Genomic DNA, 72,089 nt, shown 5'->3' with positions numbered 1-72,089 from the left:
TCCGGGCACCAATTCAATAGCAAACTCAACCTCTCGGTTAGGTGGAAACTCATCAATATCATCGGGAAACACTTCCGGAAACTCACACACAACCGGAATCTGCTCCAACCTTTGATCATCACCCGAAACGCCCGCGGTTAACAACATGATACCCTGACATTCGGTTCCGGAACAGTTCACTATCATCGAATTCAAGTAATAGTTATTCACCACGACCGGCCCTTCTGTATCTTCCGGCATAAAGTACACCGACTTTGTAGAACAATCCAGCAGAACATGATTCTTAGATAACCAGTCCAATCCCAAGATAAGATCAAGTCCAACCATCGGCAAGCAGATTAAATTATGAACAAAATCGCGCTGCTTGAACCTAAAAGAAACTTCCGGACATCCTAGCCTAGTTACCATGGCTTCATGGGTAGCATTATATACCTTTAAGTCATAACCTAAAGTTGCAATCCTCAACCCTAACTCATGGGCTTTCTCAAATGCAATGAATGAATGTGATGCTCCCGAATCAAATAAAGCATTTAAAGTTTGACCAGCTATTTCACAGTTACCTCGAATGAGTGTCTCAGATCCCTCAGCTCCTACAGCTGAAGTGGTGAACACCCGACCAGTCTGTTGTGCCTTCCCAGCACCTTGTTTCTGCCTCTCCAGACAATTGGCGGCTTTATGCCCCGCTTTTCCACAATTGTAGCACAAACCCCATCCGGCCTTGCATGGTGCTCCCGGATGGTGACTCCCACACCTAGTGCAAGCTTGATCATTCTGAGGCTGCTTCCCAAACTTCTTTCCTTGGGAGTTGTTGTTGTTGGGCCTCCTGAAAGAGCCTCCCCTCTTGAAAGACGGACCTCTAGGTGCAAAGCTCTTCCCTCGGTTCTGTGGAAATGAACCTCTGTGACTCCCTTTTTCAGCGGTTGCCCTTTTCACACATTCTTCAGCAACCCTACACTTGTTCACCAATTCGGAGAAAGTCCTAATCTCCATTGGTCCCACTGAACTGAAGATATCACTCCGGAGTCCTCCTTCATACTTAACACACTTCCATTCCTCATAGTCCACCGGAGTCCCTTGGCACATACGAGAGAACCTGAACAGCTCCTCAAACTTGTCAGTATACTCTGATATGGACATAGTACCCTGCTTCAGCTGTAACAATTCAAGTTCCTTAGCCGTCCTAGCAAAAGTCGGAAAGTACTTCTTATAGAACTCCTCTTGGAAAACATTCCAAGTGATATAGTCATCGCCTTGCTGCAGAAGACGTCGGATACCTTGCCACCAATGCGACGCTTCACCGACAAGCATATAGGTAGCAAACTCAACACGCTGTCCTTCAGGCACCACTTGCGCTTGCAGCGCTCGCTCTATAGCCTGAAACCAGGTATCAGCCTCAGTCGGACTAGTAGTTCCCTTGAACTTAGGTGGATTAACCTTCAAAAAGTTTGCCAAGGTCATCGGACCCTGAACTCCACCTCCATCATTACCATGGTTGTTCATCTGTTGACCAAGAGCCTCAGCAGTGGCTTGCATAGCAGCAGCCATGTTCTCCAACGCAGCCATAACGTTCACCGGGTCATTAGGGTTATTCTCCGGCGCACGGGCGTTCGTACGACCTCTCGCACTACCTCTACCGCGTCCACGAGGCGCCATCTGGTTCCTATACATACTAAACAATCGATATTAAGTTGATCAGTCTCAATATCGGAAGTCTAGTACTTCAAAGTCCCAAATGCATGCTCATGAACGTTTATGCCAATTATATCAAGCAGATATACTAATAGCACATAGCACACACATACAGAGAATGCACAGAAGCATAATCAGTCCATCCCTCAGGCTCTACAGGAACGAACTGCTCTGATACCATAATGTAACACCCTACCATACAAAGTCTTATGCTTAAGTCATAATTCAGAGATGGCAAGGTATTACGACCTCTAAAACAAAAATTAGTACGTATAGTAATATGAATAATTAATTATAACTAGGAGCCTTTGTAGAAAAAGGGGTAAACAAAAACCGCAACCTTAAAGCGCAACACTCCGAACGATAACATAACGAACAAGGATAACCCAACGCGTGATTATATATATACAAAAGAGTGTCAAAAACAGGAATATCAAGACTCAAGATCCGGATGCGAAGATAACCGGTCCGAGCATAACAATATATATACATATGATAAAATAAGGAAAACCCCAAAGGAAACCCAAAGGGACACAAATACAGAAAACCTATTCTCCAAAATCTCCCATAAGAGGAGTCATCACAGTTTGTATTATTTAATGGAGATATACGTATCTAAGCAAAGCATATAAACCAAAAACATGGTCCCCAAGAACAAGGAATCTTCGCAATCAAGAAGTCTCCAGCATGCCTCAGCGGGAAACCTCACGTCCTGCATCTGAAAACCACAAAATCCGCATGGGTGAGAACCAGAGGTTCCCAGCAGGTAACAGCTTCCACATATATAATACATAATAATGGAGGAAAGCCGAAGGCAATCCTAGAACTCCCTCCAAGAAATATTAAAGCTTATAAACAAGCTAAACCATATAAGGGCATCTGACTAAAGATTCCTCAGTCTAACTAATACTTCCCTTTCCAATTCCTTCAAACCTCCCAACCACCAGCAGGAGTATATTATAGCAAACACAGTTATATCAGACAAAGAATATACAAGTAGGAGCAGTTAAGACATTTAGACAATTAGCAAGTAATATGCAGTCAAATAGGCAATCTCAAACAATTCACATAGTATGCATATGATGAATGCCTGTCCCTAGTGGCCGATGATATCATCTTGTCGGTTATATAGCCAACCCGACAAGTCCTGGTCGCTAACCATTGGACTGTCCCTCTGTCGTGCATCCCCAAACTCGAGTTGTACTCGTTATAAACTTGGTCATAAACATGATCCATATACATCACCCTCACTGGTGAATATTTACGGGGGTTCGAGCTCATCCGGGCCTTTCACAGTGCCCGGCCACACTTACGACATAGGGTCAACAGAGTCTCAAGCCTCGACCTGGAGCACGTGGTGGCTAGCCACTGCTACTACCCAGGGAAACTCGTATCTCTGACAGTGGAAGTGCAAATCACAATTATCAATAATTCAGCATCAACATGCGTGAATTCTCATCCATGGATCAACATCCATACTAGCCATTCCGGCTCACGGTTCAATCCAGAACCAGCCAATATTCATAGCATACACAACTATTCCGGCTCACGGTTAAATCCATAACCAGCCATATTCATAAATAATCACGGCCCTTCAGCCAATGGCATAACAAGCACTTCCACCATCATCCTCCACATCTCACATAATCATCTTGATCCTCATTGATCATTCATTTTTCCCTTGCTTCACTCGCAAGTTATCACATTCACTAGCCCCTTTTTAATAGCTAGGCATACCATAATGATTTAAGACATAAATGGTGAGATTGGAGGCTTAGAAGTATGAGATTTGGCTTTTAAAACTCAAAAATCAACTTTGGGATGAAAACAGGGCCACGCGTACGCGCACTCCACGCTCACGCGTGGATGGCCTCAAAAACTCATCGACGCGTAAGCGTCAGGCACGCTAGCGCGTGGATTCCAAACTTACCCATCGACGCGCACGCGTTAACCACGCGTACGCGCGGGTGTTCTCGTGCCCCAGGCACAACACCGGCACAGTTCTGGCATAACTCTCTGGAAAATGGCTGGGCATTGGGTGCAGCACCATCGGCGCGCCCGCGCACCTCACGCTCACGCGTGGATGGCAATTTTCAGAAGATCGGCGCGCACGCGCCAGGTGCGCCCACGCGCAAGGGGTCATTCTGCTAAAAATTTTCTAAGTTAAAAACTGCAGAATTCACAAATTTACACCCCAATCTTCCAACGGACATAACTTCCTCATTTTAAATCGTTTTTCGCCCGTTCTTCGAACGGCATGGACATCCCGGATCCAATTACATTTCTAAACAGATTTGGTACAAAACGGAGATCCGTAGTCCAAGTTATGTCCCGTCAAAGTATGCCCAAAAACCATATTTTTATACAAAACCACAATATGCCATTTTCAAAGCAAACCATTTTTAACTCTTTCCAAAACCAATCAAAACATGCCAATTTCATCCCTTTTCTTTGAAATCAATCAAAATGTATCAAATTCAACATCAAGCCTCCTCAACTCACACATTGACACATTACCACAATATACAAAATCACTATCTCATCATTTTAGCCCACTTCACCCAAGTGGCTTAAACTCAAACATATTGACATATCATATACTATTCCTCATGCCAATTCCCAACAACACCAATTCCAATTTACCATCATTATACATAATCAATATCATATTCACCATCAACATGGTTCAACCCACAATTCAACCATAACCAATCATCAAGAATATATTACAACATGCATACTTCTCATACATCATACCATTAAGGCATCAATAATTATCATCACATATATGACCACATCATATATCTCAATCATTTAACAACATCAACCATTCAATGCCTATCTTAGGGCCTCTAGCCTAAGTATTTCCTACCACATTACATATTAGATACGGGAAACCGAAACCATACCTTAGCCGATTTTCCCAAGCTCCACCGGAGCACTTCCAAACCACTTATCCACAAGCTCTCAAGGCCTCAACACTTCCAAGAACAGATTTTGCACCACCAAACCCTTTCCAAGCTTTTCAAAATCACCAATCAAGCTCTAATATCCACACATACACACCCTAAGTCACAACCATCATACCCATACACAACATCTCAAACCCAAACATCATAAAACAACAAAAATACACTAGGGTTGATAATCTTACCACACCCAAGGTCCAAGGAGACAAGATTAACCTTCTTCTTCAAGAGGGTTGGGTCCTATAACATCAAAGAACCCAAAATCTCAACATTTCACCCATTGAAACTCGAAAACAAGGGCTGAGATTCGAACAGCAAAGTGTGGCTTACCTCAAGATTGATGGTATGGGTTTTGTAGAGCTCTCCGCGGTGAACGCGTGGCCGCAAACGGGGCGGCAATCGGAGCTCTAGATCAAAAGTTATGGTGGTTTGAAGATTAAGTGAGAGAGAGAAGTTGAGAGAATGTTCTTCCCTTCCTCTCCACCATTTCAGCTTGTGTGTGTAACAAATGAGGAGAGAGAGTGCTAAAAACTAGGGTTTTGGTTAAGTTATGTTGGGCCAAGGGCCCACTTTGGGTCCAATTGGCCCGATTTGGCCCGTTCGGTCCGATCTTGGTCCGAATTCTATAAAATTGGTACCGAAATTCTCGTCTCAGTCTCCTCTATCACATTTTAGGCTTTCTAGAATAAATTCTCATTTATGGGTTAATTAGCCGTTAATTAACCGGGTTTTACAATCATCATTCTCACCTATGAACATGTGCCTGAATACCACCTCCGTTCTGCCTTAGATTGAATAGATATCTCTTGGATTCCTTAATCAGAATCTTCGTGGTATAAGCTAGAATTGATGGCGGCATTCAAGAGGATCCGGAAGGTCTAAACCTTGTCTGTGGTATTCTGAGTAGGATTCAAGGATTGAATGACTGTGACGAGTTTCAAACTCCTGAGGGCTGGGCGTTAGTGACAGACGCAAAAGAATCACTGGATTTTATTCCAACCTGATTGAGAATCGACAGATGATTAGCCGTGCTGTGACAGAGCGCGTTGAACATTTTCACTGAGAGGATGGGAGGTAGCCATTGACAACGGTGAAACCCTACATACAGCTTGCCATGGAAGGAGTCTTGCGTGCATGAAGAAGAAGACAGTAGGAAAGCAGAGATTCAGAAGATAGAGCATCTCCAAAACCTCAACCTGTTCTCCATTACTGCAAAACAAGTACTTATTTCATGTTCTTTTACGTTTCACAATTAAATCTGATAATTATTGATATCCTGACTAAGAGTTACAAGATAACCATAGCTTGCTTCAAGCCGACAATCTCCGTGGGATCGACCCTTACTCACGTAAGGTATTACTTGGACGACCCAGTGCACTTGCTGGTTAGTTGTGTGGAACTGCAAAAGTGTGATTGCAATTTCGTGCACCAAGTTTTAGGCGCCATTGCCGGGGATTGTTGAGTTTGGACAACTGACGATTTATTTTGTTGCTTAGATTAGGACTGTTTTATTTTTGTTGGTTTAGAGTCTTTTATTTGAGTTTAGTTTCATATTTTAAGTTTGGTGTCTTCTTTGTGTTTTCTTTTAAATTTTCAAAAATTTGTGTTCGATTTTCTATAAATTTTAAGTTTGGTGTCTTTTGTGCATTTATTCACTTAAAAAAAAATTTTTTCTTGGTGTTTATCTTGATCTTCAAAGTGTTCTTGGTGTTCATCTTAACATTCAAAGTTTTCTTCTTTGTTCTCTTTGTTTTTATCTAAAATTACTAAGTTTAGTGTCTTTTTGTTGTTTTTCTCTTTCCTCATTAAAATTTAAAAAAAAATATATCCTTTCCTTATTTTACTCATAATTGTCGAAATTTTGCATTAATTTAGTCAAAGATTTTCAAAATCATATCTTTTTTTAGTCAAGTCAAAATTCTAATCTCAAAAATTGATCTTTTCAAATCTTTTTCAAAAACCAAATCTTTTTAATTGCAATCATATCTTCTCAATCATATCTTTTCAATTGCTAATTCCAAAATCTTTTTAATTAATTAATTAATTTAGTTTTCAATTTGCCTTGATTTTATTTTCTTTCAGTTTTTGAAATTTTATTTTATTTTATTTTTGATTTATTTTAGTTTAGTATTTTCGGTCACTTTTAATTAAATAAAATAAAAAAAATAATCTACTTGCAATCCATATCATCTCCCTTTCTCTATCATGGACCTAAGTGGAATTGAGCAGTCCAGAAGGACTCTGGGATCATATGCTAACCCCACTACGGCTGCATATGGGAGTAGCATCTGTATACCTCCCATTAAAGCAAGCAGCTTTGAGCTAAATCCTCAACTCATTATCATGGTGCAGCAAAATTGCCAGTATTCTGGTCTTCCACAGGAAGAACCTACTGAGTTTCTAGCACAGTTCTTACAAATTGCTGACACAGTACGTGATAAAGAGGTGGATCAGGATGTCTACAGATTATTACTGTTTCCATTTGCTGTAAAAGATCAAGCTAAGAGGTGGTTTAATAACCAACCCACAGCAAGTATAAAAACATGGAGACAGTTCTCAGACAAATTCCTGAATCAATTTTACCCTCCAAAAAGGATGACACAGCTAAGGCTGGACATCCAAGGCTTTAAACAAGAGGATAATGAATCCCTTTATAATGCCTGGGAGAGGTATAGAGGTATGCTAAGAAAATGCCCCTCTGAAATGTTTTTAGAGTGGGTACAGTTAGACATATTCTATTATGGGCTTACAGAAAAAGCTCAGATGTCTTTAGACCACTCAGCTGGTGGATCTATACACATGAGGAAGACGATTGAAGAGGCTCAAGAGCTCATAGATACGGTTGCTAGAAATTAACATTTATACTCAAGCAGTGAGCCCTCTATAAAAGAAGAAGCTATGGCAGTAACTACTGATCCTAACCCTCAAGAACAGATGGTTGAGCTTAATCAGCAATTACTCATGATGACAAAACAGTTAGCAGAATTTAAAGAGATGCTCCAAGAAACTAAAATTGCTAACAAGAATATGGAAGCACAATTAAATCAGACAAGACAGCAACTATCTAAACAGATAACAGAAGAATGCTAAGCTGTTAAATTAAGGAGTGGGAAGACATTGAATGTATCAACTCAAAGCAGTAGAAAGCTAAGAAAGGAACAACTGACAGAGGATGACCCACCAACTACCCAAAATCCCTCTGAGGACAGTACGAGCCCAGAGAGGAATGATTCTGGCATTCAAACTCCAGAAAAGGGTAAGAAAGTGGTGTTAAACGCCCAATGGGTAGCCAATTCTGGCGTTCAAATGCTAGAAAAGGGTTGCAATCTGGCGTTAAACGCCCAAAAAGCACCCAATCCTGGCGTTCAAATGCCACAAAGGGGTCAGACACTTGCAAGTGCTGATAACAACCCCCTTAAGCAGGCTTCTCCAACCACTTCTGTAGGAAATAAACCTACAGCAACTAAGGTTGAAGAGTATAAAGCCAAGATGCCTTATCCTCAGAAACTTCGCTAAGCGGAACAGGATAAACAATTTGCTCACTTTGCAGACTATCTCAGGACTCTTGAAATAAAGATTCCATTTGTAGAGGCACTTGAGCAAATACCCTCTTATGCTAAGTTCATGAAAGAGATCTTAAGTCATAAGAAGGATTGGAGAGAAACTGAAAAAGTTTTTCTCACTGAAGAATGCAGTGCAATCATATTAAAGAGCTTACCAGAGAAGCTTAAGGACCCTGGAAGCTTTATGATACCATGCACATTAGAGGGTACTTGTACCAAGAAAGCTCTATGTGATCTGGGGGCAAGTATCAACCTAATACCTGCATCCACTATCAGAAAGCTTGGTTTGACTGAAGAAGTCAAACCAACCAGGATATGTCTCCAACTTGCTGATGGCTCCATTAAATATCCATCAGGCATAATTGAGGACATGATTGTCAAGGTTGGGCCATTTGCCTTTTCCACTGACTTTGTAGTGCTGGAAATGGAGGAGCACAAGAGTGCAACTCTCATTCTAGGAAGACCTTTCCTAGCAACTGGACGAACCCTCATTGACGTCCAAAAAGGGGAATTAACCTTGAGAGTCAATGAGGATGAGTTCAAGTTGAATGTTGTCAAAGCTATGCAGCATCCAGACACATCAAATGACTGCATGAGCACTGATATTATTGACTCTTTGGTGGAGGAGGTCAATATGACTGAAAGTCTCGAATCAGAGCTAGAGGACATCTTTAAAGATGTTCAGCATGATCTGGAGGAACTAAAGGAAATAAAAGAAATTCTGAAAATTCCTCAGGAAGAAGATAAGCCTCCTAAACCCGAGCTCAAGCCATTACCACCATCCCTGAAATATGCATTTCTAGGAGAAGGTGACACTTTTCCAGTGATCATAAGCTCTGCTTTAAATCCATAGGAAGAGGAAGCACTAATTCAAGTGCCAAGGACACACAAGACAACTCTTGGGTGGTCCATAAGTGATCTTAAGGGCATTAGCCAGCAAGATGCATGCACAAGATCCTATTAGAAGATGATGCTAAGCCAGTGGTTCAACCACAAAGGCGGCTAAATCCAGCCATGAAGGAGGTGGTGCAGAAAGAGGTCACTAAGTTACTAGAGGCTGGAATTATTTGTCCTATTTCTGATAGCCCCTGGGTGAGCCCTGTACACGTTGTCCCCAAAAAGGGAGGCATGACAGTGGTTCATAATGAAAAAAATGAACTGGTTCCTACAAGAACAGTTACAGGGTGGCGTATGTGTATTGACTACAGAAGGCTCAATACAGCCACCAGAAAGGATCATTTTCCCTTACCATTCATAGACCAGATGCTAGAGAGACTAGCAGGTCATGAATACTACTGCTTTTTGGATGGCTATTCAGGTTATAACCAAATTGCAGTAGATCCTCAGAATCAAGAGAAAACAGCATTCACATGTCCTTCTGGAGTATTTGCCTACAGAAGGATGCCCTTTGGTCTGTGTAATGCACCTGCAACCTTTCAGAGGTGCATGCTCTCTATCTTCTTTGATATGGTAGAGAAGTTCCTGGAAGTCTTCATGGATGACTTCTCAGTATTTGGAGACTCATTTAGCTCCTGTCTTGATCATTTAGCACTTGTCCTGAAAAGGTGCCAAGAGACTAACCTAGTCTTAAACTGGGAAAAATGTCACTTTATGGCGACTGAAGGAATTGTCCTTGGGCACAAGATTTCGAACAAAGGAATAGAGGTGGATCAAGCTAAGGTGGAGGTAATTGAAAAATTACCACCACCTGCCAATGTTAAGGCAATCTGAAGCTTTCTGGGGCATGCAGGATTCTACAGAAGGTTTATAAAGGATTTTTCAAAAATTGCCAAACCTCTGAGTAATCTGCTAGCTGCTGACACGCCATTTATCTTTGATAAGGAGTGTCTGCAGGCGTTTGAGACTCTGAAAGCTAAGCTGGTCACAGCACCAGTTATCTCTGCACCAGACTGGACATTACCATTCGAACTAATGTGTGATGCCAGTGACCATACCATAGGTGCAGTGTTGGGACAGAGACATAACAAGCTTTTGCACGTCATTTATTATGCTAGCCGTGTTTTAAATGATGCACAGAAGAATTACACAACCACAGAAAAAGAGTTACTTGCAGTGGTTTATGCCATTGACAAGTTTAGATCTTATCTATTAGGATCAAAAGTGATTGTGTACACTGACCATGCTGCTCTTAAATATCTACTCACAAAGCAGGATTCAAAACCCAGGCTCATAAGATGGGTGTTGCTTCTGCAAGAGTTTGATATAGAAATAAGAGACAGAAAAGGGACAGAGAATCAAGTAGCTGATCACCTGTCCCGAATAGAACCAGTAGCAGGAGCATCCCTCCCTCCTACTGAGATCTCTGAAACCTTTCCAGATGAGCAATTATTTGCTATTCAGGAAGCTCCGTGGCTTGCAAACAGTGCAAACTATAAGACTCAAGGTTCTCCTTCTGTAACCATGGAAAGGAAGCATGAAGAGCTTCTCTCAAAATAGAGTCAAACAGAGCCCCCACAGTCAAACTCTAAGTTTGGTGTTGGGAGGCCACAACCAACTTCTAAGTTTGGTGTTGAACCCCCACATTCAAACTCTAAGTTTGGTGTTGGGAGGTTCCAACATGGCTCTGAGTATCTGTGAGGCTCCATGAGAGCCCACTGTCAAGCTACTGACATTAAAGAAGCGCTTGTTGGGAGGCAACCCAATGTTGTATTTATTATTTTCCTTTGTTATTTTATGTTTTCTATAGGTTGATGATCATGGAAAGTCACAAAATCAATTGAAAAAGCAGAAACAGAATGAAAAACAGAAAGAAAAATAGCACATCCTGGAGGAAAACTTGCTAGCGTTTAAACGCCAGTAAGGCCAGCAAATGGGCGTTTAACGCCCAGTCTGGCACCATTCTGGGCGTTTAATGCCAGAAAGGGGCACCAGACTGGCATTAAACGCCAGGAATGGGCACCAAGCTGGCGTTAAACGCCAGAAATGGGCACCAGCCTGGTGTTTAACGCCAGGATTGGCAGAAGGAGCATTTTTGCTCAGCACTTGGTGCAGGGATGAATTATCCTTGACACCTCAGGATTTGTAGACCCCACAGGATCCCCACCTACCCCACCACTCTCTCTCTTCTTTCTTCTTTTGCTCAAGGACGAGCAAACCTTCTAAGTTTAGTGTGGTAAAAGCGTTGCTTTTTGTTTCTCCATAACCATTTATGGCACCTAAGGCCAGAGAAACCTCTAGAAAGAGGAAAGGGAAGGCAAAAGCTTCCACCTCCGAGCCATGTGAGATGGAGAGATTCATCTCAAGGGATGCACTTTCCTCCACAAAACTATTGGGAGCAAATTGATGATCGAATTTTTGACGGTTTAGAATTTCTCAAATAAAATCTCGTCGAAGTATAGTTTCTAAACCAAGCAATAATCCTTTCATTCAAAAAGTTGTTTGTCACTAAAACAAACCCCTAAAATTTATAAACCGAAGTATTCAAACCTCGGGTCGTTCTCCCTAGGAATTACAATAAAGTGTCTTGTTATTGGTTTGAGTTGTTTTGGGGTTTTGATAAGAGGCATGAAAGTAAATGGCAATGAAAATAAACTAACAACTATAAAAGGCTCTTGGCAAGGTATGAAAATTAGATGTTCTATCCTAGTTATCCTTCTCAATTGTGATGAGAATTGTCCATTGCTACCACTTAGTCAACCCTTACTAAATAAAGGAAAGTCAAGTGGATGAATTGACTTGAGCCACAAGTCCTAGCCAACTCCCAAGGAAAGACTAGCTTTAGTGCACTCCAAACCAATTAGCAATCTCTCCAATTACCAATCAACAAAGGAATTAGATAACTCAAGTGTCACTCATTACTCTACCTAGGCCAAGAGGAACAAAATCTATACTATATCTAGAAGAGGCATTTCAACAAACACATAAAAGTCAATAAAAGTAAACAACATAAATTGCAAGAATTAAAGAGAAATCTAACTACAAAGGCAAGAGATCAACAATAGAAAAGCAAGGAAGAACAATTATTATGAATTACCTCTTATTGAATTGAAAGAAAATAGAAGGAACAATAGTAGATCTACAACAAAATATAAGAACAACATAAAGGAAATTACAATAAAAGAATGGAAGAAGGATGAATGTAACAACAAGGAATTGAGAAGATAGAAGTAGAAGATGAATTAAAATCTATATCTAATAACTAAACCTAATCCTAATCCTAGAGAGAAGTGAGAGCTTCTCTCTCTAGAAACTAACTCTAACTACTAATCTAAGCTGAACTAAACTAATGGTTAAAAGTTTTTTTTATTCCTCTTCAATACTTGGCTTAAATAACATCAGAAATGAGTTGGATTGGGCCCACAAGGCTCCTAAAACCGCTGGGGACGATTTCATTAAAGTGGGCCACAGACAGAATCGGCGCGCGCGCGCAAAGTGCGCGTGCGCGCCCCTGAACGCGAAGCAACATATGGCAAAATTTATATCATTTCGAAGCCCCGGATGTTAGCTTTCTAACCCAACTGGAACCACATCATTTGGACCTCTGTAGCTCAAGTTATGGCCGTTTAAGTGCGAAGAGGTCAGGCTTGACAGCTTTTTGGTTCCATCATTTCTTCATGAGTTCTCCAACTTTACATGCTTTTTCTTCATTCTCTTGATCCAAACTTTGCCTCCTAAATCTGAAATCACTTAACAAACATATCAAGGCATCTAATAGAGTCAAGGTGAATTAAATTTATCTATTTTGAGTCCTAAAAAGCATGTTTTCACTCTTAAGCACAATTAAAGGAGAAGTTATAAAACCATGCTATTTCAATGGATAAATGTGGGTAAAAGGTCATAAAATCTCTTAAAATCAATACAATATAAACCATCAAAACGGGGTTTGTCAACCTCCCCACACTTAAACCAAGCATGTCCTCATGCTTAAACCAAGAATGAAGTAAGGGTATGGCATTTATTCAATGGAAACTAACTAAATGCAATCTACCTACATGAAACTATCTCAATAAATGCAATTGCTTGGTCAAAATAAATCAATTCCCAAGAAGCATATATGCACAAGGGCTAAGAACTAGCAAGTCTAATCCACAATTGAATTGAGTTATTAAATATTTTTACAAACTTGCATGAAAGGAGATGATCATAGGTGGAAACATGTAATTGAGCATCAAACCCTCACCGGATGTATTTGCACTCTATTCACTCAAGTGTTTAGGGTTGCTTCTCTCAATTCTCTCCTAATCATGTTTTTCAAGATTTGTTCTTCTTCTAACAATCAACAAATATTTCATGCATGCATACATATATCATGAGGTCTTTTCTTTGGTTGTAATGGGGCTAGGGTCAAGGTAGGATGCATATTTGGTCAAGTGAGCTTGAAATTTGAATCTTTGATAAGCTTAGACTTCCCACCTAACCTATGACATCCTATACAATTTCAAAGCTAACCTAACTACCCATTTCTCACTTTTTCACATACTCATGCAATTTCTTTTCATTTCACAACACTCATGCATTGATTTTATTGAGCTTCACTTTGGGGCATTTTGTCCATTTTTTTATTATTTTTCTTCTTTTTCTTTCTTTTTCTATTTTTTTCTTTTCCATATTATTTTTTTTCTTTTTCTTTTTCTCATTTTCCTTTTTTTTTTCTATATACAAGAACATCAATGCGTAAGGTTTTACATTTGATCAATATATGAGTATGTACCAAATTCCCAATATTTACACTAATAATACAAAACTACCCTTTTATTCACCCAATGTCCCAAGATTCCCACACTTGAATGATACTCACACACACTTGCCTAAGCTAATTAAAGATCCAAATTAAGGACATTTATTGTTTTCCGCTTTAGGCTTGTAATGTGCTAAAATTAAGAACAAGTAGGTTAATCGTAGGCTCAAATTGGCTAACAAAGGAATATAAAAGGTAAGGCTATTTGGGTAAGTGAGTTAAATGAAATGATGGCCTCAATCATATAAATGCATGAATACACAAAATAATGGACATAAAGAATCAAACAAATCAAAGATCACAATCATAGAAAGAGAATAATGCACACAAGAAGGAAAAATAAGTGGTTATAAGATGTAACCACACCATTAGGCTCAAATCTCACTTGCTTGTGTTCTTAGCTCAAAACATGATCCATAATATATGTAATTCAAGCAAGTTTTATGAAAAAGTTTTCACTCAAATCAATTGGTGCCCTATAGATAGAATTCTTTGAAAAATTTCATTATTTTGACTAAGCTTATTGTGTATATATATGCAAAAATTAAGAGAATGCAAGTAAAAATCCTAAAAACCTAAAATGAAATGCAAAAGTGTTGGGATTAGAAATTTGTCACCCAAAATCGCCGACCGGTCGGACGACCTCCCCACACTTAAAAGTTTGCACCGTCCTCGGTGCACTCAAAGATGAGGAATGGGGGTACAGCGACTCTCCGGATTGCTACGTGTTCTTAGACTTGCTTCCATTATTACTTGTGGTGCATTCGTCATGAAAAGCGAAAATATAACACCATAAGAGGAGAAGATATAAAAGCAAGGAAGCATACATTGTTGGAATGAGGTAAATCACTAGAAATGAGTGAGTGAATTAGTGTGACATTAGTGACAAGTAGGTGTGTGAATTCTAAATTGCGCGGTTTAGAACACACATTAGCCTAAAAGTTATGTCACAAAAGAAGCATGCACTTCACTTATTCTAGTGTGCTTGAGATGCTTTAAGTAAACTTGTAAGGTAAAACAAGCATTAAAGAAGCATGAAAGCATTCAAGTTAAAGCCTATAGATGCATATGATCATAAAACACAATGCATTAAGGTAAATGCACAACATCATCTATCAAGAGGTTGCCTAATCAAGGAAAAGGATTCAAATCACATGATGGCTAGCTACAACATGCAATTCAAAAGAGTTATAAGCTCGAAGGCAATTCTCATCACTTGGTATTTTCAAAAGGTAAGCATGAAAAACTCAAACCAAGTAGCAAAATATAACCGCAATCATAGAATCCAACAAATATATCTAAAAACATTCATGCTAAAATAGCATGTAGGCAATAAGGGGCAGCAATGTATAGTAAACAAAGTCAATAATCCAACACTTATAATGAAAAGAGAGAAAATAAAATGAAAACTAACTAATTAACCAACTAAAATAAATGGTTATCCATGGTGTTAGGAAGTGTTGGATGAGGGATTGGAGGAGGGAAGAAGAAAGGAGAAGGAAAAGAAATGGAAAGAGGAGAAGAAAAGAAATGGATGGAAGAAAGGGCATCCACGCGCACGCACGCATGACGCGCGCGCGTCGATGGCTTATTTCGAGAGTGGCGCATACGCGTCATGTGCGCGAGTGCGCAAATAGGTTTGTGCCTCAGGACCAATTTCCGCACAGTGCAGGCCTAACTCTCGGGTCAAGGTATGGAAGGTGAAACTTCTCAATCCACGCGTACGCGTGCATGGCGCGCTCGCGTGGATGGTCCAAAATGCTTGATGCATGCGTACGCACGCAGTGCGCGTACGCGTGGATGGTGCTCTGTTTTTTCAAAAATTTTTGCTATGTTTTTGCACCACTCCAAGCATTCCAAACCTCCAAACAGCTACCAAAATACCATAAAACCTTATTTAACATACTAAACTACCAATTAGACTCATTAAAACAATCAAAACAAGAAATTAAACTAATTCTACCAATATGTACAAAAGAGAAAATGAAAGGATTTTATCATGGTGGCGTGTCTCCCACCTAGCACTTTTGTTTATTGTCCTTAAGTTGGACTTATGGGGAGCTCCTCTCAAGGTGGCTTGTGCTTGTACACATCTTGGAACTTCCACCAATGCTTGAATCTCCATTGTGCCCCAAGATTTCCTATGGGTTGAGCCAAGTGTTGATGGAGTTCTTCACAAGCTTGGAGCTCCCAAAGTTGATCCTCTTCTTGTAATCCGGGATCCCACACTTTGTTTTCACACCCGTCTTGAGGTTGATCATCATTATTAGTCCAACCGGGTGGTGAGTAAGGTGAATTCTCTATACAGTGGCCAACAATCCTCCTAGACCCATCTATTTGAGCACTACTCCAACCTTTATATCTCATGTTTGATGCATCAACCATAATGAGCCTTGATTTGCAACGCCCACCACAAAACCTTTTTCGCTTACGCTTCATCCCACAAACTTCCCTAAGTTGGCCATCCGTTTCAAGCAAACCATATTCAAGTGGGATAATAAAGCTAATAGAAATGAATTTCACCCACTCAAATGAAGGTGTATATGGCAACCTAGGCAAAGATGCTTCCAAGGATCTTGACAAAGCATAACCAACCCTCATTCTTCTATCTCTAGGGATTTCCACCTCTTCACAAGATCTCTTAATCTTAATCCTTTGTTCAACAATTTTATCAAAACCTTTTCCCTTACTCAAATCATAATAGGGAGGGTGAGAAAAATTTACCTCCTCAACGCTTTCAAATCCAACGGGAGAAGGTTCTTCATGCTCAAAGGATTCTTCACCACTAAGACTTGATGCTTGATCTTCATCACCAAGGGAACTCAATCCTTGCTCTATCCCATCCAAGTCTTCATATGGAGTATGCCTTGGAAGGTGTGCACTTTCCTCCCTAGCATCAATTTCAATCATCTTGGAGGGGTTTTCTTCAACTCTATGTTCCCATGGAGGCTCCACATCTCCTAAGTCTTCTACCACTTCTTCCTTGTCTTCAACAATTAAAGCTTCCTCCAATTGTTCCAATACAAAGCAACTTCCTTCATTTCCCACCGGAGTTTCCAATCTCTCCTTCATGCTATGCTCTTCTTGAGCCATGGGAGTTCCTTGAGTGTTCAAGCGTTGGGAGGCTAATTGATTTGTTACCGCATCCAAGGCGGCCATAAAATTTTGCACATCCCTTTTCATCTCTTCTTGCCTTTGAACAAGAACACCAAGGGTTTCATCCATTAGAGGTTGGGGTGGGTGGAAGGGTTCCTCATTTTGGGGAAAGGATTCATAGTAGAAAGATGGTTCTTCTTGGTAGAGTTGTAGTGGTTCAATGTTTTCCATTCTTTCCACTTGTTGCACAACACACTCCATGGTTGCTTGAAATTGATCCAATGCTTCCTTGAGATGATCCCTTGACTCTTGTTCCGCTTGGATATCATGAGTAGGACCATAGGGCTCTTGGATTGAAGGACATGAGTATTCTTCCATGGGAGGTTGTGATGGAAAGTAGTATTCATCTTGTGGTTGAAAATTTTCATATATTGGAGGTGGTTCATCTCGGTAATAATATGGAGGGGGTGGCTCTTGAAAATGTTGATGTTGGAATTGTGGTGGATCTATGTGTGGTTCATATGGCTCATATGGTTGTTGGTAAGATGGATATAGGTTGGGGTCATGTGAAGGTGTTTGGTTAGAAGGGGCTTGTGAGTGTGGTTGAGGTTCATGTTGAGGATATGATTCATAGGCATATGGTGGTGGTTCTTGAAAATCACAAGTGGATTCACCATAGCCATTGGATTGATATGCATCATAGAATGACTCTTCTTCATAGTGCATTGGTGGAGGTTGTTGCCAAGAGGATTGATCATATGCATATGGCTCCTCCCACCTTTGATTGTTCCATCCTTGATACACATCTTCATTGTAATCTCCACTTCCTACAACATAGTTGTAATCACACTCATAGCCAAAATGAGAATTCATGGTGAAAAGAGAAAATAAAAACAAAAACTACTAAGAAATAATGAAACAAAGTCCTAACTAGCAAGCAATCCAAAAAAAATCAAGCTATTCACAATATTCACATATATACAATAACCAATAACATAACACCATTGCAATTCCCCGGCAACGGTGCCATTTTGATGATCGAATTTTTGACGGTTTAGAATTTCTCAAATAAAATCTCGTCGAAGTATAGTTTCTAAACCAAGCAATAATCCTTTCATTCAAAAAGTTGTTTGTCACTAAAACAAACCCCTAAAATTTATAAACCGAAGTATTCAAACCTCGGGTCGTTCTCCCTAGGAATTACAATAAAGTGTCTTGTTATTGGTTTGAGTTGTTTTGGGGTTTTGATAAGAGGCATGAAAGTAAATGGCAATGAAAATAAACTAACAACTATAAAAGGCTCTTGGCAAGGTATGAAAACTAGAAGTTATATCCTAGTTATCCTTCTCAATTGTGATGAGAATTGTCCATTGCTACCACTTAGTCAACCCTTACTAAATAAAGGAAAGTCAAGTGGATGAATTGACTTGAGCCACAAGTCCTAGCCAACTCCCAAGGAAAGACTAGCTTTAGTGCACTCCAAACCAATTAGCAATCTCTCTAATTACCAATCAACAAAGGAATTAGATAACTCAAGTGTCACTCATTACTCTACCTAAGGAGAATTGAGTTCCAACATGGGACAACTAAGGGTGGAGCACCAAGAACATTCCATCCTCCTCCATGAAATTAAAGAAGATCATAGAATCATGAGAGAGGAGCAACAAAGGTAAGGAAGAGACATTGAGGAGCTCAAGCACTCCATAAGATCTTCAAGAGGAAGAACAAGCCGCCATAAAAAAGGTGGACCCGTTCTTTAATCTCCTTGTTCTTTATTTTCTATTTTTCGAATTTTTATGCTTATGTTTATCTATGTTTGTGTCTTATTACATGATCATTAGTATCTTAGTGTCTATGCCTTAAAGCTATGAATGTTCTATGAATCCATCACCTTTCTTAAAATGAAAAATGTTTTTATTACAAAAGAACAAGAAGTACAGGATTTCGAATTTATCTCTGAAACTAGTGAATTAGTTTGATATGGTGACAATACTTTTTATTTTCTGAATGAATGCTTGAACAGTGCATATGTCTTTTGAATTTGTTGTTTAAAGAATGTTAAATTTGTTGGCTCTTGAAAGAATGATGGAAAAGGAGAAATGTTGTTGAGGATCTAAAAATTCATCAAATTGATTCTTGAAGCAAGAAAAAGCAAAAAAAAAAGAGAAGAAAAAGCAAGCAGAAAAAGCCAATAGCCCTTTAAACCAAAAGGCAAGGGTAGAAATAAAAAGTGATCCAAGGCAAAAAGAGTGTGCTTAAGAACCCTGGACACCTCTAATTGGGGACTCTAGCAAAGCTGAGTCACAATCTAAAAAGGTTCACCCAGTTATGTGTCTGTGGCATGTATGTATCCGGTGGTAATACTGGAAGACATAGTGCTTTGGGCCACAGCCAAGACTCATAAAGTAGCTATGTTCAAGAATCATCATACTTAACTAGGAGAATCAATAACACTATCTGAATTCTGAGTTCCTATGGAGGCCAATCATTCTAAACTTCAAAGGATAAAGTGAAATGCCAAAACTGTTCAGAAGCAAAAAGCTACTAGTCCCGCTCATCTAATTGCAGCCAAGTTTCTTTGATATTTTGGAATCTATAGTATATTCTCTTCTTTTTATTCTATTTTGATTTTCAGTTGCTTGGGGACAAGCAACAATTTAAGTTTGGTGTTGTGATGAGCGGATAATTTATATGCTTTTTGGCATTGTTTTTAGTATGTTTTTAGTATATTTTTGTTAGTTTTTATTACATTTTTATTAGTTTTTAGTTAAAATTCACTTTTGTGTGTTTTTCTGTGATTTTAGGTATTTTCTGGCTGAAATTGAGGGACCTGAGCAAAAATCTGATTCAGAGGCTGAAAAGGACTGCAGATGCTGTTGGATTCTGACCTCCCTGCACTCAAAGTGGTTTTTTGGAGCCACAGAAGCCCAATTGGCGCTCTCTCAATTGCGTTGGAAAGTAGACATCCTGGGCTTTCCAGCAATGTATAATAGTCCATACTTTGCCTGAGATTTGATGGCCCAAACCGGCGTTGCAAATCAGCTTCAGAATCCCCGGTGTTTAACGCCGGAACTGGCACAAAAATTGGAGTTAAACGCCCAAACTGGCATAAAAGCACACACCAAGTGGACCCCGAAAGTAGATTTTTGTGTCATTTACTCATTTCTATATACCCGAGGTTACTAGTTCACTATTAATAGGACCTTTTGACATTGTATCTCTACCTCATGACATTACACGTTTCTTATTGTATCTTCGACGGCATGAGTCTCTAAACCCCATGGTTGGGGGTGAGGAGCTCTGCTGTGTCTTGATGGATTAATGCAATTACTATTGTTTTTCATTCAATCACGCTTGCTTCTATTCTAAGATATCACTTGCTCCTAAACTTGATGAATGTGATGATCCGTGACACTCATCATCATTCTCACCTATGAACGTGTGCCTGACAACCACCTCCGTTCTACCTTAGATTGAGTAGATATCTCTTGGATTCCTTAATCAGAATCTTTGTGGTATAAGCTAGAATTGATGGTGGCATTCAAGAGGATCCGGAAGGTCTAAACCTTGTCTGTGGTATTCTGAGTAGGATTCAAGGATTGAATGACTGTGATGAGCTTCAAACTCCTGAGGGCTGGGCGTTAGTGACAGACGCAAAAGAATCACTGGATTCTATTCCAACCCGATTGAGAACCGATAGATGATTAGCCGTGCTGTGACAGAGCGTGTTGAACATTTTCACTTAGAGGATGGGAGGTAGCCATTGACAACGGTGAAACCCTACATACAGCTTGCCATGGAAGGAGTCTTGCGTGCATGAAGAAGAAGACAGTAGGAAAGCAGAGATTCAGAAGATAGAGCATCTCCAAAACCTCAACCTGTTCTCCATTACTGCAAAACAAGTACTTATTTCATGTTCTTTTACTTTTCACAATTAAATCTGATAATTATTGATATCCTGACTAAGAGTTACAAGATAACCATAGCTTGCTTCAAGCCGACAATCTCCGTGGGATCGACCCTTACTCACGTAAGGTATTACTTGGACGACTCAGTGCACTTGCTGGTTAGTTGTGCGGAACTGCAAAAGTGTGATTGCAATTTTGTGCACCAACTGGGCATTAGTGACAGACGCAAAAGAATCAATGGATTCTATTCGAACCTGATTGAGAACCGACAGATGATTAGCCGTACTGTGACAGAGCGCGTTGAATATTTTCACTGAGAGTTCGGGATTGTAGCCACTGACAACGGTGATGCCCAACATACAGCTTGCCATGGAAAGGAGTAAGAAGGATTGGATGAAGACAGTAGAAAAGCAGAGAGACGGAAGGGACAAAACATCTCCATACGCTTATCTTAAATTCTCACCAATGAATTACATAAGTATCTCTATCTTTATTTTATGCTTTATCCATAAATCATCTATAACCATTTGAATCTGCCTGACTGAGATTTACAAGATGACCATAGCTTGCTTCATATCAACAATCTCCGTGGGATCGACCCTTACTCACGTAAGGTTTATTACTTGGACGGCCCAGTGCACTTGCTGGTTAGTTGTGTGAAGTTGGGATAAAGAGTTGAGATTGCAATTGAGCGTACCATGTTGATGGCACCATTGATGATCACAATTTCGTGCACCAGCCGTCAAAAGGTACAAAGTTCAGATCTAAAAATGTCATGAGGTTGATGATTAAACCTTGCTCGATGGTCTAGATTTCCTTCTTATAGAAATAAGAACTACTTCGTTGTAAGCATAGCTCCAAACCATCAGACAATTCTCACATAAAAAATTTGAGTTGTCACGAGTAACAAATCCCAAATGAAAATTAATCGGAGTATTTAGACTTTGGGTCGTCTCTCTAGGAATCACAATGAAACGCTTGGTTATTGGCTATAGGGTGTGTTTTTGGGGTTTTTGGAATGATACACATAAAAGTAATTAATAACAGAGATCAAATGACAAAGGGGTCTTGCCAAGGGTTGGTTGTCAAGGATCTCTATCATAATTACTAACCACAACATGAGAATTGGCAAGGATCAACCTCATTAAGTCATCCTCTAACTCATAAAGGAAAGTCAAATGAGCTATGTCAATCCAAGACCATAAGTCCTAATTCCTTACTAATTCAATTAGTTAGAATTAGAGTTAACGGCTCCCAATCATCAATCACTTGGACATTAGCAACTCAAGAGTTCCTAAGTTACCTTCCCAAGTCAAGAACATAAAATTCTATTCTAACATCCTTCCAAGCATTTTGTCAAACACTTGGAAGGCATAAAAGGAAGATACAACAATTAACAAAAATTGGTTAAATCTAATGAATAATAATTATAAAGAAAATGAGATCACAACTCAATTCAGCAACAAAAGAACATCACACATTAAATTGTAATTAAGAAAAGATCCAAACCCAACAAGAATTTATCATCACAAAAGATAACAAAAAGGAAAGTTACCATGAGAACTAAGAATAATCAAGGCTAGAAACAAGAATTTGTAGATAAAAACAAGAGAATAACATGAAATCAGAACTAGATTAAAGTGAAATTAACCTAATCTATCCTAATTTTAGAGAGAAAATGGAGCTTCTCTCTCTAGAAACTACACTACATGATGCTAATACTAACTAATGTTCTTCCTTCTTCGTTCTTTTCTTTCTTGGGCTTCAATTCTGCATGAAATACACTCAGAAACAAGCTGGAATTGGGCCTAGGTGGCCCAGAAATCTCCCCCAGCGATTTACCTTTAAGTGAGTCACGTGCGAGCATCGGCGCGTACGCACGCTTTGCGCTTAAGCGTCGATTGGCAAATCCTTCATCTGCACGGACGCGTCATGTTCGCGTGTGCGTGCCTACATGAACCTCTTCTGCGTGTGCTCGCCTTGTGCGCGTGCGCACCGCTTTGATGCAATTCCAATCTTTGTTTCTTCATGCATTCTCCACCTTGTATGCGTTTCTCCTCATTTCTTCCATCCAATACTTGCCTTATGATCCTGAAATCACTCAACAAACACATCAAGGCATCGAATGGAATTAAAGTGAATTAAAATCACCAATTTAAGGCCTAAAAAGCATGTTTTTACATTTAAGCACAATTCAAAGGAGAATTACAAAACCATGCTATTTCATTGAATAAATGTGAAAAAAGGCGATAAAATTCCCAAAAATAAGCACAAGATAAATCATGAAATTAGGGTTTATCAAGCCTCCCCACACTTAAACTAAGCATGTCCTCATGCTGAAATCGAGAAAGAAGCAAGGGGTGTTAATGTTTATTGAATGAAAACTAGCTAAGTGAATTCTATCTAAATGCAATCTACCTATATAGATGCATTGGCTTAGTCAAAATGAATCAATCTCCAAGAATCTACATGCAAGTGCAGTAATAATCAAAGCAAACCCACAATTGAATTGAAGCATTAAAAGATTTCACAAACTTGCAAGAAATGATGATTACAGGTGGAGGCATGTAATTGAGCGATCGAACCCTCACCGGATGTGTATCCGCTCTATGCGCTCAAGTGTATAGGGTTGATTCGCTCGATTCTCTCCTAATCATGCTTTCCAAGATTTATTTTTTGTTAACAATCAACAATTACTCCATGCGTGTATACAAATATCATGAGGACTTTCCATAGGTTGTAATGGGGCTAGGGTCAAGGTAGGATGCATATGGTTAAGTGAGCGTGAAATTTAAATCTTTGATTAACTTAAACTTCCCACCTAGCCTATGACAACTTATACAATTTCTAAACAAACCTAACTACCCATTCTTCACTTTTTCACACACTCATGCATTCTCTTTTCGATCCCCACCCATATGCATTGACTCTCATTGAGTTTTACTTGGGCCATTTTGTCCCCTTCTTATTGCTTTTCTTTTTCTTTCTTTTATATATATATATATATATTATTTTTATTTTATTTTTTTATAATAATAAAGTATATACAAAGTATCAATGCATATGGTTTTACATTCAGTGCATGAGTATGTACCCAATTTCCCAAAATATTGACAAAAATACAAAAATACACTTTCATCCCAACCAATGTTTCCAACTCTCCCAAACTTGAATGATAAGCACTCTCACTAGCCTAAGCTAATCAAAGATCCAAATAAGGACATTTATTATTTTTCGCTTTAGGCTTGTAATGTGCTAAAATTAAGAACAAATGGGTTAAGCATAGGCTCAAGATTGGTTAACAATGGAAGATAAAAGGTAGGCTATTTGGGTAAGTGAGCTAATTGAAACGATGGTCTCAATCATATAAATGCATGTATACACAAAATAATGGACATATAGAATCAAACAAATCAAAGATTACAATCATAGAAAGAGAATAATGCACACAAGAATGAAAATAAGTGGCTATATGATGTAACCACACAATTAGGCTCAAATCTCACATGCCTGTGTTCTTAGCTCAAAAACATGATCCACAATTGTATAATTCAAGCAAGTTCTAAAAAAATATTTTCAATCAATTGGGGTGGTGCCCTAAAAATGAATTTCTTGAAAATTTTCATCATACTGACTAAGCTTATTTTCAGTGCAATATTTCCTAGTCTATCCCTTTTTTAATCAAAGCACGAATCTTATATAGAAAGGGTTAACTAGGGTTTAACAATCCAAATATTTTTCTAATCACAATCAAAGCCTAGATGCAAAACACACATATATATATATATATATATCCTTTTAGTGTGCGTCAACCAAAATAAAGGTATCAAAAATAGCAAATATGTACAGTAGTCCCAAAATGATCTAAAATGTAAAGTACGGAATAAAACAAAATAAAGTGGCAGAGGATATAAATAGAAGTCTAAAAGTTCACCACATAAGAGCAAACACCGGTCACAAACGGTGACCTCCCCACACTTAGAATCAAGCATCGTCCTCGATGCTACTGTTGAAGCTCGGGATGAGGGTAAACAACTGCGCCGGGCTGTGGCTCATGCTCAGGCCGTGGAACTGGCGGTGGTGCTGGCTATGAATTCTCAGTAGGCTGCTGAGTCTCAGTAGTAGTTTGTACCTCTGGTGGTGCGTCCTACTAAATTGGCTCCTCGCCATGCTCCTTCTCCTGATCCTGCTCATCTGAGGTGGGAGAGTCTGGAAGCGGAGAGAGCTCAATGCCCTGTGATGCAAATGCCCGGTCTAAGCGGTCAATACGTCTCATAAGGCGACGCTCGAGGCGCTCCAAGAAATGGAGTAAGCGCTGCACCAATAGGTATGTCGGCTCAGGTGCTGGTGGTAGTGGTAAGGATACGGTGGCGGCCGAGGAAGAGGGGGCTGCTGCTATGGAGGGTGAAGGTCCAGCTGCCTCCACAGTCACTCTAGCTCGAGAACGGCCTCTAGGTGGTGGTCTCTCGTGCACCCAGCCACCCCAAGGAATAGTGACCTCCTTGTCATCATCATCCAAGGGTGGTGGTGTCTCATCATCATCCCTCCACTGAACATCAACTAACTCAGCCATGCTGGTGACCAGAGTGAGAAATAGAAGTAAGACACGGATATGTGCTCGCCATATACTCTGTTAGATCAAACGGGAAGTACACCTCTTTGCCCTCCATGACACAACCGATCAAAATTAACATGTCCATCGGGATCTCAGAGAAATGTGTGGTGGGCAAGATATAGGTGGCAAATATCATCTGCCAGGTCTTAGCTTCTCTAGACAAATGAGCAAACATCATCCCCTTGGGCTTCTTGTTGTCCGAATCCATCACCCATGGAGTTTCTGGTGTGGCAATCATGTGCTTAAGCACCTCATAGTCGAAGGTCATGTAGTTGATAGCAATATCTGTCTGCTGATATGCGCAAGCATCATCAGTAATGTGTTGGCACTGCAGTGCCTCTTCGATGGTAGCCTTAGTAATCATAATCTCTCTATCCCTCAGCTGAACCGAATCGAGATTGGCACGGAAGAAGTTGCAGTAGAACTCCTTGACCCATGAGATATTTATCCTCCCTAGATCCCTATCAACAAAATTCAAACCCAACTCTAGAATGCGGCCATTGACGGCATGCCTTACATCATTTGGAAGCACCAACCTCTTCTCAATATTCAGATTTTTCTTCCGGTATTTGGGGAAGCGAAGCTCACAGTAGAGGTTGGGGAATTTTAGTGAGTCAGTGGACGAAAGCAGCTGATTTTCCTTATCTGTCTCATTTAGTGGATTTTTAGCATAATTAGCATATGGGGACGGGATAGAGATTTTAGAGTGCTTTCTTTTTCTTAGAAGGAGTGGCTATGGCTTTCCCTTTGTTTGACATCCTGAAAAATAGAATTTACATAATATAAGAAGCTAGCCAAATAATCAATAAGCACTCATAACAATGCATATTCAGAAAGTGAGCAAATAAGATAGAAATCTTTGAAAGCAACAAGGTTCAGAATTCAAAAAAATCTTCAAACCAAGAATTCAAACCACAATTGCACATTACTTGATCATTAAGCCTAAGAAACACCATATCCAAAAGAATGATCAAAAGACTAAGTCAAAAACCAAAAGAGAAGTTAGTCGGTTAAACAAGTTAGAGCTAGAAATCAGTTTGGAAGTCAGTGATATGGTGGCTACCGACTTAATTCAAAAGATATGTATATAGTAGGGATGTAAGCATGTTCACAATCACGAAAAACATCAAGTCATTGATGATGAAATATGATGTCACTAAAAAGATAACTCACGAGAAAACAAGTCATCAATCAATGTAGATTACAAGAATTACATGAATTGGTGTTGGTGTGATCAAAATGTCAAAGAATGAATCAATCAAGAAATATTCAACACCCAATTCGATGAGCCATGAAAGTCACAAAGATTGAGATAAGATTTGAAAAATTCATATGCCATGTGACCAAGGGTAATATGGGCATGAAGGGTTCGAATCATAGCGGTCACATGGGTAGAAGAAATAATCAATCTTGTGGAGCAAGCAAATAAGCTCAATTTCAAATGAAAATCAAGTTACTGGTCAATCTGAAAATTCATTAGAATCATTCAATGCATATAAGCAATCTAGCATAAATATAAGCAAAGAATATGAGAATCATGACCAAACTTATTTTTGAACAATTTCCAAAACCATTTAGGTAACAAAATCCTTTTGATACAAAAATCATCAAATAGAAGTTGTTACAACAAGTGAGTGTAATTCATGGTGTATGGTTAGGAAAAAAAATTCGGCAGCAATTCGGCAGTAAGTTGGCTATTTCCCAAATTCAAACAGTCAAATTAACTTCCATATGAATGCATCAACAATGAAAAATGGAGAAGACCATATATAAATACATCGGAAGTAAGCAATTGAGCAATGAACTTGAATGAGCTACAAACAACCATCAGTAATGAACAGTGAAGCAACATGCAACATACAACATAAGCAGAGCAATGAAACAGAGCAGTTCCTCACAGCACAAAAATTCAAACATGTAATCACAAACGGAGCACTTATCAGACCTAGAATTCTCTAACCACATCCTAACTACCTAACAGCAGATATCTCTAAATATCCTAACAAACAAAATTATGTACTAACTAATCAAACTAACAAGAAGCTAAGAACAGAAATAAAATAGAGCAGAGGTAGGGTGGAACCTGGGAAGCAGAAATGGTTATGGAAAAGGGAAGGAAAGGGAAGCAGAAAGTGATCAGCAGAGTTACTGCCTCAGATGGTGGTGACGAGGAAGCTCATGCCGGCGACAATGGAGGTCGCGTCGGTCGGAGTTGTGGTCACCGTGAGAAAGGACAGACGAGTGAGAGGGAGAAGGAAACGGCGAGAAGGAGAGGAAGAAAAATAGAGGGGCGAGGCGGCGACGGTGGTGGTCGTGGGGTGGTTCGCCGGAGAGGGGTAACGGAGGTTGAGGATGGAACGTTGGAGAGGAAGAGCAGAGAGGGACGTTGGTGAAGAGGAGAGGGTTGCGCGAATGCGCTATTCCCTTCGCGAATTCAGGGTTAGTGATTTTTGAATCCGTGCGAGCGTGCATATTGCGCGTCCGCGTAGGTGGGTTGGGCTAGAGGCACAAGGAGGCCCAGAGTTGGCACAACTCTCAGGTTCTTGGCCTGGGTGATGCTGAGACGCATCGACGTGCGCGCGCTGTGCGCATGCGCGTGGATGGCTTGAGCCTATGGAATGGGCGCGGAGGCGTGAATTACGCTGACGCATGGGCAGAGAAACAGGAAGGGACGCGGACGCGTGCAGCGTGCGTCCACGTGGGTTGAGATACAGAGTTGGCCCAAAAGTGGCACAACTTTCTGGTCATTGGCTCAGAAAGTGCAGAATGCGATTCTACGCGCGCGCGCGCACTATGCTATAGCATGTAGAATCTCTCTTTCTTCTATTTCTCTTTCGTTTTTTTTTGGGAAGAGCTTAGTACCCTCTCAATCTCCTTCAAGGTCCTAAAGCAAGCTAAGATGTAAAATTGATACATAATTTGAAATAATGGGTATTTTTCAAATGAACTTAGAAAACTTGGAATCCAAGCAAAAAACTCAATTTCAAAGAATCATCCCATATTCAAGCATAGATTGTATAAAACACCTTAGCAATCAAAGCAAAATACAATTAGAAGGTAGAGAAACTATATACAATGGAACCCAATTCTTTCATTCGTTATATCTACAAGAGAATGGAAAGAGTTTACCATGGTGGGGTGTCTCCCACCAAGCACTTTTGGTTTAAGTCCTTAAGTTGGACATTTGGGAGGCTCCTTGTCAAGGCGGTTTATGCTTGTATCCATCCTTGAACCTCCAAGAGTGCTTGTCCTTTAGTCGGTTGTCAGGATTTCCAACCATGTTCACCAAGCTTTGGTGAGGTTCCTTCCAAGATATGAGCTCCCAAAATTGACTTCCAGCGTATGATCCAGGATCCCATATCTTATCTTCACACCCATCTTCTAGTTGATCGTCTCGGTTCCGTTCGGGTGATAAGAAAGTAGAATTCTCATGCGAGCACCAAACTATCCTCCTAGACCCATTCAATTGAGCATTACACCAATCCATGTTTTTCAGTTTCGAGTTTCCAACCATAATGAATCTAGACTTACAATGCCAACCACTAAATGTCCTCCTCTTACGCTTAATTCCACAGAGCGCCCTAAGTTGTCCATCCGTCTCAAGCAAACCATACTCAAGTGGAATAATGAAGCTGAGATTTAGAAGTTTTACCCACTCAAGCGAAGGATTGGATGACAAATTAGATGGAAGAGTTCCCAAAGATCGTGACAAAGCATGTTCTACTCCTGTCCATCCACTTTTAGAGGTTTCCACCACTTGATAAGATTCCTTAAGTCCAAGTTCTTCTTCACCAGTTTCTTCTGTCTCTTCCCCATCACTCAAATCATACAGAGGAGGTTGAGTGAAATCTATCTCATCGTCAATTCCAAGCATAGTGGGGAAGGATTCTTCAAACTCACAAGGATCATATGTTGATTCAGAATCATCATAGATAGGAGGGCTTGTTGCTTGGAACACTTCTTCCACTTCTTCATTGGAAAAGGGTTTAACAAGATCGTCAAGGGGACTAATCAATGCGGACAAAAAATCATTTATGATAAAATCCATTTCTTGATCAATTTCCTTCTGTTCCTTGTTTACTCCCGCAACATTACTCTTTTCTTTAGTATCCCTTTTACATTCCTTGAAAGAGGATTCTTCAACTTGAGATTCCTTTATGTACTCAACATATCCTAAACATCCAACCGCTACTTCCTTTGGTCCAATCATTCTACCTTCTCCTCTTGTTGTACTTCGTGCTTCGGTTCCTCTTCTTTGCCTTGGAATTTCAGATTCATTTCCTCACTAAGCTCCTTGGTTGCTTCTCCATATTCAACAATGAGAATGCCTTGGTCGCACAAGCTTAGGCAGAATGAGATCATGTCACCAATGGTTTCTGTTCATACCCTGACCGAGCTCCCCAACTCGGCAAAGTTCAAAGGAGGTCCGACCTCGCCCTAAGGCCCACGCCTAAAGGTCGGACCTCGGAACATAAAGCAAAGAAGGCCCATCAAAAGGAACGCAGCCCAAAACCTAAAGGCCGAAAAGGCCTAGAAAAGGCGGTTCCACAAAGATAAAGATAAGACTCCCAAAAGATAAGATAAGATAAGAATATCTTATCCAGGGAAAATCACGGCCAACTATTATAAATACACTGGAGCACCCAGGTATAACTCATACTCTAATTCTACTCAATATCTGCTTGGACCCATGCTAACTTAAGCATCGGAGTGTCATTGCAGGTACAACCACCAACCACTCTGCATATCAAGCTCGGGTCATCAATCCCCCCACCTCGGGCCTCTCCAAGACGACCGAGCTACACGTTTCAGGTAACCCCCGGAACATTGGCGCCGTTGCCGGGGACCTGGAAATCATCCCTCTACCATGGCAGACGACCCCTCCAACAACGACCACACTGCATCAGAACAAGAGGATGGAGTTGACACCGGAGAACGACCGGACAGCCCTCTATCACCACACACTCCAGGAGGAAACAAACAGAATCGCCCAAAGACATCACTCCTAGACAAAGATCCACAAAATCCCGATAAAGAAAAGAGCTCGGAAATTCTAGAAGCAGTCCGGGCACAACAAAACCGACTGAAACAACTCGAAGAAGACATAAAGAAGCAGAAAGAAACTAAACAAGATCTAAGACGGGAAGCTCGCAAACGCAGAGAATTAGAAGAAAAACTACGGAAAATAGAGGCCAACCTGAAAGACCGGACAAAACGCGGCACCACCCCTGAAGGCAACCATGATCCCTTCACGCAAGAGATCATGAAGGAGAAGGTACCGCGAAACTTTAAACCACCCGATATAGATCTCTACGACGGCACCACCGATCCAAGTCACCACCTCAGCAACTTCAGAAGCAGAATGTACCTGGTCGACGCCTCTGACGCGATTTGGTGCAAAGCCTTCCCTACCACTCTCACCAAGTCAGCCATGAAGTGGTTCGACAACCTGCCACCAAGATCAATCACCAGCTTTGAAGACCTAACCAAAAAATTCCTGACAAGGTTCTCTATTCAAAAGGACAAGACCAAACACGCCCCCAGTCTACTCGGAATCAAACAAGGTAACCAAGAAACTCTCCGAGAGTACATGGAGCGATTCAACAGAGCCTGCCTGGACATACAACACTTGCCCACTGAAGCAGCCATCATGGGACTAGCAAACGGCCTAAAGGAGGGACCATTTAGCCAATCCCTATCCAAACGATACCCGACCTCCTTATACGAGGTGCAGGAGCGAGCAGAAAAATATATCAACATGGAGGAAACCTCCCAATTAAGAGACTCTTCTAGGAAGGAATCAACCTACCCACTCCGAGATCGAGATCGGGAACAGAGGAAGAAGGAAGAAACCAACTCGGACAAGCCACGAAAGTACCACAGTTACACCCCCCTCCGAGTCTCCTTGGTAGACATCTACAGAGAAGTATGCCACACCGAAAAGATCCCACCACCTCGACCACTAAAACACAAGAGAGCAGGGAGAGATCAGTCCGAATACTGTGAATATCACAAGCTCTATGGTCATTCTACTAACGACTGCTACGACCTAAAAAATGTTATAGAAAAGCTAGCCAGAGAAGGAAAACTCGACAGATACATAGCAGAGAAAGGAGAAGAGACCAGGAAGAGAAGGCGAGGAGATAACGAAGATCGGGCCGAACAAACCCCGCGAACCCCTGAAAGACATGTTCACATGATAAATGGAGGTTTCGCAGGCGGAGGAACATCCAGATCCTCGCGCAAAAGACACCTCAAAGAAATCTATCATGTCCGAGAAGACAGCCCCCTGCCCGAATTACCTGCTATCTCGTTTACCCGAGAAGATGCTCAAGGGGTAATACCCGGGCACGACGATCCAATGGTAATCACCATCATCCTAGCAAACGCCAACCTACATCGAACCCTGGTTGACCAGGGAAGCTCAGCAGATATCCTGTTCAAAACGGCCTTCGACAAACTCGGACTTGAAGAAAAAGAGCTAAAGGCCTATCCCACCGACTTATTTGGACTAGGGGACACCCCGATCCATCCCTTAGGATACATCTCGCTACATACTACCTTTGGAAGAGGCGAGCAATCTAAAACATTAAGCATCGACTACATTATAGTCGACGTCACTTCAGCATACAATGCCCTCATTGGGCGACCAACCCTAAACAGACTAGCAGCTATAGTCTCAACCCCACACCTCTGTATGAAGTTCCCTACCACAAAAGGAATCGCTACCCTAAAAGGCGACCAAAAACTGGCACGGCGATGCTACAACGAAAGCCTGAGCCTAAAAGGGAAAGAGGTCAATACAATAGAACTCGGACGAGTTCAAGCCCGAGAAGACCTTCGGCCACAACCTGAGGGAGAAACCGAAAAAGTCCAAATCGGGAACACACCTGAAAAAATAACAAACGTAGGAGCAAACCTCGAAGCAGGCCTAAAGGAGGAACTCATAACCCTCTTAAGGGAGAATTCCGACCTCTTCGCTTGGAAAGCCTCCGACATGCCAGGCATAAGCCCCGACCTGATGTGCCATAAGCTATCAGTATACCCGGGGTCCAGACCTGTCCAACAAAGATGCCGGAAGCTCGGGCCTGAGCGCATGCAAGCAATAGAGGAACAAGTACAAGCATTACTAGATGCAGGGTTCATTCGGGAAGTAAAATACCCCCTATGGCTCGCAAACGTGGTCCTGGTAAAAAAGCCCAACGGAAAATGGAGGATGTGCGTCGATTACACGGATCTCAACAAAGCCTGCCCCAAAGACCCATATCCACTACCAAACATCGACGCCTTAGTAGACGCAGCCTCAGGCTATAGATATCTCTCCTTCATGGACGCATACTCGGGATACAATCAAATCCCGATGTACGGACCCGACCAAGAAAAGACCTCGTTCATAACCCCAAGGGCAAACTACTGCTACGTAGTAATGCCCTTCGGGCTGAAGAACGCAGGGGCAACTTACCAGAGGCTAATGAACAAAGTGTTCTCAGAACACATCGGACTACAGCTGGAGGTGTACGTCGACGACATGCTGGTAAAGACACAAGAAGACAGAAACTTGCTGACCGACCTCACCAGTGTCTTCGGCACCCTCAGAAAACACAACATGAGACTTAACCCGACAAAGTGCACCTTCGCCGCAGAAGCCGGAAAGTTCTTAGGCTTCATGCTGACTCAAAGGGGCATTGAAGCAAACCCGGACAAATGCCAAGCGATACTCAATATGAAGAGCCCGACGTGTGTCAAAGAAGTACAACAACTGAATGGAAGGCTGGCCGCCCTATCAAGATTCTTGGCAGGATCAGCGATAAAATCACTACCTCTATACTCACTCCTAAAGAAAGGGAAACCCTTCTCGTGGACCCCGGAGTGCGAAAAAGCCTTTCAAGAATTCAAGGAATTCCTCGGGCAGCCACCAATCCTAACCCGACCTTTAAAAGGGGAAGAGCTCGTACTATACCTCTCGGTCGGACATCGAGCAGTCGCCTCAGCATTAATACGAGAAAATGACAAAGGACAACACCCCATATACTTTGTAAGCAAGGCACTACAAGGGGCCGAATTAAACTATCAGAAAATAGAAAAATTCGCCTACGCCCTAGTGTTCACAGCTCGGAGGCTCCGTCCCTACTTTCAAGCCCACACCATCAAAGTCCGGACAAACCAACCCATGAGACACATCCTGCAAAAAACAGACCTGGCAGGACGAATACTACAATGGGCGGTGGAACTGTCCGAGTTCGACCTCCACTATGAAGCCCGGACTGCCATAAAATCCCAGTATCTAGCCGACTTCATCGCAGAATACACTGAGACCCCTGGAACCCCACTCTCATGGAACCTGTATGTCGACGGGTCCTCAAACAAAACAGGAAGCGGAGCCGGGGTTATACTTGAAAGCGACCAAGGAACGCGGATAGAACTATCCCTAAAATTCGAGTTCCAGGCTTCGAACAACCAAGCCGAATACGAGGCCCTACTAGCAGGTCTAAAGCTAGCCGAAGAGGTCGGAGCCCAGAGAATCACAATCTTCAGTGACTCCCAGGTCGTCACGTCACAAGTGAATGGAAGCTACCAGGCCAAAGACCCAACTATGAAAAAATACCTAAACCAAACACAGGCACAATTACGCCACTTTTCAGAAATACAAATCCAGCACATACCTCGGGAACAAAACGCCCAAGCAGACGCCCTCTCAAAGCTCGCCAGCACCAAGCCCGGAGGCAACAACAGAAGTCTCCTCCAAGAAACCTTACAATCTCCCTCCGTGCTAAGAGAGGAAGAAACGCTAAATATATCCAACCAACAGCAAGGATGGATGACCCCCATACTCAACTACCTGAAGTCGGGAACTCTCCCCGCCGAGAGAAAGGAAGCTAAAAGACTCACGAAAGACGCCCAGAATTATACACTAATTCACGACGTATTATACAGAAGAGGATTCTCAAACCCCCTCCTTAGGTGCGTCCCAACCTCAGAAACAAAAAGCGTCCTCGAAGAAGTCCACGGAGGCATGTGTGGAAACCACCTCGGAGCTCGGGCACTATCCAAGAAAATAGTCAGAGCCGGGTTCTACTGGTCGACCTTGCAAAGAGACGCAACGGAGTTTGTGAAAATATGCCCCCCTGCCAAAAACACGCCAATTTTCACAAAGCACCACCCGAAGACCTTATCAGCATCACCGCGCCATGGCCCTTCGCAAAGTGGGGACTCGACCTACTCGGCCCGTTCCCACAAGGACCGGGGCAAGTCAAATACCTCATAGTAGGGGTCGACTACTTCACAAAGTGGATCGAAGCTGAGCCTTTAGCCACCATTACGGCTCAGAAAAGCCGCAAATTCCTATACAAAAACATTGTCACAAGGTTCGGAGTCCCCTACTCCATCACAACAGACAATGGAACACAGTTCACGGACACAAGTTTTCAGAACTTGGTGGCCGAACTAAAAATCAAACAGCAATTCACATCAGTCGAGCACCCACAAGCCAATGGACAAGCAGAGGCTGCAAATAAAATCATCTTGGCCGGGTTAAAACGAAGACTCCAAGAGGCCAAAGGGGCATGGGCCGAAGAGCTCCCCCAGGTGCTATGGGCATATCGGACAACCCCACACTCTACAACGGGAGAATCGCCATTCCGACTAGCTTACGGGATGGAGGCAATGATTCCTATCGAAATAGATGAAGGGTCACCCAGAGTCATCTTCTACAACGAAGGAGGCAACCCACAGGCACAAAGGGAAGAACTCGACCTCCTCCCCGAGGTCCGAGAAAGAGCCCGAATCCGAGAAGAAGCCTTAAAACGGCGAACGGCCCTCAGATACAATCAGAAGGTAATAAAGCGAAGCTTCTCCATTCACGACCTGATTCTAATCCGAAATGACATCGGAACACAAAAGTCGGGAGAAGGAAAGCTAGCCGCAAATTGGAAAGGGCCCTACAAGGTAACAGAAGTCTTAGGAACAGGCTATTACAAAGTATCCGACCTAGAAGGCAATGAGCTGCCCAGGGCCTGGCACGCCTGTAATCTAAGACGGTACTACAGCTAGAAAAACTTAACCCGAGGTGTACTCTTTTTCCCTACAAGGGTTTTTTAATGAGACACCCGGTTAAGTAAGAACACCCGACCTAGTCAAGGGCAAACACTCTGTAAATATTCTTTCTTTTTTAATACTAATCAAATTTTTTCTATTTTTTCCTCATGACGAAACAAGTCCTAGAAAGTACCCCGCCAAGGCGCATTAATTTATGCTCGGCAAAACGCAAAAAATCATTTGCCAAGAGACCACACAAGGTCGGCAAAGATAAAGCGACGAGGTTCAAATTAATGTGAGAAGTTATAAAGTAACTCTGAAAAGGCTCAAAAAGCCAAATAAAAAAGAGATTACAAAAATAACTTAAAAGGGCCGACCGACGACAAAGTCGGACCCAACGAAAAGGAGGTACTCGAGCGCCCGAGGTCCGAGAAAAAGCTCGGATCCAAGAAAGAAGCCTTAAAACGGCGAGAACCAAGATTTCGAAAAACGCTTGCTAAAAAGTTGCTTTACAAAAACAACTAAAAAGTACAAGCGAAAGAACGAAATCAAACCAAGATTTCGAAAAACGCTTACTAAAACGTTGCTTTACAAAAACAACTAAAAAGTACAAGCGAAAGAACGAAATCAAAGGAAGCTTCGAAAACGCTAGCTAAAAAGTTGTTATCCAAAAACAACTAAAAAGCATAAAAGCGGAACAAAAAGCCAAAACGCGAACAAAAACACCGCATAAATAAGCTAAAAAGTTACTACAAGTAGCTAATAAGCAAAAAGGTGTCCAAAGCGTTCACAGAAACCATCCAAAAACAAAAGAGCCCACAGGTCGGGCAAAACACCAAAAATAAAAGATTACAGAGGATCAAGGTCCTTTCCGGACTCCACATCAACAGCAGGCTGCGGAGGAAACATAGATATCGGGACTGCATCGACGGCAACGTCATCCCGGTTTGAAACCTCCACACCCGATCCATCCCCGACCAAAGGTGAAGTCGGGTTCTCAACCGGAACTTTGGGGTCGGACATCGGAACCTCATCCTCGGTAGGAGCAGGAACAATCTTTCCCTCCACAACAACGTTATCTGTACTGAATAAGCTCAGATCCAGGTCGGGAGCAAGAACCCGGACCTGAGCCTTCAAATTCTCAAACATAGCATCCATACCCTTGGCCACATGACCTTCTAGCTCGTAAAAATCATCCCGAGCAGATTGCAACTTCTCCTTCGTCTCCACAAGCTCGGCATATAGCCGAGTATAATTCTCCGTCGCCGCCTTCGCCATCTCCTCAGATGTCTTCGCTACCGCCACAGCCGCGGTAGCTTTAGTTTTCTCTTTCTCCAAAGAGGCCTCCAGCTCAGTAATCCTGGCAGCCTTCAGTTGACTAATCTTATCAAACTCGGACTGAGCCTTCTCAAGTCGGGAGCTGGTCGCCCCAAGGGGGGATTTCTTGAACTCCCGAGCAATAGCGGCATGAAGACTAGCCATCCGGACACAGCTCCGCGCCATATACTGAAAATGATGCTCCATAGACACATCATCAGTAGAAATAAAGGTCTGAGGGAGAATATGCTGCTCAATCCAACCAAGAGCATCAAAGTCCTTATCATTGAAACCAGCAAGCTCTTGAGAGGTCTTCTGCTTCTTGGGAGGAGGACCCGAGAACGGAGGAGGAGAAGAGGTAGCAGGCCCAGAGGTCGGAGGATCCTGACTTATAGCTCGGAACTGGGGAGTCGGAATAGTCTTCGACCGAGTCTGAACACCCAGTGTAGTCTTCTGCGGAGAAGATCGGGCAGAAGCCTCCCCAGCCTCGAGGTTTCGAGCAGCCACAGACTTCTTCGTCCGACGAAGAAACTTCATGGAATCCGCCTGAGAAGACATCTCTGCAGAAATAAAAAAGAAAAGGATTACCACAACAGAAATTCCACCAAAACAAGCAAAACCAAAATACTAAAAAAGGATGAATCTCGGAAGAGGTCGGGAACTACCTAACTCGGAACGGAGAAGGCTTGGATCTCCCAATATTTTCTTCGTGTCCAAGTGAGGTGCCCGACCCCATAAACGGCTCACCACACCCACAAAAGCCTGCTCCACCTCATCTAGACTCTCAAAGGTATACTTAGCAGACACTACATTCTCCTGCCAACAAAGAGGAAAAGAAGGCTCCCCACTCTCATCTAGAAAGAAAGGTCGGACATCTCCAGTAGCCCGGACCTTGAAATAAAAGTTCTTAAAATCGTGAAAGGACTCATCATACAAGGTACAAAACTTTCTTCCCTGGTTAGCCCTAAAAGAGACCCAAGATACCTTCCCTCCACCCGACCCCGGCTTCGTCAACACAAACAAGTAGGAAAAAAGAGAAATAGAGGGAGAAACGCCCAAAAACTGACACAAAAGTTGAAACAGCTTCAAAAACGCCCAAGAATTTGGATGGAGCTGCGTAGGGGCAAGGTTACAAGACCATAACACCTCGGACTCCAGGTCGGTAAAAGGAAGTCGGACACTCAGCTTAGAGAAAAAACAATCATAAGCGTAAAAGAAGAGCTTCTCGGAACTATCTAAGGGCGGGAAGCAAACTCTCTCCTCGGAATCCGGGGCTACTAATTCATAATCCCTCTCAGACTCTCTATCTTCACATATGCTACATTGCCTACGAAACCTAGCTAAATACTCAGAATCTACCACAGAAGGGACTCTTAGAGGAACAGGATCTACCCAACCAAGACCACTTGGAATCTTGGCCGACATCGCTTGAAGAACCTTTCGAGACATAAAATTCTTGCCTACAAAGAAGAATACAACAGCAAGCAAAAATCACATAAAAGCAGACAGCGAAAACCCATTCAGCAAAACAAAGAAACAAAGATCTTTTAAGACGAAAATACAGCAACCCGGAGCAAAATATCAGAGGACAAAAAAGAGCCCCCCCATGTACAAACAACAAAGCAATGGCGGCGCCTCTTTTCGGGGCAACCCAGGCATAGAGAAAAAGAAACAAACAAAGAGCCACACAAAAACAGAAGCATATGTGCACAAAGAAGATAAAGACGGGAACAAACCTGGAAAAAAGAAAGAAGACGACGAGCTCCGATGCAAGAAGAACGAAAACGGCGGCGCAGAGGAAACCCCGGAAAAAACGCACAGAAAGATTCGGGGAAAAAGAACAAAGAGAAGAAGCGATGCTCGAAAAAGAGATGGCGAAAACTCAGAAAACAGGAAGGGAACAGAATAAACGAAGAAAAGGAGCAGAGGGGCAAATAAATAATGCCTTCACAAAAGCCCGAACGGAAATCGAGGAGAAACGGTAAAATGCAATAAATGCAGGAACGGCCACCTTTTGAATTTTGAAAAACTACTATGCCCGAGCTCGACCTCTCAAAAAGGACGAACTCGGGCAGGGGCACTGTTCATACCCTGACCGAGCTCCCCAACTCGGCAAAGTTCAAAGGAGGTCCGACCTCGCCCTAAGGCCCACGCCTAAAGGTCGGACCTCGAAACATAAAGCAAAGAAGGCCCATCAAAAGGAACGCAGCCCAAAACCTAAAGGCCGAAAAGGCCTAGAAAAGGCGGTTCCACAAAGATAAAGATAAGACTCCCAAAAGATAAGATAAGATAAGAATATCTTATCCAGGGAAGATCACGGCCAACTATTATAAATACACTGGAGCACCCAGGTATAACTCATACTCTAATTCTACTCAATATCTGCTTGGACCCATGCTAACTTAAGCATCGGAGTGTCATTGCAGGTACAACCACCAACCACTCTGCATATCAAGCTCGGGTCATCAATCCCCCCACCTCGGGCCTCTCCAAGACGACCGAGCTACACGTTTCAGGTAACCCCCGGAACAGTTTCTACTATGGTAGTCATTTTCGCTCTTAACTCCTCAAACTTCTGTTCATCCTCCTCATGTCACCTTAAGAGATGAGATTCAAGATCTCTCACTTCTATTATGGTGGCTTCATTGGGGTTTGGTGGTAAAAGAGAGGGTTCATCATTCGAGGGAAAGGTGTTGTAGTTAGAATGCGGTTCATATTGGTGAAATCCTTGAGGTGGTGTGTATGGATCTTGTGGTTCAGGGGAGTATTGGTATTGGAACGGTGGTTCTAGATATGATTCATATGGTGGTTGATATGGTGTGTGTGAATTATGGCCATATAGAGTAGAATGATGATGTGAGGCTTGTGAATGTGGTGTGTAACTATATTGAGAGAAGGGATCATATGCATATGATGATTGTGGTTGACAACCACAATTAGAGTCATCACATACATTGGGTTGATACACATTAGAATCAAGATTATACCCATAGGAGCTCGTAGGAGGTTGTTGCCACGAAGGTTGTTCATAAGCTTGAAGTTCCTCCCATCCTTGATTCCCAAATCCTTGATGCATATCCTCATTGAAGCCTCCATTTCCTACAATATAGTTAAAACTACACTCAGCGAAAAAGGGGTGAGAATTCATAGTGAAAGAGAGTATGAAAGAAAACAAGTATTACTAACAAACAAGGAAAATAAAATCCTAACTTGTAAAACAAACAAACAAACCAAATTCAAGATATTCACAATATATACAATAGCCAATAACATAGCACCATTGTCATCCCTGGCAACGGCGCCATTTTGATGATTTAACCTTGCTCGATGGTCTAGATTTCCTTCTTATAGAAATAAGAACTACTTCGTTGTAAGCATAGCTCCAAACCATCAGACAATTCTCACATAAAAAATTTGAGTTGTCACGAGTAATAAACCCCAAATGAAAATTAACCGGAGTATTTAGACTCCGGGTCATCTCCCCAGGAATCACAATGAAATGCTTGGTTATTGGCTATAGGGTGTGTTTTTGGGGTTTTTGGAATGATAGACATGAAAGTAATTAATAACAGAGATCAAATGACAAAGGGGTCTTGGCAAGGGTTGGTGGTCAAGGATCTCTATCATAATTACTAACCACAACATGAGAATTGGCAAGGATCAACCTCATTAAGTCATCCTCTAACTCATAAAGGAAAGTCAAATGAGCTATGTCAATCCAAGACCATAAGTCCTAATTCCTTACTAATTCAATTAGTTAGAATTAGAGTTAATGGCTCCCAATCATCAATCACTTGGACATTAGCAACTCAAGAGTTCCTAAGTTACCTTCCCAAGCCAAGAACATAAAATTCTATTCTAACATCCTTCCAAGCATTTTGTCAAACACTTGGAAGGCATAAAAGGAAGATACAACAATTAACAAAAATTGGTGAAATCTAATGAATAACAATTATAAAGAAAATGAGATCACAACTCAATTCAGCAACAAAAGAACATCACACATTAAATTGTAATTAAGAAAAGATCCAATCCCAACAAGAATTTATCATCACAAAAGATAACAAAAAGGAAAGTTACCATGAGAACTAAGAATAATCAAGGCTAGAAACAAGAATTTGTAGATAAAAACAAGAGAATAACATGAAATCGGAACTACATTAAAGTGAAATTAACCTAATCTATCCTAATTTTAGAGAGAAGATGGAGCTTCTCTCTCTAGAAACTACACTACATGATGCTAATACTAACTAATGTTCTTCCTTCTTCCTTCTTTTCTTGCTTGGGCTTCAATTCTGCATGAAATATACTCAGAAACAAGCTGGAATTGGGCCTGGGTGGCCCAGAAATCGCCCTAGCGATTTGCCATTAAGTGAGTCACGTGCGAGCATCGGCGTGTACGCACGCTTTGCGCTTGCGCGTCAATTGGCAAATCCTTCATCTGTGCGGGCGCGTCATGTTCGCGTGTGTGTGCCTACATGAACCTCTTCTGCGCATGCGCGCCCCTTTGATGCAATTCCAATCTTTGTTTCTTCATGCATTCTCCTCCTTGTATGCTTTTCTCCTCATTTCTTCCATCCAATACTTGCCTTATGATCCTAAAATCACTCAACAAACACATCAAGGCATTGAATGGAATTAAAGTGAATTAAAATCACCAGTTTAAGGCCTAAAAAGCATATTTTTATATTTAAGCACAATTCAAAGGAGAATTACAAAACCATGCTATTTCATTAAATAAATGTGGAAAAAGGCAATAAAATCTCTCAAAATAAGTACAAGATAAATCACAAAATTGGGGTTTATCAGAGGTACAAAATAAATCTCTAAAAGTTGTTTAAATACTAAATTAGTAACCTAGGTTTACAGAAAATGAGTAAACTGAGATAGATAGTGCAGAAATCCACTTCTGGGGCCCACTTGGTGTGTGCTGGGGATGAGCTTTGAGCTTTACACGTGCATAGGCTGTTTCTGGAGTTAAATGCCAGGTTGTAACCTGTTTCTGGCGTTTAATGCCAGAATTGAACATGGAACTGGCGTCAAATGCCAGTTTACGTCGTTTATCTTCGAGCAAAGTATGGACTATTATATATTGCTGGAAAGCCCTGGATGTCTACTTTCCAACGTAATTAAGAGCGCACCAATTGGACTCCTTTAACTCCATAAAATCCATTCTGAGTGCAGGGAGGTCAGAATCCAACAACATCAGCAGTCCTTTTTCAGCCTGAATCATATTTTTGCTCAAATCCTTCAATTTTAGCCAGAAAATACCTGAAATCATAGAAAAACACACGAACTCATAGTAAAGTCTAGAAATAAGAATTTTTCCTAAAAACTAATAAAAATATACTAAAAACTAACTAAAACATACTCAAAACTACATGAAATTACCCCCAAAAAGCGTATAAAATATCCGCTCATCACATCACAACACTAGATTTGAACTTTGCTTATCCTCAAGCAAATAAAGAATCATGTAGTCATCTTGATGGTTTCAATCTTGACTATCCAAGGTAGGAAGAATAACAATTCTTAATGTTCTTAATTGGCTTGTTCACTATGCATGCATCAATCACAAAAGAATTCTAAATGTTGATGTTTCTATCTTGATCACATTATGAAATCATTTCTAATATTCCTTCCTTGAAGCAAGCTTGTTTTCTTTTTCTTTCTTAGCTTCTCTTATTAGGTGCTTTACACCATGAATTTTAGCTTTTGACTCTAAATGTTTTGTTTTCAAGTATTACTTCGTAATATATAGACACCACAAGCATATGACTAGAGGACTCTTTGAGCTTTGTATTTGTTTCTTTCCTTTCTCTCTGGTCATTAATTCTCAAAGCCTTGAGCTTTGTGGAATTTCTTTTCACTTTACCCTAACTTTGACTCTAAGTGTTTTATTTTCAGCCTTTTTTCTTGATACATAAATACCATAAGTACTTGACTAATTAGTTAGTCATTGGTACTCAGAGCCTTCAACTTTTTCCTTCTTTTCCTTTTTCTTACTTGATCATTAATTGATGACTTTTGCTTCTTCAAGGTTCTCAAAGTTTCAAGGATTTCACAAAGTTTTTCTAGATGACAACCTCAACAATCAGGTTCAAATGTATTGAGCTAAATAGTTATGTTAGCCTTCCAATACTCATATGCTCATGCTAGCTTCTTCTTTACTTCACCTTGTTTGTTTATGTTAATGATTCTTACTTGCTTTGACTAACAAACTTCAATGTGGTGATAATGATGTAATAGCAACAAGTTATAATTCACAATTAGACTCCTAATATGCTTATCTAAGATGGAAGATCACACATGCATACTATAGAAATGGAAGACAATCATGCATGTAATTGAAAGTATATAAAGCAAATTAGAGGAAAAGGAACCTAACCACCTTGGAGATCACTTCATCATCATTGTTGTTAGCATTTTTCTCATTATATGGACAAGTAGGTTGGGCATGGTATATTGCATGAGAAATATGTGTTAACACCAAACTTGGTGTGATACTTTCATTTTAAAATAATGCTTAGTACCCCATTGAAGATTAAAAATTAAATGGGTTGCATGGCAACACCAAACTTTTTCTATGCAATCACATACCATATTATTTGAAATTTAAAGAAAGTATAGTAAGAAATTTGTTACCCATGTTGGATTACCTTCCAACAAGCGCTCTTTTAACGTCATTAGTTTTATAGTTGATCATTGGTATAGTGGATGATGATCATAATGCCTCAATTTTTCTCCTCTCACTATAAACTTTCTTCTAGTGTCTTTTTTGATGATCTCAACATGCTCAAGAGAAAGAGTCTTGTTGAGTGTGTAGTGTTTAGACAAATGTGGAGATGGCTCTATTGGTTGGTATACTAGCATCACTTTATCCCTTAGTGAAAAATCTTCAATGGAAATCTTTTTGTTTCTCTAACCTCTAGGCATTGTCTTCTTCAAATTCTTCTCTCTTTTAGGTGGTGATTCACGCTTAACATCAATCTTTTACTCAATGTCAGGAGGGATCTCGTTGGTTATCACAAATGGAGGTTTTGGTTGCAAATCCTTTTTGGCTTCATTAGTGCTTTCAACTTGTTGCACCACTTCTACTTCTTTTCTTTCTTTCAAGCATGAAAGTGGAAGTTTTGGAAGCGATTCATCAGGTGCCTCCTTCAAGTTTGGATTCATGAACTCAACCTTTATACAATTCTTCTCCTGAGTGGAATAGTGCATGATTTTGAAAACATGGATACTAAATATTCATCATGCACTATCAGCATTAATTCTTTCTTTTCAACATCAATTAAAGCCCTACCAGTAGTCAAGAAAGGTCTCTCTAAAATTATGGGGTGTTGTAGTCTTCTTCCATATTAAGAATGACAAAATCAGCTGGCAGGAAGAACTTTTCCACTTTTACCAAAACATTCTCTATAACTCCATGTGCCTGTTTCAAGGATCTATCAGCCAATTAAAGAGCTATTTTTGTTGGTTTTATTTCATGGATTTGGAGCTTTTTTATCGCAGAGAGAAGCATGAGATTGATGCTTGCTCCAAAATCACATAATGCTCTTTCAAATGTTATGTTCCCTATGGTGTAGGGAATTTGAAAGCTCCATGGATCTTTTTTCTTTCTTGAAAAATCCTATTGGATGATAGTACTACACTCCTTAGTCATAACCACAGTTTGTCCTCCTTTCAAGGATATTTTCTTGAACAACAATTATTTCATAAACTTAGTATACATTAGCATTTGTTCAAGTGCTTCTATGAATGAAAGGTTTATGTGGAGTGTCTTGAATACCTCTATGAATTTGGAGTATTTCTTCTCCTTGGTCTCTCTCTTGATCCTCTCAGGGTATGAGATTCTTGATTTGTATGCCTCCATTGTATCCTTCTTCATTGGAATGTCACTTTGTGTAGAGGTTTCTTGTCCTTGCTTTTGCTCTTGTAATTCCTCTCTTGCAGGCTGCAGCTTCTTCATTGTGAACCTCATAATTAGTGGCTTCTTTTTCCACAACTCTCCCACTTCTCAACATGATTGCCTTTCATTTTTCTCTTAGATTGACCTCAGTATCACTTGGGAGCAAGTTGTTAGATTTTGCCAATTATTGAGAAATTTGGCCAATTTGCATTTCTAACTTCCTAATTGAAAAACCTTTATTCTAGAAGTTGAACCTTATTTTATCCATGAAGCTTGTAGTTTCTTGCATGAATGTGGCTGTATTTTGAGAGAGTTTCTCCATGGCAAGTTCAAGATTAGAGAGCCTTTGAGAATCTTAAGATGGTTGTGTGGGATGTGGTTATGGTTGGTGAGAGTTGTTTTGAGAATTGAGAGGGATGTTTTGTAGATTTCAAAAATAATTTTGGGTGTTTGATTGGGGTTGAAGTTGTTTGCATGGTTAAAATTATTGCTTCTCTGATCTTGGCTTTATTGGTTTTTCCATCCAAAATTAGGATGATTCCTCCATTTAGGATTATAAACTTTTGAATATGGATCATTTTGTTGTGTCTTGAAAGAGTTTTTCATGAAATTGACTTGCTCCACTTGTGATTGGTTAGTGTTAAATGAATCAAAATTTTTACTAAATTGATTTTCTCCATTCATGTCATACCATGAGCTTTGTGTATTGATGGGAGATACTTGCATTTCTCCCATTTGCTTCATGAGTGTGAAGAGTTTTTGAGACATGATTTTATTTTGAACAACTAAAGCATCCAAAGTTTCTAGCTCCATCACTCCTCTTTTCATGTTCATATTTCTCTCGAAGGAGTAGAGGTATTGATTGTTTGCTACAATGTCAATGAGTTCCATAGCTTCACTAGGAGTCTTCATGTGTAGGAATCCCCCTGTTGAATTATCTAAAGAATTTCTTGAGGTTTGAGTGATTTCATCATAGAAGATTTGTAGCTAGACCTAATCTGCAAATATGTTTGGTGGACATCTCCTTAGTATCTCTTTATATCTCTCTCAAGTCTCATACAAAGATTCTTCTTTAAGTTGCCTGAAAGTTTGCACCTCTGTCCTCAACTTGATCAATCTTTAAGGAGGAAAGAACTTAGTTAGAAACTTACTAAGTCTTCCCATATGGAAATGCTTTCTTTAGGATATGATTTTAACTATTGTGCAGCTCTATTTCTAAGAGAGAATGGGAACAAGAGTAGCCTATATGCTTCATCTGGCATCCCATTTATTTTCACTATGTCACAATTTTGAATAAAACTTGAGATGTGGTGGTTTAGGTCCTCCTGGGGCTTCCTCCAAATTGGCAGTTTTGTTGGACAAGAGTGATCAATTGTGGCTTGAGTTCAAAGTTATTTGCATTGACATTGGGAATCACAATACTACTCCCACAATTTCCAGAATCAAGAGTAGTATAAGACCCTAATGTCTGTCTAGCATATGGAGCACCATTGATTTCATTGTTGTTGTGAGGTTCAGCTATGATCGTGTCTGAAACTCTATTACTTTCTTCTAGCACTCTTTCGTTTCTTGCTTGCTTTCTTAACTTCTAGAGAGTTCTCTCAATTTCTGAATCAAAGAGGAGATGTTTCTCTTGATTTTCTTGCATATATACAAAGAAAATAACAAAAGAAAAGATATTTAAAAAATTTTTCGTCAAAGTGAAAGAAACTTCAAGTGAGGCAATAATACAAATAGTTAGAGAACAAAAGAAAAGAAAGAATTACAAGTAACCAAATGACTAAAATAAGAAAGAAACAAGTGTCTAATATAGGTAATCAATCAATCAGTAGTTTGTTAATCACAAGAATTGAAAAAAAGAGCTTCAAACTTAGTTTCATGAATCTAGTTTTCCAAGTGATCATAAAACTCAATTTAATTAGATTCAAACTATTTTCCAAGAGATTTGAATTCTTGGAAATGAAGAATGAAGACTCTTTCTAAAGAAGCAAATGAAAGATGAAGTGAAGATGGAGACTAAATCACATTTGATCCATTCAATTCTATAGAGCTCTTTTTCTCAATGAAAAGGAAATTAGCTACTCATGGCTTACAAAATGTGAAAAAATAAAAATAAAAATAAAATGTAGAAGAATTGAAAAGAAGTGGAAGGAGAAGTTTCCGGATATATGAAGTCTTCTCATCCTCTATTTATAATCTATTCTAAATTACAAAGTCAAATGAAATTCAAATTACAAGCAAATACAATTTCAAACTAACTATCCTAGTGATCTTCATTGCTTCTATTAAGTCATGAGCCTTGTCAATCGTTGTGATGGTTGTGGGCTTTATTAAGTGGGCTTGAGGAACAATTATTGTGTCATTGAATAATCAAATTAAATACCAAATGTAGCATGCAATATGCTCTTTTTCATGAACCAAAATGAAGCTTAAAAATGTGACCAAAGGAAGTGTGCTTAAGGGCTACGTTGGAGACACTTTGCATAGATTTGGAGACACTAAATTCAAGCCCCTTTGGCCATGCTTCTTCGAAGGCGCATATGACGGAGGATGCTTTACATTTTGGTGCCTTTGGTGGCGTTGGAGAGGTCAAGATTGTGAACTAAATGGAGGCCCTGGATGTGAACTCCCTTGGCGTTGAAGACACCAATTTGAAGGGAAGAAAGTGGCGTCTAAGGCGCCACCATTGGAAGGCTTTTGGAGGGCAACTTCTTGGCGTTGGGGGCGCCCATTTGGTGAAGGAAAAGTGGTATTTGGGATGCCATGAATTGGACCAAAGGAGGCTTCAAACTTGATGGATGGAGGAGGAATCTAAGACGCTACAAAGTTGATGAAGGAGTTGGCGTCTTGGACGCCACAATGGTGCTCCTTGGAGTGTGCTTTGTATGGCGTCTAAGGCTCCATACGTTGGGCGTTGGAGACTCCACTTTCATGCATCAAATTGGAGTCCTTGGGGTGGCGTTGAAGACTCCAATTGAATGGAGTTGGAGACGCAACTCATAATGCTTGAATTGGAGCCTTCAAAATTTGCACCATTTCACTTGTTTGTCTTCAAAAAGTTGCTCAACAATCCTTCTTTCTTGATTTTCTATAATGTTGCTCTAGAAGTGTTGAATAAGTAATTCTCTATTGATGTCTTTGTTACTTCTTTTTCTATCAGTTTCTACAAAAATTTCCAAACTCAAAATAATTAAAGTAATATTCAATTATAGCACAAAACATTTCATAATTTATTGACTTTCTATATAAATAAACCATAAAAAACAACTCATGATACATATGCATCAGTGAATATTGACACCAGCGAATTGCCATTACTTTTTTCCGTTCATATTTACTGTTTTTCTTATAAAATTTACTAAATACAAAAATTAGGTTACATATGAAAAATATAATAATTTTTTAGTTATTTTTATCACATTTTACAATATTTTAAAAATATTTTTATCGATGCCTTTAAAAGTGAAAAGTGATTTTAATCGTTTACTCTGTGTTATTTATATATCCATAGGCTATTTTGGCTTGTTGTCCAAACATTATATTTGTCCTTTTATTAATACGTGGAATCAAGCATACTATTAGTCTTTATACACTTGTTATTTAAATTTTTAGAATATATAATGTTAGGATAATTTGTTTCTCTAATTTATGAAGATTACTTCGTTTTAGTAGTGTTGTTCACACTTCACAACTCGCAATGTATAGTTGAAAGCTGAACCAATAATGTCTTAGTCCACAGCCAAAGAAAGAAGAAAGAAGAAAGAAGATAGACTTGGACTTTACTTTGCTTAGTGCTTCCACCGCTGATCGTCACTTTCGCTTTAAAGGTGAGAACAAATATACTTTCTATTTTTATTATTTCACTATAATAATTTTGCAAATTTTTTCCCCTTTTCAGTTTTGTGGAATCCTCTCATGCTCTTGAATTAGATCCATGTGGTAGCTAGGTATTTACTGTTTATATTTTAGAGTAATCTGAGATATTCTTGGGTCTATCCTTAAAAATGCTGATTTGTATTTTGTCGGTGTCGGTTACAGAAATCTTTTGGAGTAACTGATTTTTTTGTGAGTTGTGTTTCCCTTTTTTTTTTATGCTTTGAACTTTGAATCCTCCTTGTATTTTTTTGTCCTGCTTCAAAGAAAGCATGCTCCTTCTTCAGAGTTATGCACAGGAGTTGAACGAGCAAAGAATACTTGGTCTGGTGGGATCATCTTCATTTTTGCAACTAGTCAACTACCATTGATTCAACTATGATTGTCCCTTTCCGTTCTTGAGATTCAAAACCCAAATAATTGGTTGGTTAAGGAAGAAAGGTATTTATCATTTTGACCAATTCCACCGTGATAGTTCTGGTTTTCGTATTAGCATATCGTTGTTATTCTTATTTCTTTAGTGATCTTTTCTTCTCTTTCGTAAAGCTATCAAATAGCCTAGTCTAACCAAGTTGGGTTGGTCTAGTGGTTAATTCACTAGTCCACTTAAACAAGTGTCGGGGGTTCGAATCCCGCCTTGTGCATGCAGCAACCCATTGGCCAATGGCAAACCCTTAAATGGAACTCAGTACCGCGACGGATTAGTCCTTAACCTACCGGATTGGGGAATACCGTGAAAAACAAGAAAAAAATAGCCTAGTCTCACCATTTAAGCCACACACGTCTTACCTTAGTTATCAAAAGCAACGAGAAATGGTAGGAAAATAATAATAATAATAATAATAATAATATAAATAAAATCATTTTATTTAACTTAATTTTTATAATTTTATATACATAATATTTATAATTATATATTTATTAATTATTATATTTAAAATTATTTATTTATTCAACAATACTTAAAGAATATAAAATAAAAATAAATTCATTAAAAAAAGTAAAAAAGAATTATGACTCTTTTATTATTTTCTAAATTTTGACTCCCAAACATTAGTCAAATCAACTCAGGAATTGAACCAGTTATCAAGAAACTAAGTCACTCTATTAGAAGTTTAATGAGTAGATTATTAGTTTATACTGGTTAAATAAAAATTAATTAATTCAAATACATAAAAATATAATGTTATTTTATTCATGTAATATGTATTTTAAAGATAATAGAATTAATTTAGTAACTAATAAAATTCTCTTTTATTTAACCAATGACTATTAAGATTAATTTAAATAAATATAAGAAACGCATTATTAGATTTGATGTCTCATCATTTATTTCTCATATATTTAAAATACAAAGTCAGACTGCATTTAAAATTAAAATAAAACATAATTTAAACAAATATTTTTTTGATCTTATAATTTAAACAAATATAATAAATCTTAAAAGTTAAATCTTAAAACTTCAATTTTTAATTGTGAAAAAAATCCAAATTTTAAACTTCAAACTCTAAAACTTAAATTCTAAATCGTAAATCATAAACTCTAAATCATAAATTTTAAATTCAAAATTTTAAATCATAAACCACAAAATTTAAACCTTAGACTCGTTAATTAATTTTAGGATGTTTGATGAGTTTGAGAGAACTTAAAAATGCAAATCAAATTTAATTTAAATTGGATATTAGTATCCTAAAAAATTGAAAATTGAACATATAAAAAATTGATATAATATAATTAAATTTCTAAATTTAATGGTTGATCAAAGGCTTATGATGAGTTATTAGCTATATAGCATTTCTCTTAAAAAAAACAATATATATAATGAATAACAACATAGAATAATAGTAAGTTTTGCCTCATACTGGGTTTGGTCCATGTTTGATCACTATGAGTTTGACTCTTTGAGCATGTCATGTTAAATGGACCTATTCTTTTGACCATCAAATTTAAACTAGTTAATCTATTTCAATATGACCTTTGTTAACAAAACAGGTAAGGACAAACCTGCTCCACCAAGACCCGACCAAATTTGGGCTGCAAGCTAAGTCTTAATGTGGGAATCTCCCCTTCTGATTTGGAGAATAAGCGACTTGGGAGTTCCCAACATGACTTAGCTCCCAAGTTAGTAACTGCCTACATCTCTAGTCAAGAGCTTTAAAAAGGTGATTACGAACACACTAAGTCCCTAAGATCCAACTTCTAACCTTCCTATAATGTGACCGATGGCAAGTATGAATCTTTCAACCTCATAACTCCTCTGCTGATTCCTTTATTAACTTGTAGGATCCCCTGCTCTGTTAGGGTAACGACGTGGAACATTCCTAAAATTTTTTAGATTTTCAAAGTCCGTATCCAGAACATTCGCATAAAAGTCTCATACACTCCTATCATAACACTAGTGACAATGCTAGGGACCCAGAGCTCATCCACATATGACAAGCAAACACTACTTTCATCAAGATGGGCGTGCTTCCCTTAACGTGAAGTCACACACAACAAAGCAGGAATACCAAATCTAACTATTCTGGATAATAATGAATAGTGAGAATCCGACCACATGGAATCATATATTACCAACGTTTTGTGAAGAATATGGGTAACGTAAATACAAAACTAACTCTGGGTCGGTAAAACGACGAACAAGCAAGACAAATGTAATTGGGTAAGACAAGATACATTGTCACCACCAAATATATACTACTGACTTAAATTTCAAAGTGTCTTTGTAAGATGTCCTCCCGGCTTGGTCTAAACAACTCACATTGAAATCTCGGATTTTCATAAGTACGTCTCAACAGTTAAGTACGAACATTGATGTTGTCTGTAGGGATCTTGAATTTGTTTCATACCATAGCTGAACACAAGATTCAATCAACCATTGATCAAAACACTCCACTCAAAGAAACACATCTTGAGGATGTTCACAAGACTAACCCCAATTCTATTGATGAACACCAAGTGCCTCCAGGGTTCGAGCATAATACTGGAGATCGTCGAATCGTTGGCTTGGGACCACAGAATTATGACCAAGCAATGCAAGAGACGCGTCACAAGATGCGAGAAATGTAGGAAATGCAACATAAAATGAAGGAACTAGAGCACAATTTGGAAGAACGCTCACAATCCCAAAGAACTCGATCTTGTAGCCGCACGGATAGAGATCAGCTGGATAAACGGGAAAGGTTGACTCCGGAGAACTTGGAGGATCCCTCGTCATGAGGAGGCTTATCATGACCATAAAAGATGAGGAAAGTCCAACTCCCAATTTGCCCAATCTAAAAGGAAACGAACTCCAAACAAGAGCCCAAGCCCTAGGCGGTATAAGGATTCTACGGAGCACGTAATCATGGGGCAGACCTCATTTGCCTCACACGCTTTACAAGTCAGACTGCCCAAACACTTTGATAAACCAACGGATATCAAGTATGAAGAAAAGTTTTATCCTTAGGAGTACATAGATGCTTTCGAAGCACGAATGAACCTGGAAGGGGTAGGGGATACTATAAGATCCAAAGTGTTTCCAGTCATGCTTTCTGGGCCAGCCTTTGCCATCTGGTTCTATCTCCTCAATTCACGACATCAAGATCAAGTTTCTTGCTCACTTCACAATTAGGCAAACTCAAGCTAAGCACTCAATCTTCTTACTTGGAATAGAATAAGGACTGGAGAGAACATATGAGATTATCTAGATAGTTTCAACAAAGCACTTTTGGAGGTTAATACCCGAACTCCTGAGGTTGTTTGCCTTTGTCTCATAGCAGGATTGTCGAAGGAGACTTCAGAAGGCACCTCACCTCAAAAGATGTGAAGTTTATGGAAGAAATCCACCAAATCGCTCTAGAATACATGAGGGATGAAGATGTTTCAAAGGTAGTCTCGACAAAACGGAAAAACCCAGCTCCCTCGCCTAATAAGGCCAGAAGCTCGGGACAAAATGCCCTGGGAGCAACAGTTCCTCGTGTGGGAAAGTTCTCGACATATATACTATAGTGGTGTCACTGGCAGAAGTTCATCAACAAGTTTCACACTGAGGCATATTATCCAAAGCTAGGCGGATACGATCAAGGGCTTCTTTGAATAAATCATAATATTGTGATTACCATAAATCCTATGGTTATAGGACGAAAGATTGCATAGACTTAAAGGATGCTTTGAAATAGGCCATCCAAGATGAAGCTTTCAGAAATCATTCAACACGTTAGGCTACCCCAACGGCAAAACATTGACAAAGACCGAGAAATAAGGAACCCCAGAAAGCATAAAACCAGTGAGAACTAGGATGCCACTGCACAAGTGGTAGTAAATGTCGTTTTGGAAAAAAATGGTTCAACAAAAACCAAAAACGCAGTTAAGAATGATGCCAAATCCAGAAGTTCCGAAGTCTTGAAGATACAAAGTTTTTCAATTGTCCAATTTACTACTGAGGATTTCCAATATACCACTTTGGAAGATGATGAGCCCTTGGTAATCACGGCTAGGCTAGGAAACGGGATTGTGAAGAGAATCCTGATAGACACTGGAGCAGATTTAAACTTGTTGTTCAGGAACGCATTTAACGCCTTAGGGCTTAAGGATCAACATCTCAAACCATACCTACCTCGGGTAGTGGGTTTGGGCATTACTATATTAAGAATGACAGAGTTATCAACCTCTTCTTTACGATAGGGGAGGGACTGGAAGCTCGGGTTGTGCAAGCAGAGTTTATCATTTTGAAAGACTCAACGGATTACAATGTTATCCTCAAACAGAAAATGCTTAAACAATCTCTGTGCTTTCATTTCAACCAAATTTTCTATTATGAAGTATATGTCGGCAAAAGGTCGTGTAGCCACAATTCGAGGAGATCGAGTGGCCGCCATCAAATGCAACACTGTAAATTTGAACCTAATGGATAAAGCAAAGGAATCTACAAGAGTATTCTTTGTGGACTTGATTCATGAGTTCAGGAAAAGCCGAGGCCCAAACCTGATGGCAATTCGGAAAATTTTCAAATTAGGCATGAAGCTGAAAATATACATTCATCAACAAAGACTTGCATTACCCCTTGAAGTCGGAACTTCAAGATTTCTAAAAGGTAACGTCAACTTATTTACTTGGAAACCATCCGATATGCCTGGAATTGATCCCACGTTCATGTCCCATCAACTTGCTATGGATCCCTCGTATAAATTGGTTGCACAATGACATCGTAAGATGTCCCAAGATCGGTTTAACAAGGTCAAGAGATAAGTACAAGGGTTGTTGAACGCTGGTTTTATTAGAGAGCTCACGTATTCAACTTGGTTATCCAATGTTGTAATGGGAAAAAAGTCTAATAAAAAATGACAAAAGTGTGTGAATTACACTGATTTGAATAAAACTTGTCCAAAAGACTGTTTTTCTTTACCTAACATTGGTAATATGATCGACTCTTCATCAGGATATTGACTTCTAAGTTTTTTAGATGCATATAGTGATTATAACCGAATCCCGATACACCAACCTGATGAAGATAAGACTGCTTTCATCACTCTAGAAAGAATTTATTGTCATACTATAATGTCTTTTGGTTTAAAAAATGCAGGGGCTACTTATCAAAGATTAATGGCCAAGGTGTTTAAATAGCAGATAAGGAGAAACATGGAACTCTACATTGACAACATGTTTATAAAAACTAGATTGGATGATGACCTTGTAGCTAATTTATGAGAAACTTTTGATAACCTCCGACTTAATAACATGAGGTTGAATCCGAAAAGTTTGCATTTTGGAGTCTGGGGAGAAAAATTTCTTGGATTCATGGTCACTCAGAATGGTATTTAAGCTAATCCAAAAACGTGTAAAGTCAGATTAAACATGTCAAACCCTCGGAATATTAAGGAGGTGCAAAGGTTGACAAGTCGGGTCGCCACCTTGTCAAGATTTCTTGGATCCTCTACTGAAAAAGCAAAATCTTTCTTTAAATTAATTAAGAAAGGAGTAGCTTTTGAATGGACGAGAGAGTGTGAAAAATCTTTCACACACTTTAAAACTTTATTATCTTTTCCTCTTGTCCTCGCAAAGCTGGAGCTCAGGAAGTTGTTATACCTATATTTATTTGTCACTGATGAATCCATAACTTCAGCACAATGACATGTGTATTTTATTGGTAGGGTCCTTCAAGGTCCCTAAGTGAAATACTCAAAGTTAGAAAAGCTTTCTTTTGCAGTACTAATAATGTTGGCACGTCATCCATGATAATATTTCCAAAGTTACTTGATAATTGTACGAACCGACCAGCTGACTAAAAAAGTTTTGCAAAAGCCAGATTTGGCAGGTTGAATGATGAGCTGGTCAATAGAATTGTCACAATTTAACATAAGATATGAACCATGCTCAGCCATTAAGGCACAAGCAGTGGTGGACTTTTTGGCCAAAATGACTTATTCTTCTCCAAGTCACTAGTTTGGGAACTTCACGTTGATGGAGCATCCCAAACAAGGCATGGGGTGCATGTGTCATCTTGACTAAAGAGGAATATCTGGTCATCGAAACTTCTATGAAGTTTGATTTTCCGATCTCAGACAATCAGGCTGAGTATGAGGCTTTGATTGTAGGATTGTCATTGGCAACTGAAGTTGGTGCAACAACGCTAATTGTGTACAGTGATTTCCAGATTATAACATCTCAAGTTAATGGCGAGTATCGGACGCGGGATCCGTTGTTGCAATTATATTTAAAAAAGGTACAGAATGAAATTTTGAATTTTATGACATTCTGTATTGATGCAATTGCATATTTGATATATTAGCTAGTTAGTTTAGTTGATTTTAGCTTGATTTCACTCATTTTCTCTAAATAAACAAGTCCTTTTATGAGTTTGTTTTTATGCATAAGAATACTAAGGAATATGTTGATTCTAGCCAAATTCATGCAAATGATTTAAAGAATAAATACATGAATGAGTATGAATGAATCTCATGAAAATTATTGCATGAATTGGTAAGACTTTGAAGCTATTTCCTTTGTTGATGATAGGTGATGAAACAAGGAAGCATGGAAGCAAGAATGATGCAAGCTGGGCAAGAAGAAGTTGGCGTTGCCAACTTGGAGATAATGGGCGTTGTTCATGGCAACGCCAGGCAGCCTTGCAAGAAGAAGTGGCGTTGCCAACTTGGAAGAGGGCTGCGTTATTGAGGACAACGCCAGGCAACCAAGAAGCAAAGTTGGCGTTGCCAACTTGAGGAAAAGAGTGCGTGTTTGTAGGCAACGCCCAGGCAAGCAAAGAGCTGAGCCAAGGAGAGCTCGAGGGCGTTGCCAACGTGGGAATGAAGAGGCGTTATTCAAGGCAACGCACACAAGCAAACTTGGCCCAAGAGAAGGAGGAGCTGGCGTTGCCAACTCAAGATGGGCGTTGCCAACGCCCTCGACACTCCTTCATGGCTCAAGTTCCTTTCTTGTGGCAAAGGAAGTTTTTCTATAATTTCTACTTTTGCCTTGTCAACTTCTATACCTTTTCTTGAAATTTTATGACCAAGAACAATGCCTTCGGGTACCATGAAATGGCATTTCTCCCAATTCAAAACTAAGTTTGTTTCTTGGCATCTTTTCAAGACTAAGGTAAGATGGTGCAAGCAAGTATTGAAGGAATCACCAAAAACAGAGAAATCATCCATAAAGACTTCAATAAATTTTTCTACCATGTCTGAGAAGATTGATAGCATGCACCTTTGAAAGGTAGCTGGGGCATTACATAGTCCAAATGGCATTCTCCTATATGCAAAGACTCCAAAGGGACAAGTAAAGGACGTCTTCTCTTGATCCATGGGGTCAACCACTATCTGATTATACCCAGAATATCCATCAAGAAAACAGTAATAGGCATGGCCAGCCAACCTTTCAAGCATCTGATCAATGAAAGGTAGAGGGAAGTGATCCTTCCGTGTGGCATCATTCAGCCTCCTATAGTCTATGCACATCCTCCACCCTGTCACTGTTCGTGTTGGAATAAGCTCATTCTTCTCATTAACAATGACAGTCATCCCCCCTTTCTTAGGCACTACTTGCACTGGACTGACCCATGGGCTGTCAGATATAGGGTAGATGATCCCAGCCTTACACAACTTCAGGACTTCCTTTTGAACAACCTCCTTCATTGTGGGATTCAATCTTCTTTGAGGTTGTACCACTGGTTTGGAATTCTCCTCTAGAAGTATCTTGTGCATGCATACAGCAGGGCTTATGCCTTTCAAGTCATCAATGGTCCATCCCAACGCCTCTTTATGAGCTTTCAAAACCATAAGGAGCTTTTCTTCTTCCTCTGCATTCAATGTGGAATTGATGATCACTGGGAAGCTATCCTTCTCACCAAGAAATGCATATTTAAGATGAGGGGGTAGTGGTTTCAACTCTTGTTGTGGTGCCTCTTCTTTGGTGGCTTCACTTGGTTCCTCTGATGCTTCCAATTTGTTCTCTTCTTGTCCCTTGATGTTATGGACTTCCTCTTGTTTCATTTGATGGTTTGTGTCAAGCACTTCTTCAACCAAAGAATCTACTACATCAATCCTCATGCAATTTTCTTTCTCAACAGGGTGTTGCATTGCTTTGAAGACATTTATGGTCATTTGCTCATCATGCACTCTGAAAATCATCTCTCCCTTTTCCACATCAATGATTGTTCTAGCTGTAGCCAAAAAGGGTCTACCAAGAATGACTGAATTGTTTCCCTCTTCATCCATGTCTAGGACCACAAAATCAGCTGGAAATATGAAGTTTCCCACCTTCACCAAGAGGTTCTCAACTACTCCATTTGGTATTTTGATGGATCTGTCAGCAAGTTGGAGTGACATCCTTGTGGGTTTGAGCTCTTCAATCATCATTTTCTTCATCATGGTAAGGGGCATTAAGTTAATGCTTGCTCCCAGATCACAAAGTGACTTGTCAACAGCCATGCTCCCAATCGTGCAAGGTATGAGAAAGCTGCCAGGGTCTTTGAGTTTTGGAGGTAACCCTTTTTGAATGATGGCACTGCACTCTTGATTGAGAATCACCGTTTCTTTTTCTTGCCAACTTCTCTTCTTGGTGATCAATTCCTTAAGAAACTTTGCATATAATGGCATTTGTTCCAGAGCTTCTGCCAATGGGATGTTGATTTCAAGTTTCTTGAAGATTTCTAAGAACCTTGGGAATTGTTGGTCCTTTGCTCCTTTGTGTATCCTAGTTGGGTATGGAAGCTTGGGTACATAAGCTTTTACCCCTTCATTTTTGTTTTCTTGTTGTGGATTCACACTCCCCTTGCTATCACGGTTGCTTCTTTGTCCAAGTGGGTTACTTTGTGGCTTGACAACTTCTTTGCCTTTGTTAGATGTTGAACCCTTTTCTTCATCTTGCCTTTCCACATGTACTTCCACTGTGTCTTGCTCTTTGGGTTTTATTGCTTCTTTATTCGAACTTTCACCAACTACCTTGCCACTCCTCAACTGCAGAGCCTTACATTCTTCTCTTGGGTTGGGTATTGTGTCACTTGGGAGAACATTGGTTGGTCTCTCGGCTTGTTTGGCTAATTGTCCCACTTGTCTCTCAATGTTCTTCATGATGACCTCATGTTCCTTGTGTCCCTTAGCTAAGGCTTGAGTGGTTTGAGCAAGTGCTTGCAAGGTCGCTTCAAGACTTGAGATTCTAGTTTCATGATGGTCAATTGGGGGTATGATGGGGGTTGATTGTTGTTGGAAGTTGTTGGGTGGATTAGTGTGGTAATTTTGTGAGTTGGATGATGGTGCAGAGAAGTTATTTTGGTGAGTTTGTGAGTTATGATGGGGTGGTTGATATGTGTTTTGTGTTTTTCTATATTGGTTAGTGTTGTTGGCATGGTGATTTTGGTTGTTTGTGTTACGGGTTTGATTGTGGTTGTTATTCTTTTGCCAATGGTTTTACGTAAAAATTAGATTTCACGTACAACCGGCAAGTGTACCGGGTCGCATCAAGTAATAAAACTCACTTAGAGTGAGGTCGATCCCACGAGGATTAATGGATTAAGCAAGCAATAGTTAATTAATTGTTCTAGTTAGACGATTCATGTTTGAGTGATAAGCAACAAGAAATGTAAATGACTTGAAATTAAATAAAAGCAATAAAGTGCAAGGAAATTAAATGACAAGAAATTAAAGTGCTAAAAATTAAAGTGCAAGAATGTAAATTGCAAGGAATAGAAAGTACAAGAAAGTAAAGTGCAAGAAAGTAAATGACTAGAAAGTAAAACCAAGTGAAGTATTTCTACAAACACTTGGAAGGCATAAATGTGCCAAAGTAAAGAAAGCCATAAATGTGCATAAGTAAATGACAAGAATTTAAAGAGAACAATTAAATGACAAGAATTAAAGACAAGAAGTAAATAACAAGAATTAAGAATGAAATTAACATTGGGATCAAGAGATATTGCATTCTCAAGATCAACAATTCTCATCTCCACTTCAATCATTCAATCATTGATCTCTTGGCAAATCATAAGTAATCAAACCCCAATCTCTTGGTGATTTGATTTCTCTTAACTTGATCAATTGCCAATCTCTTGATCTAATTGCTCATGAGAAGAGATGAAGAATGGTCTCTAATTGCCACACAACCCTCAAGATTTCAATTCAAAGTGATTACATCTCACATATCAAGCTAAGAATTATCAATCAAGAGAGTTGTGAGAGAAGAGCCTCAAACTAAATTCTATGACTCCTTTCTCAAGTTCATCATAGAATTTAAATAGATCTAATCCCTCTCTGTAATTAGATCTTTGAAGCACAAAGACTCTCTCTAAAGAAACAATGAAAGAAGAATTGAAGATGAAGAATGAAAATAAATCAACCCATTAAATTGCAATAGAGCTCTCTTTCCCAAATGTTGGAAATTAGAAACTCATCATAACAAAAATATTTACTAAAGTGTGAATGAAAGAAAATGGAAGAAGAGAAGAGAATGAGAGTGAAAGGGGAGTGGAGTCACCTCCACCCCTCCATGGTGTCTCTCAAATGATGAATCTAAGGCCCTATTTATAAGCTACCTAAATTACAAATTCAAATGAAATTACAATCAAATGCAAATTTCCTAATTACTTCTAGATGATTCTTGTGGCCTTGATTGATTGTTACTTGTGGCTTGACTTGGGCTTGTGAACTTTTAACTCCCTTCATAGAAGCTTGAAACATTGAAGAATAAATGAAGGGATTGGAGTATTTGGAAGTGGCCCAATGTGGAGTGTCATTGAAGTGGCATTTTGGGCTTTTGAAGGTTTGGAAAAACCTTACACGCTGAAGTATTGGTCTGTTTGGGTCTCCAAATTGAATGTCCACTATATACTATTATATATCTTTGGAAAGCCCTAGATCTCAGCTTTCCAACGCCGCTGGAAGCATGTCAATTGGACTTCTCTAGCCCAAGTTATGATCTTTTGAAGGTGAAGAGGTCAGTCTGGCGAACTGCAGGGACTTGTTTTACGCTGAAATTGTGAAGCTAAACGAATAGCAATTTGTCCCCTCAAATCAGTGTCAACTATAAAGTGTTGTATATGGTTGGAAAGCTCTAGAACTCTACTTTCTAATGACACTGAGATCACTTCATTTGGAGCTTTGTAGCTCGAGTTATTCTTGTTGGAGTGTGAAGAGGTCAGGGTTGCAAATCCTCTTTACTTCTCTTTGAGTTTGTTTCCAACTTTTTGCCACCTTGGGAGTGTGCTTCCTCTATTAGTGCTTTTATTGCTTCATTTTCCATAATTTCCTACAAAATTTATTAACTCAAGCAATCAAAGCAATATTCAATTTAATCACCAAAACACTCCCATAATTAAGCATTATGAATTGATTTTTATATGAAAAAGCATAGAAAAACATAACATGATGCGTAGTCATCACAACACCAAACTTAAACTTTGCTTGTCCTCAAGCAAACAAAGAATCATTCAATAAAGATTGACAATCCAAGGTGAGAAGAATAGCAATTAAATGTTCATGGTTGGCTAGTTTATTATGCATGCTACAATCTCAAAAGAAATTCAAATGATTGATGCTTCTATCTAGCTCATTTTATGAAATATTTTTCTTTATGTTCCTTACTTGAAACAAGCTTTTCATCTTTTTCTTAGCTTAGCTTCTTGGGTGTTTTGCACCATTAGTTAAAAGCTTTGACTCTAAATGCTTTGTTTTCAAGTATTACCACTTGATACATAAGCACCACAAGCATTTAATTAGAGGACTTTTTAAGCTCATTTATTCCTTTTCTTTACTTTCCTTCTAATCATTGGTGCTTAGAGCCTTGAGCTTTGAGGGAGTGCTTTGCACTTGAGCCTAGTCTTGACTCTAAGTGTTTTGTTTTCAAGCTTTTTGCTTGATACATAAACACCACAAGTACTTGACTAATGAAATGTCATTGGTACTCAGAGTCTTCAACTTTCTCATTTTTCCCTTTTTCTTTCTTAATCTTTTAATTGATTTGCTTGTTCAAGGTTTTCAATATTTCAAACATTTCATAAAATGTCCTAGATGAAAACTTCAATTAAACAAATTCAAATGTAATTGAGCAACAATAGTCATGCTAGCCTTCCAATACTTATATGCTCATGCTAGATTCTTCTATAATTACCTTGTTTGTTTATGATCATGATACTTAATTACTTTGACTCACAAAATTCAAAATGGTAGTTATGATGTAAAAGCAACATGTTGCAATTCAAATATCAAGCTATGCTTTTCCATCAAGAAGAGCACGCATGCATATAAAAGAAATGGAAGACAATCATGCAATTGAAAGTATAGAAGATAAATAAGAGGAAAAAGAACTTAACCACCTTGTAGATCTTCATCTTTGTTATTGTCATTTTCCTCCTACTCCTTCCTTCCCCAACACCAAACTTAGAATGATTGCTTGTCCTCAAGCAACAAATAAAATAATGGTGGTGGAATTTATGATTAATCATGAATGTCTTCAAGAAAGAGATGTAAGTAATGCATGTGTTTAAGCAAGCAAAAATTAAAGATGACAATCAAGGCACAAAGAAAAGAGACAATATGATTACATCAATAAGTGAGTTGTGCATGGTACTATGCATGAAAGGTAAGTGGCAACACCAAACTTAGTGTGACACTTTCATTTTAGAATGATGCAAGTACCCACTAAAGATTGAAGATCAAATTGTTGCATGCAACACCAAACTTAGAATGCAATCATATGCCAAATTATTGAAAGTAAACTAAGCAAGGAAAGAAAATGTTACCAACAGTTGGGTTGCCTCCCAACAAGCGCTCTTTTAATGTCATTAGCTTGACATGTGGTTCTTAATTTTCTTCCTCTTCTTCCAATTGGTTAAAAGAAATGACTTCAAGGGAGAAGAAGAGAAAATTGATGCCCCTTGATTTGATTGTCTCCTAACAAGCCTTCTTTTGTTGTTATTAGCTTGATTCCTCTTGCTTGTTGGGGTGGGGGTTGGATTGCTTTTTGTTGACCTTCTCTTTTTTATGGATGTTGTCTTTTGTTTCTTGGTCACAATCCTTCTTTGAATGTTTTTATTGATTGCCTTCACTTCCTTGATTTCAAGACTTAGGTGTTGTGTGATGGTTGGAGTGTCCTCTTCATCAAGAACCTCTTGGATTGATGGTTCAATTAAATCATCTTCCATACAACTTTCTACTTCATTGGAGTGTGGACTCCCTTGGTTGTTTTCCTCCCTTACAACCTCATTCTTCATTGGGATTTTACTTGGTATAGGGGCCTCTTTTTCTTGCTCTTCCAATACCTCTTTTACACTAAACATTTGCTTTAATAGCTCTTCTATGGAGGAGGTTTGTTGATCTTCCCAAGATTTCTTCATCTCCTCTTCATATTTTTCGATCACAAATTCAAGGGAAGTTTGTGAGGGTTGTGAATGTTCATGTTCCTTTATCACCTCAAGTTCAATTTCATTCTCAATCACCTCATTCTTCATTGAAATTTCACTTGACACATGGACCTTTTGTTCTTCTTTTTCCACTTCCTCACCCACAAATTGGTCTTCATCCTCACTGCTTGGCAACCCGAAGTGTTTCCTTATTTGCTCTAAGTGCCCATCTATTTTCTTGCAGAGGATTTCTTGTTCTTTCCAAGATTCTAATATTTCTCTAGACCATTGAAGGTGATCCTCAACTATTAGCTCCAAAGATGAAGGTTGGGAATAATTTTGTGGATATGGATGTGTTGTGGTGAAGTCATTTTGGGGAGTATGAAAGGAGTTTTGTGAGTTGTGAAATGAATTTTGTGAATTTTGAAATGAGTTTTCTGTATAGTGAAATGAATTTTGTGGTTGATGAATTGAATTGTATGGATTTTGGAAAGAATTTTGTGTTGAGGCAAACTCAAGTGGTGAAGAATTTTGATATGAAAAATTTGGAGATGAGGTTGGATAATTAAGAGGTGAGGGCTCTTGATGGATGGGATAGGAAATATTGAATTCTCTTTGGTTTTGTCCTTCCCAATCACAATTTGGATAGTTGTCCCATTCATAGGAGTATGAATCATTTTGTGTTCTTGGGAAGTATCCCATTTGGTTTGATTGCTCAAACCCCATCATTCCTTGATCTTGATTTTCCCAACCACAATTAGTATAGTAACTTGAATCATTTTGTGGTGGTGAAAAATACCCCATGTAACTTGCTTGATCATTGTGTGACCTAGGGGCATGTCCCATTTGGGTTGATTGCTCATGATCCATCATTTCTTGTTGATATTCCCATCCACCATGAGGATAATGACATGAATCATTTTGTGGTGGTGGGCAATATCCCATGTAATATGATTGATCAACATGTGAGGTAAACTCCATTTTAATTGAAAAATGTTGTATCAAACACAACCACCAAGAAAAATTGAAATTCCTTGTGTCACAACTAAAGAATTCTTAGTGAGGCAATAACACAAACACTTAACTTGCAATAAGAAAAGAGAAATAAAAATAAAAAAATAAAGTAAAAACGGAAAAAAATGTCTAATCTAGAAAATTAATCAACCGGTAGTTTGTTAATCACAATTAATCCCCGGCAACGGCACCAAAAACTTGATACGTAAAAATTAGATTTCACGTACAACCGGCAAGTGTACCGGGTCGCATCAAGTAATAAAACTCACTTAGAGTGAGGTCGATCCCACGAGGATTAATGGATTAAGCAAGCAATAGTTAATTAATTGTTCTAGTTAGACGATTCATGTTTGAGTGATAAGCAACAAGAAATGTAAATGACTTGAAATTAAATAAAAGCAATAAAGTGCAAGGAAATTAAATGACAAGAAATTAAAGTGCTAAAAATTAAAGTGCAAGAATGTAAATTGCAAGGAATAGAAAGTACAAGAAAGTAAAGTGCAAGAAAGTAAATGACTAGAAAGTAAAACCAAGTGAAGTATTTCTACAAACACTTGGAAGGCATAAATGTGCCAAAGTAAAGAAAGCCATAAATGTGCATAAGTAAATGACAAGAATTTAAAGAGAACAATTAAATGACAAGAATTAAAGACAAGAAGTAAATAACAAGAATTAAGAATGAAATTAACATTGGGATAAAGAGATATTGCATTCTCAAGATCAACAATTCTCATCTCCACTTCAATCATTCAATCATTGATCTCTTGGCAAATCATAAGTAATCAAACCCCAATCTCTTGGTGATTTGATTTCTCTTAACTTGATCAATTGCCAATCTCTTGATCTAATTGCTCATGAGAAGAGATGAAGAATGGTCTCTAATTGCCACACAACCCTCAAGATTTCAATTCAAAGTGATTACATCTCACATATCAAGCTAAGAATTATCAATCAAGAGAGTTGTGAGAGAAGAGCCTCAAACTAAATTCTATGACTCCTTTCTCAAGTTCATCATAGAATTTAAATAGATCTAATCCCTCTCTGTAATTAGATCTTTGAAGCACAAAGACTCTCTCTAAAGAAACAATGAAAGAAGAATTGAAGATGAAGAATGAAAATAAATCAACCCATTAAATTGCAATAGAGCTCTCTTTCCCAAATGTTGGAAATTAGAAACTCATCATAACAAAAATATTTACTAAAGTGTGAATGAAAGAAAATGGAAGAAGAGAAGAGAATGAGAGTGAAAGGGGAGTGGAGTCACCTCCACCCCTCCATGGTGTCTCTCAAATGATGAATCTAAGGCCCTATTTATAAGCTACCTAAATTACAAATTCAAATGAAATTACAATCAAATGCAAATTTCCTAATTACTTCTAGATGATTCTTGTGGCCTTGATTGATTGTTACTTGTGGCTTGACTTGGGCTTGTGAACTTTTAACTCCCTTCATAGAAGCTTGAAACATTGAAGAATAAATGAAGGGATTGGAGTATTTGGAAGTGGCCCAATGTGGAGTGTCATTGAAGTGGCATTTTGGGCTTTTGAAGGTTTGGAAAAACCTTACACGCTGAAGTATTGGTCTGTTTGGGTCTCCAAATTGAATGTCCACTATAGACTATTATATATCTTTGTAAAGCCCTAGATCTCAGCTTTCCAACGCCGCTGGAAGCATGTCAATTGGACTTCTCTAGCCCAAGTTATGATCTTTTGAAGGTGAAGAGGTCAGTCTGGCGAACTGCAGGGACTTGTTTTACGCTGAAATTGTGAAGCTAAACGAATAGCAATTTGTCCCCTCAAATCAGTGTCAACTATAAAGTGTTATATATGGTTGGAAAGCTCTAGAAGTCTACTTTCTAATGACACTGAGATCACTTCATTTGGAGCTTTGTAGCTCGAGTTATTCTTGTTGGAGTGTGAAGAGGTCAGGGTTGCAAATCCTCTTTGCTTCTCTTTGAGTTTGTTTCCAACTTTTTGCCACCTTGGGAGTGTGCTTCCTCTATTAGTGCTTTTATTGCTTCATTTTCCATAATTTTCTACAAAATTTATTAACTCAAGCAATCAAAGCAATATTCAATTTAATCACCAAAACACTCCCATAATTAAGCATTATGAATTGATTTTTATATGAAAAAGCATAGAAAAACATAACATGATGCATAGTCATCATGTATTAAGCATGTGCCTTGGGAATAAAATACCGGAGCTAACATTTTGTCAAAATTAGCCAATACCAAGACAGGAAGTGGGAATCGGAGTTTAATTTAGGAGGTGCTCTCGAAACCATCCGTGGGTTCTTCTGATGTCATGATATTACCATATGGCACTAACCCTACTTGGTTAGATCCTATTTGCATGTACTTAGAACACGAGATCCTTCCAAGTGATCCCAAAGAAGCTACGAAGCTACACTTGAAATCAGCAAAATATACCATGGTTAATGGTCATTGTATAAAAGGGGGCATTTTGTAACCCCTTCTTAAATACCTAACACTTCAACAAATTAATTGTGTTGCAGAAAGTACACGAAAGATGCTATGGACATTATATGGGGGCAATTTATTGGCTTAGAAGGTCGTCAGAGCTGGGTACTATTGGCCCACTATCAAAAAAGGATACAACGAATTTTGTGAGGAAGTGCCAAAAATGCCAAATTTATGGTAACCTCCATCAAGCTCCACCTCAGGAACTTGCTTCCATGATACTGACAAGAACTTTCATGAAATGGGGAATAGACCTACTGGGACCTTTTCCTCAATGATCTGGTCAGGTAAAATTCCTGATAGTGTCAATTGATTATTTTACCAAGTGGATTGAAGCCGTTTCACTATCGAAGATAACGTCTCATTGTCAGAAATTTGTATGGAGAGACATCCTAATGAGATTCGGAATCCTTGAAGTGATAGTGACTGCCAATGGAACTCAGTTTGCAGAAGTTAAGTTTCGAGAATTTCTAATTGACCTGGGAATATATCAAGTATTTGTGCCAGTAGAACACCCGCAGACAAATGGACAAGTTAAAGCTGCAAACAAAATAATCCTAAAGGGATTGAAGAAGAGGTTGGACAACTTTATGGGATCATGGGTTGACGAGGTATGGTCGGTTTTGTGGTCCTATCAAACTACCCATAATCCTTTACAGGAGAAACACCCTTCCGACTTACCTATGGAGAGGAAGCAGTGATACCAATAGAGATCGATGAACCCAATCCAAGGCTACTCCTCTGGAACACTAAGAATCATGATGAGTTAGACCTGATTGACGAGATAAGGTATGCAGCCAACCTAGATGAGCAAGCATTGAAGCAACATATTGCGAAATGATACAACACCAAGGTTAAGCCTAGGAGCTTCCACGTCGGGGATCTAATATTAAGACAGGCTGATGCTGGGGCATCAAGAACTCTAGGGAAGTTGGCCCTAACATGGAAAGGCCTTTTCAGAATAAAAAAGAGTTTGGAAAAGGGAGCCTATAAGTTAGAGAGTTTAGATGGTGCCGAGATCCCGAGGTCATGGAATGTAATTCATCTAAAAAGGTATTATCCTTAGAAAATTTTTCCATCTTTTACGAACTCTTAAAAGAACTCTTACAATAAGAGGCACTCTTTTCCTATCAATATAGATTTTTAATGAGACTTCAGTATAAACTTGTTGTAATGGAATGGTTCATAATAAAATACCATTCAATAGTAATTACTCAATTTTTTATTTTTGATTCATCTGAAAATAAAAAAATTGGTTTAATGGAAAGGTGATCTACTAAGAAAGGTGCCTATAAATATTAAAACTGAGACAACGGTAAACAAATAAAAGCGCTTAAATAATGTAATGGAAACAAAAGTTCCCAAGCCCGAAGGCAGCAGGTACTAACGTCACTTAAGTAACGACATAAATAAATTGTCAGTTACATCCAAAACAAAGTTATGAGATAACTACATAAACATACTTAGAAAATTTAAACAAGGAAAATTAGATGATATCAACAGTTTTCCTATCAACCACTTTCTTAAAAGCACCAACATTGGAGATGTTCAAGTTGGGAGCTATAAGATTGATTTGGCCCAACATACTCTTTTCCACGTCAAAAACTCTAATTATGGCAGCATGCTCGACTTTTTTTACCAAAAGGGAGAGATTTTTAATTTGCTGCATGAGCTCCAAAACTTGCTGTTTGTATTTCTCTTCCCTAGCGTCAAAAGACATTTTTGCCTCTTCCAATGTCTTAACCTTGGCTCTCAGACTCTCTTTTTCTCCTTTAAGAACTTTCATGGGTTTATTTATGTTTTCAGCTTTTGATTTTGTATCCTTTAGTTCTTTCTCCTGCTCTGACACTTCGGATTGGAAGATACCAATTTCCTTCTCGACATCCCTGATATAAGTGGACGAGCAAAGCAACATCCTCTGAACACGAGACAGAGTTTCATCCAAAGGGAGTTTTGTGAAACCTAACTTCGTTCTCTCGTTAAGGAGATATTCAATAAGAAACTCGGGAGCTTGAAACTCTTTCTCCAAGATACATCCAAAGGAAGATGGAGTAGGAACCTCAGCTTTGGGGCTCTTACCTCTTTTTTTTTTTTCTTAATGGGAGAAGGGGGAGGAGAAATATCCTCGAGATCATGAACTTCAGCTTTTGAGTTAAATTTTGGAGGCTGGATATTGCTCAGTGTAGCAGAGGAGGAGACCTTATCACCACTACCCGGGTTGGCAGCAACATTAGCATCAGAGGAAGTCAAGCTCCTTCTCATTGCTATAATATCCTCCAATCCCCCAGCCATGTCAACTGTGAAAAAGAAAGAAGAGAAGGAAGGAAAATGGTGAGATCACCAGAGCATCAAATTGCATAATTAAAAGATCAACGTAAAGTATTTACCAATGGCATTTCGAGCTGCATGCTCGTCGGGAAAAACAGTTCGAAGACTTAAAGGATTTTCATTCCAAAGCTCCAAAAGCATTTGGATGCTCGCAAACTCGAAAGTGTTAACACCTTGCAATTGGATCTTGGGGAATGACACATTAAAATTCCAATATAAATTAAACTTTTTTCATCTTCTAAAGTCATGAAAAAAGGCGTAGTTTTCCTCTACCCTCTCAATCTTAAAAAATTTTTCTTTAAAACCATGGTAAGACTCTTCAAAAAGAGTAAAAATCCTCCTATTTGGGATACCTCTGGAGGAGATAAACCTACGACCCTAGGAGCTAAAAGGCATGGTTAAACTAAAAAAATAGAAGAAGACTCTATAACAGGCATTCAACCCTAAGAAGGAACAAACTCCAAGACGTGTAAATATCTTATTGGGATGATAGCCCAAGTGTTTGAATGCAATTATGAAGGAGCGTAGCTAGTATAACTTAAAATATCTTGTTGAAAGCTAGAGAATGGAAGACAAACTCCAAGATGTGTAAATAACGTCTCATACATCCATAACCAATCAGGTCTGTAACCCGCATGATGGTTGAAATGGTAGAGGCGATCATTCGGATGAGGAACAGAAAGCACGTATAGATTTTCCAAGTCAGAATCAAAGATAACCCCAGCTTCTTGCATAGCTTCAAGTTCATCTTCAGTGATAGTAAAAGGAGTAGATCTTACTTCCTCGGAAACCCAGGAGTAAGGATAACATGTTCACCCTCACGTTGAGGAGAACGCAGAGCCGGCCTAGAGGAAGACATCCCGACTCATTCACGAGAAGCTACCACCTTTTTCCTCGACATATCAATATACCTACAAGGGTATCACCACCATGTCATAGAGGAAAAATCCCTTTCCTTCCTGCGAAGAAGAGATTATCTATCCCTAAAATATCAAAATTTTCCATAGAAAATGCAAAGAACCTTGCAAACTATTTGTACTCTAAGGAGGGGAAAAACTAGATAGTGGTACTCCCACTAAAGCGATTCGGTTACTAAATCAGAGACAAACAACAGAGGAAATACCAGGTAACAAAGGAAATACCGCATTTTTAGGAATGATTGCACACATGCAAAAAATCTATTTCATTTTCACAAAGCATAAAGGAACGAAACGAAAATGTGAGTGCAAGGAGAACAAAATTTTTACCTAGATAAGAACCACAAAGAAGGAGAAGCAGATGAGAAAGTCACAAGGGTCCAAAACACTATGACAAACAACGAATAGAATTCCTCTTTTCTTCAGAGAATAGAGGATGGCTTTTCCAGAGCAAACGTAAAAGCAAGAGATAGCAAATGCAAAAATAGGAAATGAAATAAAGTAAAGTAAAGTAAAACTTTCTCTTAAAGAGTAAATGCTTCATTAATTGATTGACTAATGAAGAAAGAGAAAAATGTAAAGGCGACGGTTCAGAAACGATTCGAAAACCAAAAAAAGAAATTAAAACCGCTTCCGAAAGGTTTCTTTTTTAAGAAAATTTTTTGGGCGCTTAAAAATGCCCAAAATACAAAAAAGAGAAAAGGGTTACATGGGCCCGGTCCAATTAAACTTGGGTATACTTGACAATGTCGCAAGCCAAGAAGGCCAAGTTGGGGGAACTGTTTTGGAAAATAATGAATAGCGAGAATCCGACTATACAGAATCATACATTACCAACGTTATGCGAAGAACACAGGTAACATAAATACAAAAGTAATTCCGGGTTGGTAAAACAACAAACAAGCAAGACAAACGTAAATTCGAAACAACAAATGTTCAATGGATACTTAGGAAAACACATAAAACGGGAGCTCTGCAAATGGGTTTTATCACTACCAAAAACGCACTACTGAATTTAGTGACTTAAGCTTTGGAGTGCTTGCAGGTTGCCCTCCCGACCTTCACATCGGGATTTCGGATTCTCATAAGTACGTATCAACGGTTAGGTACGAACACTAATCTTCAACCAGGCTCACCTAAGTTACATCTCATGTGGTTTCCCAAAGTCGCATGCCTCTACCACTAGAACAACATCAATCCAAGATCATGAGTTTAACCCATATTACAATAGTAACTTGCTCCAATTAGAATATGAAATTGCACAAGAGGCTGAATGGAAGAGCGTTGATGTAGATCAACGAGGAAGAGACGTTTGACTGGAAGTCAAGAAGATAAGAATTTTGACCTCAACCTCACATGGCACAAATTCTGACAAAAAGAAAAAGGATTCTTGAAGAGTTACAAAAGTATAATGATATACAGCTGATATTACTTTGTCAATCTTGGCAATCTTTTAGGAACATCTATTTCATGAAAAAACTACTTTTTCATATATAGATTGAATTGATGCAAACCTGACATCATCAAGTTAGAAACTGTCAGCAATGCAAGATACCCACTATGACATTCTCAAAAGAGCATGGTTGATAAAAATAAAAGGGTTGAGCAAATACCTAACCGAGTTAAGAGGACGTAACTCAGATAAAATAAAAAAAATTGTAAATACATGTAATGAACTCGATTGTAAACAAATTCTTCTAACAAGACAAATCATGTCTTTCAGAAGAATATATCACAAATGTGTTCACTACATCCAAAGTCGAGAAAATGACTCATTCCTTGATATCCCAGGCACCGTTTATACCAGGTAAAAGCCGGGAGTAAAGAGAGGCATAACAACCCTGGGAAAACTTTTGAACTCAAGTTTTAGGTACCAAATCCACATTAGTACATGTTGGTTATCAAATGAACAAAAAGAAGCATCATAATTAATTTACAAAGTAGAAGCCTTACAAATTAATAAAGTCCTAGAGAATATGACCTAGACTAGTATGACTTCCTTATTTGACTTGAAGAATAAGCTTTAACCATTTGGTGCAAACTCTACCTATCTAGGAAAGCTTGATCTCATATCACCACCACCAATCCATGTACTATCACAAGCCTAGCAGAAAAGGCAAAATTGAAACCTGTAAGACATAAATTACTAGAGACATGGAAAGCCTAGCAACCATAAAAAACTATACAACTTAAAATGTATATAGGCAACTTTATCTTTGTTTTTGCAAGAATAAATAATATAGTAAAGTTCTCTTAAACATTGAAAATTTCCCCTTCACCAAGATCCTAGCATCAAGCTCTTTAAGTGCACTAACAAAATAAGGACCTCGTGACTAACGAGGCTAATATTCTAGAATCTTTTGAGTTTAACCTCAAGCGTGAAACAACAATCAAGTTTTGGAAAATTGAATGACCAAGATGAAAAGCAACCAGAACACCAACACGTCTGAGATGGACAATCTAAGTTTGTGGTCCTCCAACGTACAAACTAGGAAACAAGTTAAGAACCATCCTAAAAGACAACCACACCGACTTGTGGGCTAGAGATGGAGGCATCCTAAGTGCTCGTGTTCAATAAGTCCTAAGTTGTCACATTCCAAATCATTAAATAACACCAACCAAAGGTAGTTGCCACAATAAAAAGTTATCAAGATAAATTCCCTATTTGTTATTTGAATTTGAGTTAATTCAAGCCCCACGTATTGACAACAAAGAAGATAAAAGAACCAAAGTTCTATGAGAAAACCACAATACAAAGCTGAGCATACAAAAAAAAGTTACTGTCGAGTTCAAAAAGGCTAGAAGACTTCATTTCTTGAATACCTTAAGCTTGGATCCGATCTCCTAATAGCAATTTGCTCTC

At 39.3% G+C, this 72,089-nt stretch overlaps 1 long non-coding RNA gene across 1 annotated transcript; it reads left to right on the top strand.

Moving 5' to 3' along the window:
- Positions 1-48,434: 48,434 nt before the first annotated feature.
- LOC140179357 (uncharacterized) lies at positions 48,435-49,133 on the top strand. The gene is made up of 3 exons (XR_011872925.1): positions 48,435-48,626; positions 48,698-48,746; positions 48,940-49,133. It is a non-coding gene; the product is annotated as an uncharacterized lncRNA (long non-coding RNA).
- Positions 49,134-72,089: the final 22,956 nt, after the last annotated feature.

The sequence above is a fragment of the Arachis hypogaea genome, chromosome 2 (assembly GCF_003086295.3).
Source record: "Arachis hypogaea cultivar Tifrunner chromosome 2, arahy.Tifrunner.gnm2.J5K5, whole genome shotgun sequence".
NCBI lineage: Eukaryota > Viridiplantae > Streptophyta > Magnoliopsida > Fabales > Fabaceae > Arachis > Arachis hypogaea.
This window is presented reverse-complemented; position numbering and strand designations above follow the sequence as displayed.